Raw genomic sequence first — 63,582 nt, 5'->3', positions numbered from 1 at the left:
AGCAGCAACGGCTGCTAACGAGCCCTCCAGACTTGCAGTTCCAAATCATCACTACCATGCTTCTGCCTTTCTTCTTGCTGTGGCACTGAGCTCCCAAGGGAGAAGCTGACTCTGCTATGCCTTGAGAGCCATTGGAGCAAGCCCAGGAAATCCCAAAGCTGTGGACAGCTTCTGAGAACATGGAGTCCTTCCTCCTTTCTTAAAAGCTCTTTGGTTTGATCTCTGAAACTGACCTCCAGCAGGGTAAAACCTCAAAGTGGGCAAAGCAGATGAAGAAATACAGGATGTGCCATGGAGTAATTGTCACTAAGACCTAGAGAAACCAGCTTTGGAGCCAGGTGGTATTAAGCCAGAGCCATACTGTTAAATGCACTTTAGAGGTGGGAAAGCATGGAAGATGGGCACAGAGATGCATGTCGGAGAGGAACTGCCCTGGGAATTGAATCTGTTATTGGCAGGAAACTTTTTTCAGACCAGACCTAGCTCAAAACCATTTCATTTGTCTATCTGTGCAATAAACCCGCTCACGATGGGGCATTCCAGAGGCTGCCTTCAGACAGCACTGGAGCTTTTTGATCCAGTTGGAACTCTCAGACTCTCTGCATTCAGAGTTTGGCACTGGTGTGGTTGCAGTGACACCAGGCAATAAAGGAACCACGAGGTTCTTCCAGGCTCAGTGGTGGATGTGACCCTCGCCCAGCAAGTGCCAGGAGAATGTTTTATCCCTCAGCAGCTTGCCTGGGTCAGTATTTTTTTCTCTCCACCAAAGAAAATCCTTTAAAATTAAGCCTTTTTTGTGCAGCATTTGAGGGCACATAATGAAAAGGATGTTCCTGCCTGGAAGCAGTGTGCTGTTAGACATCTCCAGCTATAGCTCTCCAGTCCGGAACAAAAGCCTGACCTTTTCTACCCACCATCTTTGAAGCTGGGAGGGTCCAGATTTCAGCCTCAGCAACAAAGGGCACATCTAAGTCTTGATTTAAAAGCTCTGAAACGACTCTCATCATCTGCCTGTCTCATCCAGCCAGTCTCACCTCATCCTGCCTCACCTGCAGTCAGGCACAGGCAGCTGGATCTCATCCATGCCGCCAGCCCAGCCAACCCGCGGGTGAGATCATGGGGGCCAGATGTCCTGAGCTGGGGGCTCAAGGGGCACTCTTGCCTGTTAGTACCCATGTCACAGAGCACAGCCTTGCAGCTGTGTGGGCCTCTCTTACTTCACCCAGTCTGATTGTCCATCCCACCCATGCAAGAAGCCATACGGGGTTGGGAAGAGGCCTCAGGACTGGCTTTTTCCTGAGGCTAAGCCAAATCCCATGACAAGAGAAGAAGCCCAGGAGATGCCTTCTTTCCCTGCCACCATCAGTAAGATGTTGTGCACTTGAAAGATCTGAGAGCAGCCCTGGCCCACTCTCTGTGCCTGCCGTGTGTCACCAGTGATGTGTGGTGCCAACCGTGCCCGTACTCATTGGCTTGGCTACATGACACTGGATTGGGTCACCCAGGGAGATGGTGGAGTCCCCGTCCCTGAAGGTGTTCATGAAACATGTGGCCATGGCACTTTGGTAGATGGTTGAACGCCCATGGTGCTGTTGGGCTGATGGTTGGACTGGATGATCTTGGAAGGCTTTTCCAACTGAAACAATTCTCTGATGATTCTAAACTGGGCAATTAAAGCCATGGTGCCACACACTGGGGTACTTGGATTGCTCTTCATGTTGATCCCAGCAGAACACTGCCTGACAGGTGACAGCAGGTCTGGGCAGCACGAGTGGCAGCAGAGCTGGAGCTCTCCCTGGCAGATGTTGCTTTGGCCCTTCTCAGCCAAGGCTTTCAGGAGCAGCAGCGATGGGCTGATGATTCTCTGACGGGGGATGGTGAGCAGCTGGCGTCCTGCTGCCTCTGTCTCACACACCGCTTGGCACGCAGGCAGCCAGGGGCTGAGAAGATGTGTCATGGCCAGTCTGAGTAGGGGAGAGGCAACCTTGCCGTTGCCTTTCCAGGCACTTCGGATGAGAGGTGATAAGCCACCAGCTGGCAGGCAGCTGCCAGTGAGGAGAGTGCCTGTGCAGAGGAACAGGCAATCTGCTCTCTGCCAAAGAGCAGTAGCTGGCAGTGCCTGTGGTCTTCCCTCATGTGGGGGTGATGAAGAGCAAAGTAAATGCTGCCAGCACCTCTGAGACACCAGGTGAAATAGAAGCAGGGTGATGGTATCTGTCATCTCAAGATCCCTCCTGTGCGAGTGGGCATGGCTGGGCAGAGGTGGGTGATGTCAGTGACACCAGCAAACATGATGCCCTCCTTACAGGGTGCATCACCCTAGCTGCTTCTCTTCATGCTCTGGAATCACACTTCAGCATCACAGCTCTGTGCCTTCACCCAGCCAACTAAGAGGTGCAGCCAGGACTGTGCAGGCATCTCCCCAGGACTCCCTGGGCCCCTCATAAGGCTGTCCCTAGGATGGGTCTTTGCCCATGACTTTGTTTAGCATTCCTAGGCTTTTCCTATGGGAGGAACTGCTGGAAGTGTGAATTTCCATGCCTCAGGACTGCTCCCTGGAGCATGTGTGCTCCAAGAGCCAGTGGAGAAAAGCAGAAGGTCCCTTCTCTTGCTGTAGGGATAAAGGCTGCCTCCTTCTCGTTGCACTGTCCTGCTGTGGGAGCTGCACCTCTCCCATGCCTCCTGGCTAAGGCTAGAGCTGTGGGGCCGTGAGGACCTCTTTGCTTTCAAGTGCACACACACAAGGGGAGGTTTTCACAGAATCACAGGATGTTAGGGGTTGGAAGGGACCTCAAAAGATCATCTAGTCCAACCCTCCTGCAAGGCAGGACTAACACGAGGGGGAATCTCTTTACTGTAAGGGTCACAGAGCACTGGAACAAGCTCCCCAGAGGGGTCGTGGAGTCTCCTTCTCTGTAGACTTTCAAGGCCCATCTGGATGAGTTCCTCTATGACCTGAAACAAATTGTATGGTCCTGCTCTGGCAGGGGGGACTTGAACTCAATGATCTCTTTGGGTCCCTTCCAGCCCCTAACATCCTGTGACCTTGTGATCTTACACTAGGTTTTGCTGTTGTCTGTGTTGCTTCTACTTCCAGACACCCCTAAGAGCCCACCAGACGAGCTGTTGAGGGGGTGCTAGAATCCAAAGCCTCATCCCAGGCTACGACTCTCCCAGGTCTGAGCTGCTTTTGAGACATCTGCCGCCCAGGGCTGAGAAGAGGTTCCCAGGCCTGCTCGGAAGCAAACCCGTGGCTGCCTGCTTGGCACCGCAGCTTGGAAGGGAATTCTCTTGTTTTTCACGAGCAGGCTGAGCGGTCAGCACATACCACGAGCAACAGTCAGAGGAGCAATAAATAGCCTACCCAGACCAGAAGGAGACAACCTGTTCAGACTGGACCGTTCATCCCAGGCGCCGGGCAGAGTGACTGTTGCTCTGCGTCAAGGTGGTCACGCCTGCTGGGGAAGAAAGCCTCTGGGCCAGCCCAGACCGCCCTGACGCCTTCAAGAGGCAGACATGGTGGTGGCTGCTCCCGTCGGCACGTCAGGAGGACCTGGTAGGCAGCCACCCGGGGTTGTCTTTGTTCCAGAGGGACATTTCACTCCTGCTCCCAAAGCTGTGCCAAGAGGTGGATGCCATCACTGCGGACTGGCTGGGGAGTGCTCCTCCTCCAGGGCTGATTCCCGTTTGGGATCACACCCAACTGTACTCCTGTGTTCTAACAGAAGTCCCAGCCTTGCTCATTCTCCAGAGGCTTTCTTAGTGCCCCCAGCACAAGAAGGACCTGGAGCTGCTGGAGAGGGGTCAGAGAAGGCCATGAAGATAATCAGAGGGGTGGAGAACCCTCTCCTGTGGGGACAGGCTGGGAGAGTTGGGAGTGCTCAATCTGGAGAAGAGAAGGCTTCAGGGAGACCTTAGAGCAGTCTCTCAGTACCTGAAGGGGCTACAGGAGAGCGGGGGAGGGACTTTAGAAAAGGGCTGGGAGTGCCAGGCTGAGGGACAATGGCTTTGAGCTGGGAGAGGGGAGACTAAGAGTGAAGATGAGGAAGAAAGTCTTGGCAGTGAGGGTGGAGAGAGACTAGCACAGGTTGCCCAGGGGTGTTGTGGATGCCCCCTCCCTGGAGGTGTTCAAGGCCAGGTTGGATGAGACTTTGAGCCACCTGGGGTGGTGGGAGGTGTCCCTGCCCATGGCAGGCGGGTTGGACCTGGATGATTTTTAAGGTCCCTTCCAACCCAACCCATTGTGCGAAAAAAAGCACCTTGAAAGTGCTACGTTTCTCTAGAGTTTGTCCCAGGAAAGGCTGGCTGTCCCAGCTGGTGTTTCTTTGTGGTCTTACAGCACTCCAAGGCTGCGGGGAGCGGCAGAGGTCCCGGGTAGCCAGCGCGAGCCCATCGCTTCGCGTTTCCCTTTCTGCCCCTTGAGTCCTGCAGCAGAAGCGAGCACCCAGGGTGTTCCTCCAGCTACAGGCCAGCATTTCCCCCTAGCCACCTCGTGCCAAGCATCCAGCATGGAATAGCCAGGGGTCACAAAGCGCTCTGAACCTGAAAAGTGCTAACTAAGAGGAATCAAGCGGCAGAGGAGTGCCATTAATGAATGCCAGCCGCGGTTATGTAACCCCTAATCGTGAGCCGCAGCTTTCGGCCCCCATTGTTCCATTGTCAGGCCCCATTATCTGGGAACTCTTCCCCACCGACCACAAGAAATAGCCTGGGCTCTGCGGGTTTGCAAACTTTGTTGCTGGAAAGCTTTTCATGCAATTGTTTCTGCCCCGCGCTGTTGCCTTCCTCATTGTAGGGCTGTGGGTGTGTGCGGTGGCCCACACCCTACTTCTGTTGCCCCAGGACAACTCTGAAAATGAGCTGATCCAGCTCAGCCAGTGTTTTTCCTAAGAATTCTCTTTAAAAACAACAACGTTCAAACCAAAAACCACCACCCCCTTTCCCCCTCCCCCCATTTTCTTGAAGTGAAGCTTGTGCCGGGGAGCGATGCTGGCCCTGCAAGCCCAGAGGGGTGAAGGCTGAGCTTTATCCTCAGAAGAGAGTCCCCACAGGAGCAGCAGTGCCTGAGACCAGGCCTGAAGAAAGAAGGGAGCGTGGGGCACCTGGATTGGGCTGTCAGAGTTGGGGTTGCTCAGCCTGGAGAGGAGAAGGCTCTAGGGAGACCTTAAAGCAGTATTCCAGCCCCTAAAGGGGCTACAGGAGAGCTGGGGAGGGAGTTTTGACAAGGGCTGGGAGTGCCAGGCTGAGGGACAATGGCTTTGAGCTGGAGAAGGGGGGACTGAGAGTGGAGAGGAGGAAGAAATTGTTTGCACTGAGAGTGGAGAGAGACTGGCACAGGTTGCCCAGGGCAGTTGTGGATGCCCTCTGCCTAGAGGTGTTCAAGGCCAGTCTGGGTGAGGCCTTGAGCAACTTGGGCTGGTGGGAGGTGTCCCTGTCCATAGCAGGGGGTTGGCACTGGATGATCTTTAAGACCCCTTCCAACTCAAACCATTCTATGACCCTGTGATCTCTGGGACTCATTTGGAGAAGGGCATCTCAGTGGTTGCAGGTCTGGGCTATCAGTCCTCCCCTTTGGGCATCCAAGCTTTCAACTACCCTACATCAGCACCTCTTTTACCACTGCCCACCTGAAGGTGAGCTTCTGCACGGTATTTCTACCCAGGATTCAACATGAAGCTCATCTGGCACCAGTGCAAGCTTGTGAGTGAGTTTTATCTCTCCTGATGAGCTAATACAGATCAGTGTGGAAGTTTTCATGCCCTAGTGAAGAATATGTGGATGTTCATGGCACCTTCACACTGGTCAGTGTCAGACAGACCATCATGGTGAACTCTACAGCCTGGGTCACGGCTGCCAAGGTTGGCTGGGTCAGACTGCTCAGGCTGGCTGCATCATGGTTGTTCAAGCTGATGGGTCATGGCAGTCAAGGCTGGCTGGGGCATGGCTGCCCAGTTCCATAGAATCATAGAATCAACCAGGTTGGAAAAGACCTCCAAGATTATCCAGTCCAACCTATCACCCAGCCCTGTCCAATCAACTAGACCATGGCACTAAGTGTCTCATCCAGGTGTTTTTTCAACACCTCCAGGGATGGTGACTCCACCACCTCCCTGGGCAGCCCATTCCAATGCCAATCACTCTCTCTGTGCAGAACTTCTTCCTAACATCCAGCCTAGACCTCCCCTGTCATAACTTGAGACTGTGTCCCCTTGTTCTGTTGATGGATGTCTGGAAGAAGAGACCAACTCCACCTGGCTACAGCCTCCCTTCAGGTAGTTGTAGACACCAACTGCAGACAGTTTGGTTAGACCATGACTGTCCAGGCTGGCTGGGTCATGGCTGTCCAGGATGGCTGGGTCACAGCAGTGCAGGATGGCTGAGTCATGGCTGCCCAGGCTGGATGGGCCATGGCTCTCCAGGGTGGTTGGGTCATGGCTGACCAGGCTCATTTGGCCATGTCTGCCCAGTTTGGTTGGATCATGGCTGTTTGTGTTGGAACTATTGTCATTTTCACAGGTTCCAGGCTACAACAAACCACACCAAAAATTTACTTTCTGGTCAGAATGGAAGATTTTACTGAACTTTATCTGGGTTTAGAAGAGAAATTGTCAATCAAACCCAGAAAAAGCTGGGCAAGCAGCTTTTGGTGATCCATTTCTGAGGCCTAGAGCTTCTCTACCAACACCACACTTGAAAATTCAGTGCCTTTTTATTCCTTCTTTCACTGACAATGACACAGGAAGCTAAAATTGGCAACAAGACCCAACCAAGACATTGGTGCCTTTCATTCACCTTCAGTGCAAACTTCAGCACTGGCTTGGGCACCGCTGTTGCACCTCTTCAGTATGAGAGTGGTGAGACCCTGGAACAAGTTGCCCAGAGGGGCTGTGAATGCCTCTTCCCTGGAGGTGTTCAAGGCCAAGTTGGATGAGGCCTTGAGCAACCCGGGCTGGTGGAGAGGGGTCCCTGCCCATGGAGGGACATGTTCATTGGGGCAGATCATCTCTCAGGTCCCTTCCAACATGAGCCATTCTGTTTCTATTTCTATTTCTGTATTTCTATTTCTGTATTTCTATTTCTAATTCTTTCTATCTCTATCTCTGATTACCACTTCTATTATCTCTATTTCTATTTCTAGCTCTATTCCTATTTCCATTCCTGTTATTCTTTTGACTAGGGCCTGTATCAGAGTTATGAATATGTCCCACCAAAATGGTCTCAGAGAGCCACCAACCCATTCCTGAATGGCTTTCTCTGAGCACCTCATATCTTCAGGCAGCAGCAACCAGCAAAGGTAGTGATGCTTTTAAAAGGGTGATGGAGGTGAGGAACATTCACAACAGTGCTGCAGTGACCATGGCAAGGTCTCCATCCCTGAGGCTGCATCACTGGGGTCACCCTCCCTCTCCTTCAGGAGAGGTGGATTCTGGGATGCTGTTCTCATCAGATCATCTTTAGTGGATGCATCTTGTATAATCATAAAATGGTTTAGGTTGGAAGATACCTCAAAGCTCATCCAGTTCCAACTCCCCATCATAGGCAGGGACACCTCCCACTAGAACAGGTTGCTCAAGGCCTCATGCAGCCTGGTCTTGAACACCTCCAGGGAGAGAGCATACACAGCTTCCCTGGGCAACCTGTGCCTCACCACCCTCAGTGGAAAGAACTTCTTCCTAACATCCAGTTTAAATCTCCCCTCTGCCAGTCTAAACTCATTCCTCTGCATCCTGTCATTACAAGATCTTGTCAAGAGTCTCTCCCCAGCCCTCCTGTAGCCCCCTTCAGAAACTGGCAGGTAACTACAAGGTCTCCTCGAAGTCTTCTCCAGTCTTCAGAGCCCAAACTCTCTCATCCTGTCCTCAGAGCAGAGCTGCTGCAGCTCTCTGAGCATCTTGGTGGCCTCCTCTGGACTCACTCCAACAGTTCCATGTCCTGCTTGTGCTGGGGGTCCAGAACTGCACACAGGACTGCAGGTGGGGTCTGAGGAGGGCAGAGTAAAGGGGCAGAATCACCTCCCTTGCTCTGCTGGCCACACTGCTCTTGCTGCAGCCCAGCACACAGTTGCTGTCTGGGCTGCACTCACACTGCCCACTCATGTTCAGCTTTTCATCACCCCAGACCCCTAGGACCTGTTCCTCAGGGCTGCTCTCAGCCATTTGCCACACAGCCTGGATCGGTGCTTGGCATTGTGCTGACCTAGGTGCAGGACCTTACACGTGGCCTCGTTGAATTTCATCTTCTCCCCAGCTGGGTCTGGGCACTCCCAGCTGGCCATCCTCTGTCCCATCCTGTGTTTTGCACTGAAAGACAGGTGCAGAACATGCTTGGCCACCACTGGGCACCTCACCTCCTCGTGCCCAGTCGGTCCCAGTGCTTTCCCTTTAAGAGGGAGACAGACACAAGGCACAGAGGTTGTGTGTGCTGTGCAGGAAGCTGGGGCAGCCCAGGAGACCACTCTCCTGGGACCTCTGCATGGCACAGAGATGTCTACCTAACAATTGAGGGAATATTTTCCACCCAACCACCCAAAGAATCCATCTCGTGGTCCCCTCTTCGTTTGTGACACAAGGGAAAATGTGAAGCAGCCAAGACGTGTGAATCACTGTCCCAAACAACATATAATGAACTCATAAAATCAAAGGCAGGGTTTGTTTCAAGCCGTGCTGCCAGGGCTCCTTGGACATTGTCTGGAATGAATTTATGTTGTTACAAAACTCTCTCTCTGTCTCCCTTCCCTTCAAACCCTTCCTTTTCCTCTTCCTCTTCACACTCTGCTTTCCTATGAGCTTCATCACCTTGCTAGTTCTGAGTTTCATCCCCATTCTAGGTCCCTCTCACTTTTCCTCTCCCTCTCCTGCTTCCTTTTCTCTCTCTTTGCCCTGGTCCCTCCTTCCCAATACTTTGCCCCAACCCTTCCCCTCAGCTGCTGGCTCCCTCCATCTCTTTTTGTGGCTGGGGGCCAGGTACCTCCACCACTTCCCAGAGAGACTCATTTCCAGGACAGCTTCAGACAAAGGCGTTTGGTCAGTTCAGTAGGGATTGTACTGCCTGCTCTGTGTGATGCAGGCACATCAAGCCACCCTCCGGCTTCCCCTGGTGGGAGCTTACTGGTGCCCGGGGATGGGACAAGGGCAGTGGATGGAAACTGCAGCACAGGAAGTTGCACCTCAGCATGATGAAGAACTTCTTGACTGTAAGGGTCCCAGAGCCCTGGCACAGGCTGCCCAGAGAGGTTGTGAAGTCTCCTTCATTGGAGACTTTCCAGCCTTGTCTGGATGCGTTCCTGTGTGACCTGCGACAGATTCTATGGTCCTTCTCTGGCAAGGGGTTGGACTCAGTCATCTCCTGAGGTCCCTTCCAACCCTTAACATCCTGGGATCCTGCGAACACTGCTAAGCCAGAGCTGCTGCTTTCAGGCCTTTGAGAGCAAAGCATCTCTCAAAGCTCAGAGGAGATGCTCTGCAGCACAAACCCTTGCTCCGCACCCTACCCACGCCGCGCAGCAGAGGTGCTGCAGGAAGGGCAGCTGAGCCCCCCCGCCCCGGGAGCCACGCGTGGGGCGTGCGGAGGCTCCCGCAAGCACGCAGCATCCTCCCGCTGCTCACGACACGAGTTGGTTGCAGGCCCCCCGGGGGTAGGGGACTCCGCGGTACCGAGCCACCCGCTGCCGGAGCCTGCTCCCCGCCCCAGCCCCGCCGCGCCGGGGCCGCTCCGCGGGGGAAGGGCACCACCTCGCGGCGGCTGGCACCGGCAGCGGGCCCCGTCCTGGCACACGCGTGTCCCTGTGCCGGCCTTGGGGAGGGGACACACCGGCTGCTGGCACCGCAGAGAAGGAGGTGGCCGCAGGCTGGGCTGAAAGGTGGGTGTGTGGAGCCTCCCCCTCTGGAGAGACTCAAAAGCCGCCTGGCAGCGCTCCTGTGTGATCTGCTCCCCGTGAGCCTGCCCTGGCACGGGGGCTGGGCTGGGTGAGCTTGGGAGGTCCCTTCCAGCCCCTGCCGTGCTGTGACTGATTCTGTGAAAGGTGGGGTTATGGCGATGATGCCGACATGGGAGCACTGGTGAGGCTGCACCTGGAGTACTGGGAACAGCTTCATGCCCCTGGCTCCCAGAAGGGCATCGAGGGGCTGGAGCAGGGCCAGAGAAGGGCAGCAGAGATGGGTAGGGTCTGGAGAACAGGGCTGGGGAGGAGCAGCTGAGGGAGCTGGGAGTGTTTAGTGTGGAGAAGAGGAGGCTGAGGGGAGACTTCATTGCTCTCCACAGCTCCCTGAGAGGAGCCTGGAGCCAGGTGGAGGCTGGATTCATCTCACGTGCAACAAGTGACAGAACAAGAGGGAACAGCCTCAGGTTGCCTCAGGGAGAGTTCAGGTTGAATAGTAGGAAAAAAATTCTTTGCTGCAAGAGTGGTCAGGGATTAGAACAGGCTGCCCAGGGTGTTCATAGCTCCTGCATCTCCTGGGAAGAGCAGGTGTCAGTTGCTGGGGACAGCTGGGGAGACCAGCATGCCAGCAGAGACCACGTGTGGGGGCAGGCTCTGAACAGAGTGTGGGAAGGGTGAACTGCCTACCAGAGACTGGCAGCCTGGCAAAGGAGGCAGGCAAGGCACAGAGGATCCCTTGGCACAGAAAGAGGGGGATCAGGAGAATTATGCAATCATGCCAGAGATGATCCAGTAACTAAAATGGGATCCTCTTCTCTTGCAGCACTGGGGCAGGGGGTTCCTGGGATCAGCCATAGGAAGAGTCCTCCCTTCTGCAGCAAACTTCTACCTTTCCCAGTGAAGAGATTAAAGAAGAGCTTAGGGAAGGTAGCAAATAGGATCTCTTCCCTTCCTACCCAGCAAGGTGAATGGAGCCTGCCTGGGAACATGAACCTGTTCTTTGAGGCTTTCCTGCATGCTGAGACTCGGGGACAGTGAGGGGGCTGCTGTCTGGTGCCAATCCATTATCTTTCTTCTGGCAGGACTGGGCCCACCCTGCAGCAGGGCTGTCATGCAGTGCAGCCTTAGGGCTCCTGGCCCTTGCATCCCCCTGTTTTCCTGCTCCCTCTTGTCCTGCCTCATCTTCAGCCAGGCAGGAGGGTGAGGGGGTGACCTGGTAATACACATCTTGCTTGCACAGGGGACCGGGGACAGAAGTAGAGCCTGGCTCACCCTCTGCAGTGAGTTGGGGTTTGCTGGACATGGTTCCCCACTGCACTGACCCACCTCTGTGCTTCCCTTGACAACCTCAGGCTGTGCCAGGGCAGAGTCAAGTTGGATGTTAGGAACAATTTCTTCCCATCTGGGGTTCTCAGGCACTGTCCCAGGCTCCCCAAGGGGGTGGTGGAGTCTCCATCCCTGAAAGTGTTTAACAGCTGCGTGGATGTGGTGCTGAGGGACTTGTTTTAGTGGCAGTGGCTCAGCAGCAGTGGTGGGGTTCCGAGCTCTGGGTGAGTGGTTGGACTTGATCTCAGAGGTGTTTTCCAACCTCAGCAGGTCTATGGTTCTGAGTCTATGATGCCTAGGCAGGGCATGCCCAGCAGAGGGCAAGCGACGGCCGCGCATCGTCCCCCGCCACCGTGCATTAATCGCCGGACAAGAGAAGGAAGGCTCCGGGGAGAACTTCTGGTGGCCTTTCAGGACTTAAGTGGCCTATAAGAAAGCTGGGAACAGTGTTTTTAGCAGGGCCTGTTGTGGCAGGACGAGGTGTGATGGCTTTTAAATAAAAGAGAGAGATTCAGACTGAACATGAGGAAGAAATTCTTTGCTGTGAGGATGGTGGGACACTGGAACACATTGCCCATACAAATTATGGGTGTCCCATCACCATAAGTGTTCAGGGTCAGGTTGGACAGGACTTTGAGCAACCTGTTCTGCTTGAAGATGTCTCTGCAATGGGTCTGGGTCAGATGATCTTTGAAGATCTCTTCCAACCCAAACCATTCTGTGATGCTGTCACAGCTGACTCCCTGCCAGAGCTTTTGTTCCAACCACTCACAAACGCTCATGCCCTTCCAACAATCCTTGGTTAAACAAGAACCTGGGCTGGCAGCAGGCATGGTGCCTTCATGCAGCACGAAGAGCAGGAGGAGATGTGCACATGCAATAGGACCTTGCTGGGGGCAGAGCCTCCTGCAGACCCCAGGGTGACAGAAACAACACAGAGCATTCACCCTCTTCTCTCCCTGCAGCCCTCCCAGACCTGCCTCATGGGTGCAGTGGTCCTTGGACACCTGGGTCGTGGTGATGTTGCCATGCTGAGGAACACACAGCAGGGTCTCAGCAGTCCGAGTCCTACTACAGTGGCTCTTCCATTCCTGCCAATGTCCTCAGCTTCCCTATTTGCCCAACCCAGGTTCACACTTTCCCACTCTTCATCCTGCATAGAGGGAGCATGCAGGGAACCAGGAAACGGCTCCTACCCATCTCAGCAGGGCTTTCAGCGACGTGAGGCCTGTGGACAGCAGTCCCAGGACTTCCCTGTAGCATGACCTGTGCCTCTAACATCCCATACAGGTCCCAGGATGGAGGGTCCAATACCATCATCTGCATGTGAAAAAGAAAAGGAGTGCTAAAACGACTCTAAGGCTGCAGGTGGTGGCACAGCCCCACAACTCAACACCACCCTGTAGCAGCTGGGCCCAGCTGGCTCAGCATCATGGCCCATGTTCATGGCAGTCCTTCTGCGTTCTGGTGAGGAAAAATGCCTTCAGGTCCATCCCTGGGACAACTGCTGCTTTGGATCACCTGAGGATCATGCAGCTGAGCCCCTTTTGTGCCACAGCCTTGGTCAGCCCAGCTTGTAGTTAGCTCCATGCCAAAGTCCCTGATGATCACTGTGCTCACTCCCATCAGGCCCCAGGTAAAGCCAGCACTGGCCCTGCACTTGCTGCCTCTCTGGGCTGCTGGGGCTTTGTGGCTTGGCTTCCTGGAGAGAGACAGGAGGGCGACAGTACACCTGTAGCATCAGATTTAGAAAGCCTTGAGGTTCTCCTGTGCATAGCCCAGGTCTTTTCTGCTCTGTCACCTGGTGGCTTTGCCTTTGTTTATCCCCATTCCTGCTGCTGGAGTAGAGGGAAATGTTTTGTGCAATAAAGCCGAGAGCAGCAAACAGCCTTTCCCCTGGGACTGGTGGCCAGCTGGGGTCTCCTCCTCCTCCAGCATCTGCTGGCCGGCTGGGCCAGCAATCCTCCTTCAACCTGCTGCCCTGAATCAACAGGATGTGCAGAACCAGGGCTCCTCCGGGAGCAGGACGATGCTGGGCAGGCGCCTTGAATGCGATGGGTGAGCACCACACTGGCAGCACACCCTTCTCTCCCTTCTGGTACCCCTCTAGGGGCATCTAGGGAAAGGATGTCCCCAGGACAAGCTGGAAGGCATGGGTCTGCAGTGCAGTGAACAGGACTTCAGCGGGGGGCTTGGAGGAAGGATCTAGGGCCAGATTTTCAACTCCACTCCACCTCACACAGATGCTGATTACATGAGTTTCACCTTCATCCTGCCCCACTCGCAGGTGGCCTGGGGATGGTGGGTGGGGAGGACACACAGATACTCTTTGGGGAGCCTGGAGGAAGCTGTGCTGGGCAGCCTCATGCGGTGAAAGTGCCCCCGTTTCTCCCCCTTCCCACCCCCTGCAGTGGAAATGCCTTCGCTTCTCCCTCTCCCCACCCTCTGCGGTGGAAGTGCCCCCGTTTCTCTCTCTCCCCACCCCCACGGCCAAAACCCAGAGGCCGAGGCTGGCCCCGCGTGAAAAGCCCCCGCACTGCGGGATGGAGCAGCCTCCATCCTCCTCCCCGCCTGGTAAATCCCTCATTTCTCCTGCTTTAGGAAGCAGGGCCAGGGTTATCCTCCGTGCCTTCCTTGCGGCACCGGCCGAGCCCTTGACGACCCGTCCCTGCCACTCCGCGGCCACCCGGAGTGGATGGATCCGCAGCGGGCAAAGCCCGTTCCCGGGGGCGCGGTGACCCGGCAGCAGGTGGGAGCTGACGGCCACCGGGGCACCTCCGCGGCCGTGCCCCAGTCCGGGGTGGGCTGTCGAAGAGTGGTGGGACGGCTTCTGCTCCTCGCTCCCCTCCCGTGCCGCTGGGCTCCGGCCCCTTCCCGCTCAGCTCCGGTGCCGGCGGGGCGGCGGCGGGCGGCGGGAGGCGGAGGCAGGGCTGGCAGCGGCGCGGCGGGCGGTGCACACACGCACACACCTCCCTGCATGTGATTAAATGGCTCGAAATCTGCTTCTGATTTCCTCGGGGAGGTGACTTTTCCCTTCTTTTCAACCCGGGATTTATTGGAGCCTTTTTTACTCCGCTTCCAGCCAGTGCTCGCGGCTCAGTTTCTCCACTTCTTGCTTTTTCTTCCTTTTTTTTTTTTTTTCTTTTAATTTGTTTTGGTTTGTTTGTTTTTCTCTTTCCTCTCCCTTTCTCCTCTCCCTGCCGCCTCCCTCCCGCAGTCGGAGCAGCCGCGGGCGGTGCGGCGGAGCGGGAGCGGGCGGGAGCGCGGCCGGCGGCGGGCACGGCGCTGGGACCCGACTGCACCACCGGCAGCAGCGCTCCCGCTTTGCGCCGCTCCACCTTGTTTTCCTTTCTCTTTTTCCTTCCCTTCCCTGGAAATTTGCTATTACTGTTGAGGGTTTGTTTTTTTTTTCTTTTTCATTTTTCTTCTTCTTCACTGTTTTTGCCCTTTTTTTTTTTTGTTTGTTTGTTTTGTTTCTTTTATTGCCTTGCGATCAGCTCAGGGCAGGGGAAGCTGCCCCCCGCCCCGCTGCTGCCGCTGCTGCGCGGCCACGGCTGCTGTCGCCGCCTCGCTCCGGACCTGCCGCCAGGACTGGCCCCGCTACCTGCCCGGCTCGGTAAGCTGCCGCTGCTCCAACTTCCCAGTGCTGCCGGCCCCGGCTCCCCGCTCCCCTCCCCGCCGCTGCCTCCCTCCTGGCCTTTTATTCTCCACTTCCTCCCCTCCCCGATCCTTTATTTCCATCCTTTCACTGCCGAAAACGGGACCTCCCCGCCGCGGGGCCGCGGGTGCCGTCCGCCGCCGGGCACGGCCGAGCCCCGCTTCTGGCTCTGTTGTTGCTTTGGCCCTGCCCGGCAGAGCCTGGAGGGAACGCGGGGTGCTCGGCGCTGTACCGAAGCCGGGCGCTGCCGCACATCCCCCCTTGCCTGGGGGGACCGGAGCCACCCAGGGAACTAAGCCCCGGGCCCACCGTGGGTGAGGGTGCAGCAGCGGGAGCTGTGCCAGGCTGCTGCCCGCCGTGCCAGCTCTGGCTGAGCAGGCACGGGGCACACACGTGCTCTCCCTGCCCGCATCTCCTGCTGAGGCCTTGATCTGCTCAGAAGGTCTTCCCAGCCAGAAAGCCACCAGCCCAGGCTTGGGGTCTGTGGCTCATCCTGCCCCAGCACAGCTGTCTGACAGACCCTTCTGCAGGGTGGCTGGCAGGGTGCATTCCCTCTGGGAAAAGGTCCTGCAGGATACACTCAGCTGCACGGCAATCCTGAGACCATGCCAACTGGGACCTGCAGGCACCCACCACAGCCCAGTCCACAGCTGGGGTGGGGGTGGATGGTTCTGGGCAGGGCATGTGCAGGTGAATGGTGGCACAGGGGGAGGCAGGCCGGGCTGCTTTTGGTGGGTCTGCTTTTGCTGTTCCAAAAGAGTGGGTGGATGAAAATACCTTTCTCAGGATAAGGCGTGCTGGGGACATGGTGCTCAGTAGTCTGATGCCTGCCTTGGCTCTCTCCAAGCGGGGTGAGTGCTGAGGGCCCTGTAAGCAGGAGAATGAGCTCGTCTTGCTGGCTTGGCGCTCAGCCAGGCAGTGCTCACCCAGCTGAGAGCACCTTGTGAATGTAAGGGGCATAAGCTGGGCTGAGCATCCTCACCTCTGTTTGGGTCAGACCTGCAGTTGGACTGAGATGATGCTGGGCATAGACCTGGATGTACAAAGCCTGGGTGGCTGGAAACAAAACAGATCCTTCTTACTGTGCCCGGTAAGATCATGGAGCAGATCCTTCTGGAGGCACTACTGAGACAGAAGAATAGTGAAGAGGTGATTGGGTACAGTGAGCATGGCTTCACCAAGGGCAAATCCTGCCTGACAAACCTGGTGGCCTTCTATGAACAGGTCACAACATTAATAGATGAGGGGTGAGCAACTGATGTCATTTACCTAGACTTGAGCAAGGCCTTTGACGCTGTCCCACACCACAGCCTGGTCTCCAAGCTGGTGACACATGGGTTTGATGAGCAGACCACTAGATGGATAAAGAATTGGCTTGATGACCACACCCAAAGAGTGGCTGTCAATGGGTCCATGTCCAAGTGGAGGCCAGTGACAAGTGGAGTCCCTCAGGGATCAGTCCTGGGACCAGTCTTGTTCAACATCTTTGTGGGTGACATGGACAGTGCCACTGAGTGTGCCTTCAGCAAGTCTGCTGACAACACCAAGCTGTGTGATGCAGCAGACATGCTGGAGGGAAGGGATTCATCCAGAGAGACCTGGACAGGCTGGAGAGGTGGGCACAAACCAACCTCAGGAGGTTAAACAAGACCAAGTGCAAGGTCCTGCATCTGGGTCGAGGCAATGCCAGGCACAAATCCAGGCTGGGCAGTGAGTGGCTGGAGAGCAGCCCTGAGGAGAGGGACTTGGGGGTGCTGGTGGGCGAGAAGCTCAGCATGAGCCAGCAGTGTGCACTTGCAGCGTGGAGGGACAACCAGAGCCTGGGCTGCAACAGGAGAAGTGTGGCCAGCAGGTTGAGGGAGGTGATTCTCCCCCTCTACTCTGCTCTGCTGAGACCCCACCTGGAGTATTGCATCCAGGAAGGATGTGGACGTGCTGGAGCATGTCCAGAGAAGGGCCATGGGGATGATCAGAAGGCTGGAGCAGCTCTCCTGTGAAGACAGACTGAAAGAATTGGGGTTGTTCATTATGGACAAGAGGAGGCTCCGAAGTGACCTTGTTGTGGCCTTTCAGTATCTGAAGGGAGCCTACAAAAACGCTGGGAAGAGACTTTTTGGGCTCTCAGAGAACGACAGGACTGGTGGGAATGGAGCAAAGCTGGAGATGGGTTGGTTCAGGCTGGATGTGAGGAGGAAGTTGTTCAGCATGAGAGTGGTGAGAGCCTGAAATGGGTTGCTCAGGGAGGTGGTTGAGTCCCCGGTCCCTGGAGGTGTTTAAAGCCAGGCTGGCTGAGGCTGTGGGCAGCCTGCTCTAGGGCAGGGTGTCCCTACCCATGGCAGGGGGGTTGGAAATGGATGATCCTTCCAACCCTGACTGATTCTATGATTCTTCTCCAGCCAGGTTCTCCAGCAGGTTCTTTTCTGCTCTCAAAGCCAGGAGAGGCTGGAGTTCCATGTGGTCAGTGCAGCAGGGATGTGTCTGGAGCCAGGCTCCAAGAACAGCCTCCAAGGTGTTGGGATGGATGGAGGAAACTTTTTTTCCTTTTTTCTTTCTCTCTCTTTTTTTCCCCCCTGTAATGTCCCCTGTACAAAACAGAGGGAGCTGCTGCAGAGGGAGCTGCTGTGCTTTTCTGACCACCTGGTTGGAGTGAGCCGGTGGAAGGACAGGAGGTCCAGCAGTCCATGTGCAGGGTGGGCTGGCAGGGTTTTAACATCCTTCATGTGGAAGGAGGAAGAGGAGTTGGGTCTCTGCAGAAAAGAGGGCAGGTGGAATGCTGGGTTGGAAGGAATACAGGTGAGTCTGCGGCCCAGGAAGAGAAGGAAGCCAGGCCTAGGGATGCAGCTGAACATGGTATGGCCTGAAGCAAGGAGCCCACCAGAAATGAAAGCTGCTGGGAGCCTAGGCTGAGGTGCATTGCTGCTGGTCCCTGGGCATCAGAATGTGATGTCTTTGGCCAGGGCCAGCTGGAGCAGAAGTCCCACCTTGGGTGGCAGTTGGTGGGTGCATGAGTCTGAGCAGGGTTTCCCAACCCTAAAGGAGGCAAACACCAGAGCGGGCCTTGGGGCACGTGTTGGAGATGCCTTCATCTTCCTTCATCAGCTGGTGTGCCGAGGGTGTCCACGGCACCTCTGCCTCCTGTTCCCCCACCCTTGTTAGTCAGGCCCTGCTCCATAAGGAAGCAATTATGCGGTGCCCCCAGCAGCCCCTCCCTGAGGCTGCCCAGGACACTCGCGCTGCATATGGAAACGCGACAGATTTTCCATGCTCCGCTCTGCCCCGTGATGCCGAGCAACCTACGTGACGGCCTCTTCCCAGCGCTGCAGGCTTGGCTGGCACTCAAGCTCCAACAGTCTGCGACATCACCGAGGGCATGAAATATTGGACCAATGGCCAGAGGGGGGGGTGGGGGCTGGGAAAAATGAGATGTCCAAGCGCAGCCCTGTTTCCGGCCCCGTTGTTGTGAGCCATCCTCTGCCCGATGTGAGGGACCTTTCAGAGCCGGCCAAGTGTTGTCATTTCTGAATACCATTTTAAATATTCATCCCGGCCATTTTCAACATCTGTGCCCAGCATGTTGTGAAAAGGCAGCGAGGGAGGTTATGGAAACCAGATCGCTTTATTTCCGTGGGGAGTGGAAACGGGGCTGAAGCAGCGAGGGCTTCTGGGCCGGGGCTGCCTGAGTCCTGCGCTTCCGCTGGGAGTGGCGGGAGGGCAATCCTCTGCACCCTGAGTGATGCTCTCTCTAGAGCACACAATGGAGACAGGTCATGGGCTAGCAATGTGCCAAGGGATCGGAGAGACGGGATGGGGTTAGAGTTGGAACCACTGGAATGGGTTCTGCAGGGAAGCTATAGAGGCTCCAACCCTGGAAGTGTTCAAAGACTGGTTGGATAGGGCCTGGAGCAACCCAGTCCAGTGGGAGGTGTCCCTGCCCATGGCAGGCAGATTGGAGCTGGATGATCTTTAAGGTCCCTTCCAACCCAAGCCATTCTGTGATTCTATGCAAGCAACAAATCAAGCAGTAGTAGAGGTTATTTAGTAGGGTAGTATCAAGGCAACCATGCTTTCAGCTCCTGCAAAGCCAGGGGCTCCAAATACTTGAGCGTGTCCAGAGAAGGGCGACGAGGCTGGTGAGAGGCCTTGAGCACAGCCCTACGAGGAGAGGCTGAGGGAGCTGGGATTGTTTAGCCTGGAGAAGAGGAGGCTCAGGGCAGACCTTATTGCTGTCTACAACTACCTGATGGGTGGTTGTGGCCAGGGGGAGGTTGCTCTCTTCTCTCAGGTGGCCAGCACCAGAACGAGAGGACACAGCCTCAGGCTGCGCCAGGGGAGATTTAGTCTTGAGGTGAGGAGAAAGTTCTTCACTGAGAGAGTCATTGGACACTGGAATGGGCTGCCCGGGGAGGTGGTGGAGTCGCCGTCCCTGGGGCAGTTCAAGGCAAGGTTGGACGTGGCACTTGGTGCCATGGTCTAGCCTTGAGCTCCGTGGTAAAGGGTTGGACTTGATGATCTGTGAGGTCTCTTCCAACCCTGATGATACTGTGATACTGTGATACTGTGATACTTCCTTGAGAGGGCAAGGAGGAGGAGATCTTCACTGGCCTGGCAACACAAGAGAGTGTTGCAGCAACATATTCACCTCCACCTGCTTAAATCTCCTCTCAGGAGCAGGACCACCTCTGACCTGGGTGATCTCACCAGGGCTCTGGTGAGCAGAGGAGGCATGGGAGAACTGGCAGGACACCCGTGGTGGATGTTGGTCCTGCCTTCCTATGGTCAGTATGGCTTACGAGTCAGCAGGATGGGTGAGCTGGGCTGGATCTGAGCATCCAGGCTTTGACAGCTCCGTGCACATGGTTGAGCAGCCCAGGGACTGTTTGCTTCGTGGTGGATTCCTTTTTGTTCTGTTGTTGTTTTCGATAACCTAGGAAATCTGGGCTCCCTCTCTGCCTTTTGTAACATCAGGCTGCCACTAATTCAAGCCAGGCCAGATTCTGACCACAGGTATGCCAGTGTAAATTTGAATGGAGTCGCTTACGTCTTGGTTTGGCCCGATCTGAATGGAGTTACTTCTGGCTGATGCCAAGGGGGCTGAGGTCAGAATCTGGCCCATCCTTTCCTGCATGCAGTGTAATTTGTATGTGTCTCTTGGCACTGCTGGGATATCGTATGGCTTGTGTAATGCTGGCTCCAGCCTGCCAGAGCGCCTTGCAGTATCTATCGCCGGCGGTGCCTGCTGCGGCGAGACGCGGCTGTGCCCACATCAGCTGCACCTACTTTGGGGAGCAGGAATCCTGGAGTGGGGGGAGTGACACAGAGTGCTCGACTCCACCCAGGTGGGCCCCGGCACACTCGGAAGCTTCTGATATTTAAAGATCAGAAGGCAGGAGGAAGCTCATAAAGAGGAGCGAGGCATCTCCTCCCTGCCATTAGCCGCGTCCCCAGTGGGCACTGCTCGCTCCATTAGCGGCCGGGAGGGTGATTAGTGCTGCCCACCCTGCCGCGGCCCTCCGGCCTCTCCCTGCCACGCACGCTCCCTCCCGCCAGAAAGCCCGGCCCGCTCCCAGCCCCTTGGCTGCCTGGGGTTTTTCCTTTCATTTTAAATACTTCTCGGTTGTGTTTTTTTGTCCCAGTGACACATGGAATGATTTATCCGTGGCCGGAGCTCACTCTGGTCCTGATGTATTCTGCTTGTTGGGTGGGGAAACCAAGCATCACCCAGCCGGACATCAGTGTGGTGGGTGAGGGACCAGTGCCCACAGAGAGGACAGAAGGGGTGGGGACCCCAGCAGCTCCCCAGGATGGATCCTGTTCATGGGTCTGGAGCAGATCTGCAGTGCATTGCTCCCACAGCACGCGTGGCAAGGGAGCAGGGACACCTTCACTAGAAAGGGGAGTGTCTGGAAGCAGGTATGCCCTGATTGAGGGGCCTGCTCTGGTCATTTGTGCCTAGATACAGCACATCATTCTGCTGCTTTGAGTTTTCTCCTATATCCCAAATGCCCTTCTACTTAGAGGACACCTAAGCTGCTGGTGAAATTTGCCAGGGATGGCACAACTCTGGGATTAGCAGTCCTTGTGGAACAGCCCTGTCTAAACCCTTCTGGATCTAGGCGCTAAATCTCATGTACTTGGATCCTTTGGTCCTTACCTGGGGTTCTTCTCACCACTGCTCCACAGTTGTGCCATGCCACGAGGAGCCTTTTGGTGCCCCATTTGTGTGGATAGCTGCCTCTGCCCTATGCTGGCACCCAGGGCCTCATCCCTGTCCACAGGATGATGTAGCACCTTGTGAGGACCAGGCATCCCCATCTCAGCCATAAGCTTTCCTCCAGTGATGCGAGTATCCCTTGCACCATGCTGCCCTGGCCTGGAGGAGAAACCTGACCCACAGCACCATGCCAGTGACGTTGGAGAGGACCTGGGGGAGCAGTGCAGATCACTGGCAGGAGGAGAGCACCATTTCCCTACCATCCCTTTGGACATCCACTTCTCCTCCCAGGCAGTGCTGGCTGCTGAGCTTTAGCCAGCAGCTGCTTTCAAACCCCACGTGTTTTGGTGGCCGCAGCAGACGACAGAGCACTGCTAGGGCTGCTCATACCTTCCCCCTCCGCTTTAATTAGAGCAGGCTGCTCCTGTGCAGCAGAGGTCCTGGGATCAAATCTGGCTAATAACCCCCTTCCCTCCCCGCTCCGTGTTGTTCCACTTAATCCTGTAATTACCTCTGCAAAGCTGCCGCTGCCCCTGGGCTGCCGGGTGGTGACCCTGGGGCTGCCGCAGGCAGCAGCATCCGTTTTGGGGGGGAAGTTTGCTCTCTTTGCCCTGGCTCACCTGCTGCACCTGCCTCCTGCCTTCAGTTTTGGGGGGGGCGAGCACCCACCCGATGGCTCATCGCTGGCAGACCTGGAGCGCTGGGCGCGCAGCTGTGCCTGGCATGACAGCGCTGCCTCCCAGCAGGGCGATGGGAAGGGGAACCCACAGAGGGCTGGAGCATGGCCCCCGACCAGCCTCCCGCATGGCGAAGAGAGGCCGCCGGTAGCTCTGGGAAGTGTGTGGCTGGAGGGCGGAGGGGTGTAGAAGCCTTGGATGCGGTAGCTAATTTTCGTGAAGCACTTGTGAAGTGCCGGGGCGGCGTGACCGCCCTCCAAACCACACGGCTGCCGGCGTCCCCGGAGCGCAGCAGGGAGGAAATCGCCCACCTCAAAAATGCAGCCGCCGCTGGGGACGAGCCAGGAGGGCGGCTGCTTCCTCAGGAAGGGTGAGCCCCACACCATCGTGTGTCCCCCCCGGCCCCGTGGGTGCTGGTGGGGGCCACCCGAGCGCCTCGCTGGGGACACCTTTTGAGATGCCGTCCCTGGCACATGCACCCCATCGCTGATGTCCCTCCTGATGCTGGGCTGGCTTGGGTGCCGACGCTGCTCATCCCACTTCCCCCTGCCTGTCAGCAGCGTCTCCCCCCTTGATCCAAACCGGGGCGGAGGGGGGTGGGGAAAACCGCGAAGATGGGAAGCGCAAAAAGACGGGGGGCAGATGGAGGCCGAGGAGAGAAGTACCCACCGGCAGGCCCCACTGGCAGCTTGCCCGCAGTCCCGGGGTCACGCTGAATATGCATAGAAAGGAGCAGATTGCAGCTTGCCCTCCTCTCCGAGGCGGAGGTGAGGCCCGCGGAGACCACCGGCCCCGGCTCTCTGTCAGGGGATAATGGGGCGAGCGGCGAGCGGAGCGTGCGCGCCTGTGTGTGGTCTGCCCACCAGAAGGATTTCCATTCATGCCCGCCCGCCGCAGCGCCGGCGTGCTGCTGGGACAGCCCGGGCTCCCCGTGCCACTCGGGGCTCCCCGTGCCACTCCGGGCTCCCCGTGCCACTCGGGGCTCCCCGTGCCACTCGGGGCTCCCCGTGCCACTCCGGGCTCCCCGTGCCACTCGGGGCTCCCCGTGCCACTCGGGGCTCCCCGTGCCACTCCGGGCTCCACGTGCCACTCGGGGCTCCCCGTGCCACTCCGGGCTCCCCGTGCCACTCGGGGCTCCCCGTGCCACTCGGGGCTCCCTGTGCCACTCAGGGCTCCCCGTGCCACTCCGGGCTCCCCGTGCCACTCAGGGCTCCCCGTGCCACTCCGGGCTCCCCGTGCCACTCGGGGCTCCCCGTGCCACTCGGGGCTCCCCGTGGCACTCTGGGCTCCCCGTGCCACTCGGGGCTCCCTGTGCCACTCGGGGCTCCCCGTGCCACTCGGGGCTCCCCGTGGCACTCCGGGCTCCCCGTGCCACTCGGGGCTCCCCGTGCCACTCCGGGCTCCCCGTGCCACTCAGGGCTCCCTGTGCCACTCGGGGCTCCCCGTGCCACTCGGGGCTCCCTGTGCCACTCAGGGCTCCCCAGGACAGAGCAGGCTCCTTGCGCCAGCATGGGCTCCCCGCAGCAGCGTGGACTCCCCATGCCACTGTGGGCTCCCTGCACCCATATGGGCTCCTTGCACCAGTGTGGACTCTCCGTGCCAGTGTGAGCTCCCCGCAACAGCATGGGCTCCCCGTGCCAGTGTGAGCTCCCCACAGCAGCATGGGCTCCCCGTGCCAGTGTGAGCTCCCCACAGCAGCATGGGCTCCTTGCACCAGCATGGGCTCCCGATGCCAGTGTGGGCTTCTTGTGCCAACAAGGGCTCCCCACATCACCACGGGCTCCTTGCATCAGCATGGGCTCCCTGGGTCAGCATGAAGAGAAGCACCATCACAGGCTCCTTGTGCCAGCGTAGGCTCCCCATGCTGACATGGGCTCCCCAGCAGCTGCTCCCTGACAGAAGCAGAGCCCAGAAGGTGGGCACTGAAACTCCAGAGGTTGTGCTTTGATATGGCTGGCAGGATGTACAGAGTTTCCCATCAGAGTAGGGAGGGCAGGCAGGAGGTGCTTGTGGCCCCCATGTGCCCTGAAAGCACTAGAGACATTCGAAACACACCTGAATGTGTTCCTGTGTGACTTTCTCTAGGTGCCCCTGCCTTGGCAGGGGGGATGTACTCAATGACCTGCAGAGGTCATTTCCAACCCCCACTGTTCTGTGATTATGCAAAACCCCAGTCCTGGTGCTAGACCTGCAGCTCCAGCCCTGCTCAGAACACTTCAGAGCACCTCTGGGCTCTTTCCTGGCCATCACTGGGTGCTGGTGCTGTCTCTCCTGGACAGAGGTTTCCCCATACCTATGTGTCTTGCCAAACAGGGAATTAAAAGGCCTTTGCCGGTGGCATGATTGAGCCTGGCCCTACTCCTGTGCCCTTACTGCCATGGAGCAGAGAGGAGGTCGAGAGGACTTCTTCCTGACAGGGTTGAGATACCTGGAGTGCCCCTGGAGTGGATGGACACAGCTGCTGAGGCATCCCTGAGGTTACTCCTCTCCCTTCCCATCATGGAGTCCTCCCACAGGGCCGTCCCCATGCTATGTGCTGCCCTAGGGCTGGTGGGATGGGAGGTGATGGTGCTGCACCCAGCTGGGTCCGGGTCCATGGGGTGTGTGATGGGATGGGGCTGGTGAGGGAGCTGGCAGCGTCACAGAACCAAAGGGGCCGCACTTGTCCCATCAGGATTGCACTGAGAGTTTACCAGGCCCTGTCCTCTTTCAACAGCTCCTGAGCAGGAAGATGCTGGGGAACTTGCAGAAAATGAGGCAGCTGCCTGCAGTGGGGTTGGGGGGCCCCACAGAACCCCCTGGGCTGGCTGCAGTGAGGGATGCTCTTAGCCACTGTGCTGGTTGCTCTGTCCAAGCTGCTCCTCTTTCTGCTCCTGCAGCTCTTGCCTGCATGTCACAAGGCTTGAGCAGGGCGTTCTTGGTGCTCTGGGTGCTTCAAGGACAGCATCCCCCGTGTTCCTGCCAGCCAGCTGCCATGCCACCGAGCCGTGGGCTGCTGTATGCCCTAAAAGCTTTGTAGCACTACCACTTAAAGGGGGGCACACTGATGGGGCAAGGCAGAAACCATCAAGGAAGCTGCAGGTTTCTCAGCAGTGAGCATCTCCTTTTCCATCAGCAGTGAGTGAAGTGGTAGGGCCAGGATTTGAACTGGGAGACGTGTCCAGGGATGGACCGAGACCCTTGTCCCCTCTGCCCCCTCAGCAGGCACAGACTCCGGTGCTGGCTGCTGGGCTGAGCATGGCTGAGAAGGGAGGAGCTTCCCCCCATTAGCGGTTTGGCAGCCCCGGGTGAGGCAGCTTTTCTTCCACAGCCGCAGCTCCTTTTCATTGTAAAAGGGGAAAAACAACAAAGAAATTCCTGGACCCAGCCTCCTTCTGCTGGAGTGGGTGGCTGGAGAGGCTAGCGCAGTGCTGAGGAGCAGAACTCCCTGCCTCTGCTGGGTCGTGCTGCTGGCCCAGGCCGTTTTCCCTGAGAGGGAAGCACAAACCCAAGTTGTCCTGAAGGATTTACTGGTGGGATCACTTCTGCCTGCCCTGGCTCGGCATGGGCAGGTAGAGGTCAGAGAATCTGACTTGGTGGCTGGGTGGGCAGTGCTCAGCTCAAGCCCTCCAGTAAAGCCCATAGAAGAACACGGCTGATGCCATCTGCCCAGCTGGGCAGCTCATGGTTCTGCCATCCGCTGCAGCAGGGCTGTCCTCCACCAAAGGCCTTGGCCATTGAATGATTCTGAGGATGGGGCACAGCCCATCGGCCTCTTGTGGGATGCTCCTGCTGTGGCCAGAGCCTGCAGGAGGGGACATGACTTCCAGTCTCTCTTCCACCCTTCCAAGCCACAGATGTGGGAGCTGGGCCATGTTCCCTGGGAGCCACCCAGCATCCTCTGGCCCTGTGCTGGGAGAAGAGCCGAGCCAAGCCCTGAATTTAGTCCTTGTCTTTCACTCCATTAACAGAGAGGCCAGACCCAGACCTGGGTTTCTCAGAGGTGAGGCCAGAACAGTTTCCTCTGACCAGTGGGAACAGTTGGGTAATGTGAAAGGATACCTGAGAGGAGGCTGTGGTGAGGCTGGTGTTGTCCTCTGCTTCCAAGTAACTAACAACAGGACAAGAGAAAATGGCTTCAAGCTGCACCAGGGGAGGCTTAGGTTGCAGGTTAGGAAGAATTTCATTGCTGAAAGAGTGGTCAGGGATTGGCACAGGCTGCCCAGGGAGGTGGTGGAGTCCCCATCCCTGGAGGTGTTCAAGAAATGAGTAGATATGACATGAATTAAGATGTAGTCATGGAGGTGTTGGGTTGAAGGTTGGACCCAGCCCCTGGCTCAGGGGAGCCACCATGCCTGTGGCCAGGATGCTACTGGAACATGGCAGGCAAGATGGTGTTGGACTCAGGAGCCCCAAGACTTCACCTTGGTGAGCTCCTGCCTGTTGCAAAATGTTCCCATAAGGTCTTGGGGTTTGCAGCTACTGTCAACAGCTGAAAGGTCACCCTGTCTCTTCCACCTCACCTGTACTTTTCAGCTGCACAGTGGCAGGGGTCTCTGAGCTGTGAGCGACAGCTGGGCCTGCTGCCAGACACAGGCATTCCTGTCACCCCTGCGACAGTTTGTGAGAGGCTGGGGAAGGGCCAAACCCTGATTTCAGCCTCCTCCTTCCAAAGCTCAGCTCCTTTACCATTTACTGTGGCACTGCACTGCTGCTCCTGAGTGGCAAGGGACTGATGTGGGTAAGGCAGAGCAAAGTCATCAGCTCCCTGCCCTGCTTCCAGGGTGCCAAAGTAGATGTGGGATGGGAAGGTGAACACAGGTCTTGGGCCAGACATGGGGGCGTTCCCCATCCCTTACGAGCCTCCCCACATGGGCTGCTGTGCCACAGCCACACCACTCTGAGTGGGGCTGCTGCTGCCATTCACTCTCTTTGCTCTCACCGCAGGGAGGAGCCACTTCCCTCACCCCGGGAGGATGGAGGTCCTGCAACTCCTGCGCTTGCTCCTCACCACCACCATGCTGGGGCTCTCCCAAACGGTGAACCCCTTTGTGGCCCAGCAGACCCCCCCAGACCCTTGCTATGATGAGAATGGAGCTCCTCGACGCTGCATCCCTGAGTTTGTCAATGCTGCCTTCGGGAAGGAAGTCCAAGCCTCTAGCACGTGCGGGAAGCCCCCAACACGGCACTGCAATGCCTCAGACCCCCGCCGAGCCCACCCACCCGCCTACCTGACTGACCTCAACACCGCCTCCAACATGACGTGTTGGCGTTCAGAGACCCTCCACCACTCCCCCCAGAATGTCACACTCACCCTCTCCCTTGGCAAGAAGTTTGAGGTGGTCTACGTCAGCCTCCAGTTCTGCTCACCCCGTCCAGAGTCCACTGCCATCCTCAAGTCCATGGACTACGGCAAGACCTGGGTGCCCTACCAGTACTACTCCTCCCAGTGCCGTAAGATCTATGGCAAGCCCAGCAAAGCCACCGTCACCAAGCAGAACGAGCAGGAGGCCCTCTGCACCGACGGCCTTACCGACCTCTACCCTCTCACCGGCGGGCTCATCGCTTTCAGCACCCTTGACGGGCGACCCTCTGCCCAGGACTTCGACAGCAGCCCTGTGCTGCAGGACTGGGTGACGGCCACCGACATTCGCGTGGTCTTCAGCCGGCCGCACCTCCTCCGTGACCTGGGCGGCCGGGATGGCGGTGAGGAGGAGGGGGGCACCGGCTCGACGCCCTATTACTACGCGGTGGGGGAGCTGCAGGTGGGCGGGCGCTGCAAGTGCAATGGGCACGCTGCGCGCTGCGTCAAGGACAAGGAGCAGAAGCTGGTCTGCGACTGCAAGCACAACACGGAGGGTCCCGAGTGCGACCGCTGCAAGCCCTTCCACTACGACCGGCCCTGGCAGCGGGCCAGCGCCCGCGAGGCCAACGAGTGCCTGGGTAAGGGAATTGTAAATGTTGGGGTTTTTTTTAGGGAGGGAGGGGATGGTTTCTGGGACCCAAACCCTAAAACAGGTCATTGAGGGCAGATGTGATGGGTGCTAAACCACAGAATCAAACATTCCATTTGGAAAAGCCCCCCAGGATCACCACGTCCAACTGTTGCCCCTACTCTACAAAGTTCACCCTCAAGCACCACATCCAAATGACTTTTAAACACACCCAGGGTTGGTGACTCCACCACCTCCCTGGGCAGCTCATTCCAATGCCTGACCACTCTTGCTGGTAAAAAATGTTTCCTAATGTCCAGTCTAAACCCACCCAGTTGCAGCTCGAGGCCATTCCCTCTTGTTCTATCACTGTTTACTTGTGAGAAGAGACCAGCAGCAGCCCCTCCACAACCTCCTTTCAGGTAGCTGTAGACAGCAACGAGGTCTCTCCTCAGCTTCCTCTTCTGAGTGAAGCATGCTCATCTAGAGATGCCAAGGAGCATCCCTCTTGCTGGAAGTTTGGGGAAGGCTCAGGCAGCTGCCCTGTCTCTGCTGTGGGTGCCCTTTCAAAGGTGCAGTGCTTCAACCATGAGCCAAAGCACCAAAACCCTCTGAAAATCACTGGTGTCTTCCAATCTTGGTGTGGGGTATGGGATGCCTGTGCTTCAGTCATTCCCCTTAGGCATCAAACCTCTTGGGCACAGGACTGGGAATTGTGGAGATCTCCTCTGAGATGTGCTTTGGGGCAGGGGACAGACAACAAATCCTGGCAGAGATGAAGGTAGCCCTTAGGATACCCCAATTTGCCATGGGTCTGGCACGGTGCTTGGTGTGGTGGCTTTAGCTTGTTTGTCCTTGCAATGCTTTCCCTCCTTTAAAGATGTTGTCACTGAAACAAAACATTTCCAAACCATCCAACTGGTTGTCCTGCTTGCATGTCTCTGGGGAATTCTGGTAGAGGTTTTTGCCTATCTGTCTTGATTTGGAGTGGGATTGGGCAATGCCAGAGCCCTGTGAAGCTTTAGGAGAAGGAGGGGTAGACTCTTCTCCTGGGCCAAATCCCAGGGGGTGGCAGAAGGATGGAGACAAGGGAAAGCTGAACCATCAATCAGCCCCTGAAAGGTTTAGAGGGTGTGCCAGAGGTCAGAGGGACTTGTTGGTGTTAGTGATCAATGCCTTGTTGAGATCTCAGCTGTTGGCTTGAATATGTTGCTGTCACCGTGGGTTTCTTCTGAGAGTGGCTGAAAAGGCAGCAGACACAAAGCAAGCACTGCAGCTGATGTCTTCCACCACCTCACTTCCTGTGGGCATCTGTCAGCTTTTTTGGCTCAGAAAGATGACTTTTGGAGCAAAGATCAGAAAGCCACCTCTCAGCTCTGCGTCTTGCCCATGGCCACTGCCTCCAGCTGCCTCCAGGCCAGGCAAGGGAGGACTCCAACGGGTGGGTGAACCCATAGAGCCCCCGTGGGACCAGAGGAGGACCATGATCCAAGGGTTGGCTCCCCTGTGACACCCCACACCACATCTGCCTGTCCACTGAACCCTCAGGCACAGCAGCAATGGCAGCAGGGGTGGCTCTGCCAGCACAAAAGGACCAGAGTACACTCATTTTGAGCCAGCATCTGCAGATCTGCCCACCTTGTCCATCACCTCGGTGAAGGTGCCACTCTGCAGGGCATCCCTGCCGCCAGCTCCATAACTCTTTGGGCAGACGGGGCTGCAAAGATAACGGAGGAAGAACAGAGGAGTCGGGGAAGCAGAGGAGTCAGGGGCACGGTGCTGTCCTTTCAAGTCCCCCCCGCCCCCCACAAGCCCTGCTCACAAAGCCCTTCCCGAGCTGCGTGTGAAAGTTCTGCCTGGTGCTTTGCTCCACTTCTTTCTCACTTTCCCCTCTCGGGCTTTGTGCCCTCTCTGAAGGGACCTGAAAGAGCTTCTCCATCAGCCGCCTCCAAAGGGCTTAGCGCCTGAAAGCTGGATTAGCTACCCCGGCCTTCCCCAGGCTGCATTTCAACAAAGCCACGTCCCCAGCCAGCACCAACAGCCGCACCAATTAGAACCAATTAAAAGGAGAGGCCGCCCGGGAAGTTCCCTTTGCTCAGCCCCGGGGGCTGTGGACTTGTGGAATCTGTCCCGTGGCCGGGGGACTGTGATGCTGACTGCGGTGGAGTCACCTGTGTCTGGGGAGGAGGAAGGAGGCTGAATTCAGGAGCTGGGCAGCTCAGTGCTGGCAGCTGTTAAACCTGGTGAGGTTTAAGGAATCCTAGTGCTGGGTCCTGCATTTGGGTCACAACAGGCCCATGAATGCTTCAGACTTGGGACAGAGTGGCTGGGAATTGCCATCAGAAAAGGACCTGGGTATGCTGGTTGGCAGCAGTTGAACATGAGCCAGGATGTGCCCAGATGGCTAAGAAGGCAACCAGAATTCTGGCCTAGATCAGAAAAGGCACTGTCAACATGGCCAGTGATTGTACCTTGAATACTGGGTTGAGTTTTGGGGCCCTCACTCCAAAAAGGACATTGATGGGCTGGAGCAGGGCCAGAGAAGGGCAGAGAAGCTGGGGAAGGGTCTGGAGAGCAGGGCTGGGGAGGAACAGCTGAGGGAGCTGGAGAAGAGGAGGTTGAGGGGAGACCTCATTGCTCTCCACAGCTCCCTGAGAGGAGGCTGCAGCCAGGTGGGGGCTTGGGCTCTGCTCCCTTTGCTGCAAGGGTGATTGGGGATTGGAACAGGCTGCCCAGGGAGGTGATGGAGTCACTGTCCCTGGAAGTGTTGAAGAAAGGTGTGGCCATGGCACCTGGGGCCATGGCTTAGTGGCCATGGTGGTGTTGGGTTGCTGGTTAGACTGGATGCTCTTGGAGGGCTTTTCCAACCCACACAATTCTATGATTTATAAAGTGGATCTGTGTGGAGCCATGGGGCTGGCACAGTTTCAGGTTGTGCTGGGATGTCACATCTTGGCTTTGTGCTGCCCAGTGCCCTGCATGGGGGTTTGGCCTCCTCCAGCGCATGGGAGCCTCTGCCTGCTCTGGGGGCAAACTGGTGGCCTGTGCCCAGCATATGATGGTGCTGAGACATCCATCCGTGCATTGTGAGGAAAGGACAAATTCCCCTTCTACCACAAGAATTCCTGCCTCTGGCTGGTGCAGGGAAATGCTGAGATGAAGCAGCCCAGTGATGTCTGAGGTTGGCATGACCCCACCACAGCTGCCACGGAGTGCCACGACATTGGTGGGGACATCGCTGAGCTGCAGCGTTGCAGGGACTGGTGTGACTTTGGCAAGCAGAGATTCTTGGGATTGTCACAGCCAGGATGGCAACAGTGGATCTGCGGTGCTGCTGGCTTGGCACAAGGGCACAGTGCCAGCTCCATACTGCAGGGTGTGTGGCCCCATGCCAGGTGGTTAGAAAATGGTGCCATCAGTCCATGGGCACAGGAGGCTCTCCTGGTATCCCGACAAAGGCTGTGTGTCCCATGGGGAACTTGTCCTGCCGACACTGTGTGCCCTCTGATGTGCCCTGCTCAAAAGGAGGCAAAGAGAAGGACAAGGGAGAGAGAGACCTGTCCCCATCCGTGTGTCCCCGTGGCAGACTCAGCGCAGCGCCGGCAGAGTGGCCTGCGGGAGGGGATGGCCAAACTCCTGACCCCGCAGGTGGCCTTATTATCGCCGGGCGTCACCTCCTCCTTCCCACCGCCACCTCTGGTCCCCGCCTGCCCAGGTCAGCCCTCGGCAGACCATCCTCAGAGCCGGCGGGCAGGGGAAGCGGATTAGCAGAGGGCAGCCACTGGAAGTAATGGCCGCGGCGGCCGGGAGCGCGGAGCTCTTGTTCCCATTGTGGCCGCCGCGGCGGGAGCGCTGCCCGCAGCCCCGGCACAATGCGGCACCGGCACAATGCGCGGAGCTGCTTTGATCCGGGGGGCTCGGCGGGGAAGGGGCTGCGCGCTCCTCGCTGGCTGCCTCTCGCTCGGCTCGGTGCTGGGACCCAGCTGGGATGCCAAGCCCTGGAAATAGCGACCCCCGGAGCGCGATGGGGTGTAGGGAATCCCATCTGCTTCCCTGTATACTCGGCTGTGGGCCGCATCTCCAATCCTGGCGTCAGTTTTGGGCCACTCACTCCGAGAAGAACTTTGGGGGGATGGAGCAGGGCCAGAGAAGGGCAACCAGCCTGGGGAAGGGTCTGGAGAACAGGGCTGGGGAGGAGCAGCTGAGGCACTAAGGCAACGGCTACAAAGTGGAGCAGAGAAGGTTCACCTCAACACGAGGAGAAACTTCTTTACAGTGAGGGTGATGGATCTCTGGAGCAGGCTGCCCAGAGAGGTTGTGGAGTCATCTTCTCGGGAGACTCTCCAAACCCCCATGGATGCATTCCTGTGCAAACTACCCTGGGGGATCCTGCCTTGGCAGGGAGATTGGACTTGATGATCTCTGGAGGACCCTTCTGTGATCTTTTGATTCTGTGTTCAGCCTGGAGAAGAGGAGCCTGAGGGAGACCTCATTGCTCTCTACAGCTCCCTGAGAGGAGGCTGGAGCCAGATGGGGGTTGGGCTCTGCTTCCTAGTCTCAGGGGATAGAAGGAGAGGAACTGGCCTGAAATTGTTCCAGGGAAGGGTTAGTTTGGAGAGGAGGAAAATTTTCTTTGCTGCAGGAGTGGTCAGGAACAGACTGCCCAGGAAGGTGATGGAGTCCTCATCTCTGGAGGTGTCCAAGTAACCTGTGACCATGGCACTTGGGGACATGGTTTGATAGTCTTAGTGGTGTCAAATTGATGGTTGGACTCAATGATTCTAGAGGGCTTTTCCAACCCAAACAGTTCTATCATTCTGTGACGCCCATTCATGTTTCCTTTCTTTTTCTATCTCATTGCTTCCCATGGCAAAATTATCTCAGCAATCTCCCAGTGAGCTGCCCCAGTCTGTTCTATCCTGAGGGTGCAGGATCCATGCTGCTGGTAGCCTCTTGGCAGTAGCATCTGCAGCCCCTTCCCTTGTTGCAGCCCCACAGCAGGGTACCCCAAGAATGTGCTGGCAGATAGCAGGTTCTCAGCAGCACTGGCCACCGGGAGAGCAGGGGGTGGGAGTGGGGTAGGTGATGCCTTTTCCAGGTGGACAAGCAGGCAGCATGCCCCTGCCACCCCTGCTTGGGCACCTGGTCCCCATGGGGTGCAGCATCCCAGCACACCTGGGATGCATGGGGAGGCAGCCACAGTGGTAGAGGAGATGAACATTGTCTGAGCATCCTCAGTCCTACTGCCCCTAGAATAGGGTTGGAGTAGCTCAGCTTTGTCTCTCACAGCCTTGTTCTCAGCTCACAGCCCCTCTCTGCTTCTGATTCTTCTCATGTTGCATAGCGGCAGAGGTACAAGCCCCTGCCCCTGTCGAGGGGCACCTTACCATGATGTAGGACAGGAGGGGAGCTAACATGAGGGCCATTAAGGTGCTGAGGGCACTGAAACATCTCTTACATGAGGAGAGGCTGAGAGCTGGGGCTGGGCAGCCTGGAGAAGAGGAGACTGAGGGAGATCTTATGAATGCTTACAAATATCTAAGGGGTGGTGTCAGGAGGATGGGGCCAGACTCTTCTCAGTGCTCCCCAGTGACAGGACAAGAAGCATTGAGTGCAGACTTGACCACAGGAAGTTCCATCTAAACATGAGGAGGAACTTCTGTACTGTGAGCGTGGCAGAGCCCTGAAGCAGGCTGCCCTGAGAGTGGTGAGGTCTGTATCTCTAGAGACTTTCAAGGCCCACTCAGACATGTTCCTGTGTGACCTGCCCCAAGTAACCCTGATCTGGCAGGGAGGTTGGATTGGATGAACTCGAGAGGTCCCTTCCAACCCCTGCCATGCTGTGATTCTTTGAAGGGGCTTTTCTGGCCTCATTTCCCTTTCCCGGGGTGGAGGTGCAGCCCCGTCCTGCCCTACCATCCTGCCTGAGCTCTCCTCCAGCCAAAGGAGGGGCGCAGCTCCAATATGCTGTGGGTTGGCAGCAGCAGCTGCTCTAGGGTTTCACTGAGCCAGCTGCCCTCTCTCTTCTCTCTTCTCTCTTCTCCTCTCTCCTCTCTCCTCTCTCCTCTCTCCTCTCTCCCCTCTCCCCTCTCCCCTCTCCCCTCTCCCCTCTCCCCTCTCCCCTCTCCCCTCTCCCCTCTCCCCTCTCCCCTCTCCCCTCTCCCCTCTCCCCTCTCCCCTCTCCCCTCTCCCCTCTCCCCTCTCCCCTCTCCCCTCTCCCCTCTCCCCTCTCCCCTCTCCCCTCTCCCCTCTCCCCTCTCCCCTCTCCCCTCTCCCCTCTCCTCTCTCTTCTCTTCTCTTCTCTTCTCTTCTCTTCTCTTCTCTTCTCTTCTCTTCTCTTCTCTTCTCTTCTCTTCTCTTCTCTTCTCTTCTCTTCTCTTCTCTTCTCTTCTCTTCTCTCACCTTCCCTTCCCTTCCCTTCCCTTCCCTAATTCTTCCCAGGGAACTTGTCAGGGTGGGGAGCCCCACTCCTGCCCTGCCAACTCCATCTCCTGCCACATGTGTGCCTCAGTGCCAGCTCCCTTCCCCAAGCCCCTTCATGCCATCTTCCTAGGCTCCTCCAGCTATGGCGTCCCAGTTGCAGGGGTGGCCCCGGTCTGGGGAGGGGTTCAAACTCCATCAAGAAAAGGGCCCGGAAGGTTGCTGTGCTGCAAGGTGTGGGTGTTTAATTAGTCTGTTATTGCAAATTATTAGATCTTGTGATTGTTTAATTGATCATATGATTGTTTAATGGGGCGGACTGGAGCGGAGCGGAAGTGAGCCGCCACATAATTAGCTCCAAACTGTGCAATTAAATTCTTATTAATACCCCAAACAGCAGGGAGCATTCAAGCCTTTAATTAGTGATTAACAGGAGGCAGGCAGAGCTTGCAAGCAAGGAACACTGCAAGCATTGAGCCAGGCCGGGGCTGGGGGGCGAACCTGTCAGCCCCCATTAGCGCTGGGTGGCTGCGCCGGGAGGGCACGGGGACGGTCACGCGTGCTGCTGTGACCCCAGCCACGAGCAGGGTACAGCCACCCATCCCAGCGTGGTCAAGCCCAGCCAGCTCCAGGTGTTGCCCAAGCAGGATTGGTTCAAAGTCCCAGCTTGGCACCTGTTAAGGCGGCAGCAGTTTGCTGACCAACAACTCAGAGTGGGCAGCGTCGCTGCCTGCAGGCAGAGGGCACAATGCTGGGCAGCAAGAGGAGGTTGCTTTCCAAAAGGTGGCTTCAGGGAGGATTTGTGGCAGGTTCCCAGGGAAAGGAGGCCCTGTGATAGGGACGTGCCAGCCAGGAGAGCCCCAGCCCTCAGCAGGGCTGGTGAAAAGGCCTTGGCCAGTTACTCTTTCACCAATTAAACTGGAGGCAGAGAGGGACACGCCAAGAGCAGCAAATAATTTACCTGACCTTTCTCCTCTGCTGCCCACTCACATCCCCTCTGGACTGCCAGCCCCTCGGATTGCCCACAGGATGCCAGAGACTCCTGAGGGCAGCCCCAAGCATTCTCAGTGGGACAGCAAAGCTGCCTCTTGGGATCAGCCCCCCATGCCTTTCACTGATCGCAGGGAACAACAAGGCCATTCAACCCCCCTCCTTTGCTCAGTTGCACAGAATTGCCTCTGTTCAGTGGCATGAGGCACCCTGGCTTGTCCCTGTCTCATTATCTGGTGACTGAAGGAGCAGCCTGGGTGTCAGGGTTCTTCACCCTGGCTTCACTCTTGGCTCTAGCAAAGCCTGGCTGAGTGTGGGCATGCCTGCCACAGCAGCATCCCTTTCGCAGCAGTATCCTAGGCTGCCAGGGACCGTGGGCAGTATTTCACAGAATCCCAGCAGGGTGAGGTTGGAAGGGACCTCTGGAGATCATCCACTCCAACCCTCTGCTAAAGCAGGGCACCCACAGCAGCTTGCCCAGCAGCACAGTGCCCAGCTGCCCTTGGAAGCTCTCCACACAAGGACACTCCACAGCCTCTCTGGGCAGCCTGATCCAGGCCTCCAGCACCCTCACAACAAAAAACTTTCTCCTCCTGCTCAGATGCAACCTCCTGGATGCCACTTTGTGCCCCTTGCCCCTTGAGCTGGCCCTGGGCACCACTGACAAGGGTCTGGCCTCAGCCTCTTGCCCCCCACAGCTCCTTTATCTCTTGCTGAGCATTGCTCAGATGCCCTCTGGGGCTGCTCTTCTGCAGGCTCTCAGCCCCAGGGCTCTCAGCCTTTGCTCCTCACAGAGGTGCTCCAATATGCATTTGCTGCTCTCCCTCCAAGGTGCCACATCCCAGTGCTGATTGCTGTGCCATAACTTTCCTCCACAATCCCTATTTTTCTCCAACACCAGGGAAAAAAATTGACCAAAACCAATCACTCAAAGGACACAAGCCCCCAGAATCAGCTCCCACCACCCAGGGGGGTTGTACTGATGCCTGCCATGTGATTTTTATACTAATCTCTTACATGAGGGAGCTCTGGGGGGAGCAGAGGTTTGAGCATGTGGTGCTAGCACCAATCTTTCACTCATCTGCTTCACAGAGTCACAGATTTCATTGGGTGGAAAGAGACCCTTGAAGCTCATCTTGTCCAACCCTGCTGCAGTCAGCATGCACATCTCCAACTGGAGCAGGCTGCCCAGGGTCACAGCAAGTCTGATCTTGAATGCCTCCAGGGATGGGGCCTCAGCCACATCTCTGGGCAGCCTGTTCCAGTGCCTCCCCACCCTCACTGTGCGCAACTTCCTCCTGATGTCCAACCTCAATCTCCCCTGCTCCAGCTTCAAACCATTGCCTCTCATCCTGTCACTCCAAGTCCTTCTCAACAGTCTCTCCCCAGCTCTCCTGTAGCCCCTTCAGGTACTGGAAGGCTGCTCTAAGTTCTCCCCAGAGCCTTCTCCAGGCTGAACAGCCCCAACTCTTTCAGCCTACTTGAAGGCTCCAGAAGGGCTCTTTTGGGGGGGGGGGAGGAGGGGGCTGGGGTTTGCCCTAGCTTTCTTCCCTCCACGTCCCCAAGGCTGCCGTGGTGGGGTGGGTGAGGGCACGTTTGATCTGTGCGGGCTGAAGCTGCTGCCAAGGGGAGGCAACTTCACCGTCTGCCAAGCCAGGCCCCAGCACTTACATCTGGGCTGCCACCTTAATGAATTTCACAGCACGCCTGGAAAAACTCTCACCCAGGCTCTGTGCATGGGCGTGGGGAGGGGGCCGGGCTGGGGAGCCGGAGGAAGTCTTGTTCCCATTATCCTTGTGCCAGAGCTTGCAGCAGCAGCAGGCTTGGCTTTGCCTTTTCATCTCCCACACATGGAGCTGGCTGGGGGCTGCGTGGATCCTGGGGCTGGTGAGAGAGCTGGGTGTGCCCTGGGCCCGTGGGGGCATGCAGGGCTGTGTGGGCACCAGGGCATGTGTGTGGGGCAGGCTACGTGTGCACACCCATGAGTGTTTGTGAACCTGCAGGCTTCCAGGTGTGAGCATGGAGTCATAGTCACAGACTGGTCTGAGTTAGAAGGGACCATAAAGACAATCCAGTTCCAGCTCCCAGCCATGGGCAGAGGCAATTCCCACCGGCCTGGATTGCTCAGGGCCGCATCTAAGCTGGCCTGGAACACCCCCAGGCAGGTTGTGATTCTGTGATTCTACGATCCACAACCTCCCTGGGCAGCCTGTCCCAGTGTCTCCCTACCTTCATTGTGCAGAACTTCCTCCTGATGTCCAACCTGTATCTGTCTTGCTCCAGTTTCAATCCATTGCTGCCGCCTGTCCCTCACCTTCCGCCTCTCCCTTGCAGCCTGCAACTGCAACCTGCACGCCCGGCGCTGCCGCTTCAACATGGAGCTGTACAAGCTGTCGGGGCGCAAGAGCGGCGGCGTCTGCCTCAACTGCCGCCACAACACCGCCGGGCGCCACTGCCACTACTGCAAGGAGGGCTTCTACCGCGACCTCAGCAAGGCCATCACCGACCGCAAGGCCTGCAAAGGTAAGCCGCGGGGTCAGCAGCTGCTCCCTCCCGCTGGTGGGATTTACTGGCCCAGCTCAGACAGCTTGGAAAGCTCCCAGGAGCGGCTGAAGGAGATGGAGGTGTTCAGCCTGGAGAACCAGCGAACCACAGAAGCAGTCAGGGTTGGAAGGGACCACAAGGATCATCCACTTCCAACCCCCCTGCCATGGGTAGGGACACCCTGCCCTAGAGCAGGCTGCCCGCAGCCTCATCCAGCCTGGCCTGAAACACCTCCAGGGACAGGGACTCAACCACCTCCCTGGGCAACCCATTCCAGGCTCTCACCACTCTCATGCTCAACAACTTCCTCCTCATGTCCAGCCTGAACCCACTCATCTCCAGCTTTTCTCCGTTCCCCCCCAGTCCTGTCACTCCCTGATAGCCTAAAAAGTCCCTCCCCAGATACTGTGGCCCCCTTCAGATGCTGAAAGGCCAAAATAAGGTCACCTCAGAGCCTCCTCCAGACTGAACAGCCCAAACTCTTTCAGTCTGTCTTCACAGGAGAGCTGCTTCAGCCCTCTGATCATCCCCATGGCCCTTCTCTGGACATGCTCCAGCACGTCCACATCCTTCTTGGATGCAATACTCCAGGTGGGGTCTCAGCAGAGCAGAGTAGAGGGGGAGAATCACCTCCCTCGACCTGCTGGCCACACTTCTCCTGTTGCAGCCTAGGATCCGGTTGGCTCTCCGGGCTGCAAGTGCACACTGCTGGCTCATGCTGAGCTTCTCGCCCACCAGCACCCCCAAGTCCCCCTCCTCAGGGCTGCTCTCCAGCCACTCACTGCCCAGCCTGGATTTGTGCTTGAAGGGAGTGAAGAAGTGAAGGGAGCAAGTGCTCTGAAGCAGAGGACAAATTGATTATGCTTTGGCTTTTTATCCCTTTCAGCAAACCAGTGAACGATACAGACTTTATCATTATTTTCTTTTTACAAGCAATGATCTAATTTCTCTCATTAGAATACTCCAGTTACCTCAAACCAACACACAGAGTCTCTCTCCACCTCCTTGCTCTTCCCCCTCCCCCATCCGTGGGATGTCTCACTGCTCTTCTTGGTGCCCAGCTGCTCCCTCTGCCAGCTTCAGCCTCAATCACCTTAGTCACCCCTACCACTCTAAGGGAACCAGGCAGAGACATGGCTTTGAGTTCAGCATCTCAGATTAGATGTTAGGAAGAAGTTCTCCACCGAGAGGGGAGTGAGACACTGGAACAGGTTGCTCAGGGAGGTGGTGGAAGCCTATCCCTGGAGGTCTTCAAGGCCAGGCTGGATGTGGCTCTGAGCAACCTGATCTAGCGCAAGGTGTCCCTGCTGATGACAGAAGGGTTGGAGATGGCTGATCCTTGAACCCTGGCAATTCTATGATTCTGTGGTCTCTTTTAGGCATGGGGAAGATTGCGGGCAGGGGAAGTGAGCCTGATCCCAGGGTGCCCAGCTGTCCTGGGGGATCCTGCTGTAGCTACAGTTACGGTCTCCACAGTTGGTGTTTGGAGAGATGCTGGGCAGGTGCTGGAGAAGGCACAGGACTAACCATGCTAGAAAGCTGACACTGGTGCTGTCTGGGCTGTAGACATACTTGGAAGAGTTCAACTTGCTTCACAGAATGGCCCACAGTGGTTTTCCTGCCCTCCCTCCGGATGCTGCTAGAGTTTTCCATCTCCCTGCTGGGGAACAGGCCCCCATGGTGTATGCTTTAGCATGGGGTGACTCTGGGGCCTGTTTTAGGGACAATGCTGAGCACTGTGGCTCCCAGTGCCTGCAGACAGGGTGGCTTGTCTCTGAGCTGGCCAGGAGCCATGCTGGCTCCAAGCCATCAAGCTGCAGCTTGCCCTTGGAAGGTCCCCAGCCTGTGCTAGGCGTCATGGGACCTGAACCTCTCTTCTCCCTCCTCTAGCTCCTAGCTGAGCCTGCCTGGTTTCTCTTGTCTCTGCCTGCTCAGCCTACAGCAGCCTGGCCTGGATCAGCAATAGTGTGGTCAGCAGGAGCAGGGCAGGGGTTGTGCCTATGTACTGAGCACTGGGAAGGCTGCAGCTGGAGTACTGGGATCAGGTTTGTGTCCCTCACTCCAAGAAGGACATTGAGGGGCTGGAACAGGTCTGGAGAAGGGCAACAGAGCTGGGGAAGGGGCTGGGGAGGAGCAGCTGAGGGAACTGAAGAAGTCTGGAGAAGAGAAGGCTGAGGGCAGACCTCGTTGCTCTCTGTAGCTTCATGGGAGGAGGTTGCAGTGAGGTGGGGGACTCTCTAGGAACTGTCCTGAAATTGTGTCAGGGGAGGGTTAGGTTGGAAAGGAGGAAAAATTTCTTTGCTGCAAGAGTGGTCAGGGGTCTGGAACAGGCTGCCCAGGGAGGTTGTGGAGTCCCCATCCCTGGAGGGGTTCCAGATCTGTGTGGCCATGGCACTTGAGGACAGAGTTTAGTGGCTATGCTGGTGTTGATGATGGTTGGACTGGATGCTCTTGGAGGTCTTTTCCAGCCCAAACAATTCTATGATTCTGTGATCTTCTGCTGGCTGCTGAGCTGAGCCCTTGGTCATGCACTGGTGAGCAGGGAGGTGAGCTCTGCCCTGCAATCACCAACCCACCAGCAGGCAGCATGACCATGGGATACTGCAAGATGGAAAATCTGTGAGGGTGGAAAAGGCAGATCCTGCAGGATTCACCCAGCAGTGGAGACTGAAAGGTCACACCAAGGGTGGCCATGCAGGGGTCCCTGCAATTTCAGCAGAGCTGTAAACCCTGAGCTGCCTCCAGTGAAGTGGTAAAGCTGCAGCAGCTGAGCCTTAAGATGCACGAATCCCTCACCACAAGGTGCCAGACACCTCCTGGCAAGCATCACTCCAGGAGTTAAGCTCCAAGCTACTGACCTCAACCACCACGCAAGCTCTGCAGGCCAGGTTCTAGCAGCTGTTGGGCTGCGAGTGGCAGGGCTCAGGGCATGGCAGCAGGCACAGAGCAGTGCTGTGCCCCTGCACTGGCATGAGGCTCCCCAGCCAGACCCACTTTGTGGGTGACCTCAGGATGAGGAGGGTTGGGGTTGACACAGGTGGAGTGGTGGATGAGACTGTGCTGGCTTTGGGACTGTCAGGGTAAGCAGTGAGTGCTGTCTGGGACGCTCCTCCCGACAGAGTGGGAAGGACCAATGGGTTTGGAGAGACTGCAGGAAATGGCACATGCTGAGGACCCTCTGGGTGGTGGTGGAGTCCCCATCCCTGGAGGTGTTTAAAAGACACAGAGATGTGGTGCTGAGGGCTGTGGTTTAGCGCTAGCCTTGGTAGAGTTAGAATCACAGACTGCATCAGGTTGGAAGGGACCTCCAAGGACATCTTGTCCAACCTTCCTGCAGGCAGCAGGGACACCTCCAGCTGGACGAGGCTGCTCAGGGACCCGTCAAGTGTGATCTTGAATGTCTCTAGGGATGGAGCCTCAGCCACTTCCCTGGGCAGCCTGTCCCAGTGTCTCCCCACCTTCGTTGTGAGGAGCTTCCTCCTGATGTCCAACCTAAATCTCCCCTGCTGCACTTTCAAACGACTGCCTCTTGTCCTGTCCCCACAGGCCCTTCCAGCATTCCTGTAGGACCTCTTCAGATATTGAAATGCAGCTCTAAGATCTCCCTGGAGCCTTCCTTTCTCCAGGCTGAACAACCACAACTTCCTCAGGCATTCCTCATAGCAGAGGTTCTGCAGCCCTCTGATCATCTTTATGGTTCCAGATCCTTCTTGTGTTAGGGGCCCTGGAGCTGGACACACCACTCCAGGCAAAGTCTCCCTAGTGCAGAGCAGCTGCTAAGCTGTTAGATCCTGGTTGGATTTGATCTTCAAGACCTCTTCCAGCCAAAATCATTCTGTGATTCCCTTCTGTTTTGGTGATGTAAGGTGAGAAGAGCTGCCTGAGTTGTTGATCCAGGCAAAAACATCAGGAGCCCCTGAAAGCCTTCTGCTACTACACAAGAGGGATCTGCTTAGATGAATCACGTCCTGCTTGTGCCAAGAGTGATGTCCACCCTTAGAACCTACACCATGAGGACACCACACATCCTTGTGTACCCCTGTCCTAGAAGCCTGCCTTTGGCCATCCATTTTTGGGGGCACAGAGGGCCTGTTTCTATGTGTAGAGCAGCAGTGGTGGCTGCAGGGGCCTTGGAACTCTCTCTGCATGGCTGAGTCTTTCAGAAGAGTGGGCAATGGTCAGGGCTTGACCCCAGCTGCTCTGGAGTGGGTTGGACATGGTTAGCTGGAGATGGACACTGTGGCCCTGAGCACTGCTGGTAGGGTGAGGAGGGCAGCACCGGGGTGATGCTGGTGGCACCAGCTGGGCTGCTGGCTGGGCTGCTCTTCCTCTGTCCTGTGCAGGAGGCATAGGGAGACCATCAAGATGCCTCTGCACCTGCTAGAGCTAGAGACCATGCAATGACCTCAGGACCTTTGGGCAACTGCTCGGACTAGAGACCATGCAATGACCTCATGACCTTTGGCACCTACTAGGGCTAGAGACCATGCAATGACCTCATGACCTTTGGCACCTACTAGGGCTAGAGACCATGCCATGACCTCAGGACCTTTGGGCAACTGCTGAGACTAGCCCATGCCCTGACCTCAGGTTTGGGGGTCTCTGCTGGCCTGAGGGCAGGTGTTTGCAGGAGAGCCAGGCTTTGCTGGCTGCCCTGGCAGCAAACCAGGCTGTTGTGGCTGAAGAAAGCCCCCACATTTCTGGCAGCCCTGTGTCACGGCCAAGGCTCCCTCTCTCGCTGACATTTGTTATCACAGCTGAGCCCCCAGAAATATCCTTGTCAGAAAGATGTCCACTTGCAGGCCCAGCCAAGATCTGATAGGGCTGCAGCATCTGGTCCCCATTAGAGGCTGCCCGCTCGGGTTGCTGGCGGCGTGGGAGGGGCCGGCGGAGCTGCTGCGGGGCTGCCACCACAGCCATCTGGTGAAAATTAGGGACACGATAACATCACGGGGCCGGGGGGGGCCCTGCGGGGCTGGGGGGTGTTTGTGTTTTGCTTTGGAATCACGTTCAACTCTTACGCTGATGGAGGCCAAGATAACCTCCTCCTAGCCAGGCTAGCCCCAGGCAGGCAGATGGGGAGGTCCTCTCCTGGGTGAGCATCTCCTTCCCACAGCCCTCCTCCTTGCACCCAATCCATCTGTCATCCGTGGAGAGTCACTTTGGGTCTGTCTAAAGGATGAAGACTCAACTTTGACTCACCCCAGCTATGCTTTTCCTCTGGGGGTGCTGTGGTGGAAAGCCATGGGGACATCCTTTGAGTGGGATCTGCAGAGGGTAGGATGAGCATTGAGGCTCACGAGCTTGGGAAGCAGCAAGAGGATCCACTTCATATGTCCTGAAACCAGACCAAGGCTGGAGTGTGGTAAAGGCTCAGTGTTGATTCAGCTCTGTGGACTGCAGAGCTCAGAAGTGGGGAGCAAGTGGAGAAGCATCTCCCCAGGGTTCGAGCTGGCAATGAGTATCTGTCTGCTTTGTGTCCCTGCAGTGCCCTCAGTCCCACCCTGGCCATGAGCAGTTTGCATGCTCCCATGTGAGCCCCACTCCCTTTCCTCGTGCAGGACAAGGCTGGCAGCAGGCATAGGGCTGCCAGTGGAAATGCCCCCCCCTGCCTGCCCACGTGCCACATGTCCCCAGAGCCAGCTGCCTGCCAAGCAGGCAGGAAGAAACTGTTCTGCTGCTGTCCAGACCCTCAATGCCAGCTGGCAGCTGGTGCCTGTGCAAGCTGTGGAGTCTCCAGGGGCTCATCTTGAGCATCCCTGTGCCCTGGCCAAGCCCTTTGTCCACTTGCCCTCCTGCCTGTGCCACTCGTGGGGCCATGGTCTGGCCCCATGGGTCTTGGCTGTGCCAGCCTCAGCAGCTGCTGGGGAGGACTCTCCACCACCACCTCCTCCTCCTCCTCCTCCCCCCTCCTCCTCCTCCTCCTTCTCCTCCTCCTTCTCCTCCCCCTCCTCCCCCTCCTCCCCCTCCTCCTCCTCCTCCTCCTCCTCCTCCTCCTCCTCCTCCTCCTCCTCCTCCTCCTCCTCCTCCTCCTCCTCCTCCTCCTCCTCCTCCTCCTCCTCTTCACCTCTCCAGCGTTGGCAAGTCGGTTCTGGTTTGGGATTTGCTTTGGGCACCACCTCATGTAACCTTTTCTCTCTCTCTCACCCAGCCTGTGACTGCCACCCTGTTGGAGCAGCTGGCAAGACCTGCAACCAGACGACAGGGCAGTGCCCGTGCAAGGACGGCGTCACAGGCCTCACCTGCAACCGCTGTGCCAAGGGCTACCAGCAGAGCCGCTCGCCAGTGGCCCCCTGCATCAGTGAGTGCCTTGCCCTGTGCTCAGGGACCTCCCTTGGCACCAGGGGAGTCTTTTCTTGGGCTGCCTTCTGGTAGGTGGGGGCCTGAGCTAAGAGGTGCTCATCCACATGGCAGTGCCCCAAGAAGCAGTCATGGAAGGGTGGTTGGGTCACTTTCTGGGGAGCATCCATGCTTTGCCCCACACAGCCCAGGAAGCTCCAAGAGCCCCTTAGGTTGGTGTTTCCAGCTGGAATAGCTATGCTGGGACATGTCCTCTGCTGCACCAAGGTGTCTTCCTCACCCAGCAGAAAGCCCTGAGTGTGCCCATGTTTGGGGCAAAGCCAGCCCCAGTGGTTGGCACAAAACCAGGTTTATTGTGGCAGGGAACTTGGGCCAAAGGGGCAGCTTGCTGCCCTGCAGAATTCCTGCTGCTACTGGAGTGGTGGCAGTGGGGGTGAACTGGTGGCTCCTCTCCCTCTGTTGTTCCCCAGATTTGGGGTTAAGATGGCATTTCCCCCAGGTTTTGTTGCTGGGAGTCCCAGGAAAGTGCTGCCTTTGCTCACCCTTCTGCCTGTGCAGCCTGGAGAGTCCTTTCATCTGCCCACCCCTATGTGCCCTGCAGCAGTGACTGAAGGCTCTCAGGGGTGGCAGCATCCTAGCCTGTCCCAATTTGCTGAGCCCATTTGAGCCATGGGCAGGGACACCTCCCACCAGCACAGGTTGCTCAAGGCCTCATCCAGCCTGGCCTTCAACACCTCCAGGGAGGTTCTGGCTCACAGAATCACAGAATTGCATTCTGTGATTCTGTGATTCTGTCATCCACGACCTCCCTGGGCAACCTGTGCCAGTGTCTCCCCATCCTCACTGCAAAGAGTTTCTTCCTCATCTCTGGGTCTACTTAATGTCCTGTGGTGTCCAGGTCAGACCCATCTCATTCATCTTTCTTAGGAAGCTGCTGGAAAATGTGTCCTGGGTAGGCAGCAGGTGCAAGAGGGTCAGCCCCAGTCCAAGCAAACCCCTCCCTGCAGCAACGATGTGATGTAAAATGAGTGCCCCAGTTTGGGCACCTCAGAGCCTGGAGCTCCAGCTGCTGCTTTTGGTTGCCCAAGAAGTTCAGGAGAGGAAGAAGGTGGTTCCAGAGGCACTAAGCAGGAGCATAAGGATGAAATGGTGCAGGGAGGGGCGGTGAGAACACAGCTGTGTCAGAGGCTGGGAACACAGCTCCGTGGCAATGGAGTCCATGTACATCACTTTTAGTCTGGAGAAGAGCAGCCTGAGGGGGATCTCAGCAGTGCTGATCAAGACTCCAAGGGTAGTGCCAGGAGGATGGCACCAGGCTTTGTTCAGTGGTGCTCAGTGGAGCAGGCTGCCCAGAGAGGTGATGGAGTCCTCATTTTTGGAGACATTCCAAACCCACTTGGACATGTTCCTGTGTAACTTTCTTTAGGTGAACCTTTACTTGGCAGGGAAGTTGGACTCAATGACCTCCAGAGGTTCCTTCCAACACCTACTACTCTGTGACCCACAAAATCCCCTCTGCACCTTGCTGGGGACTCCATTCCTTAAGACTTCTCCCTTTCTCTTCCAGAGATCCCTGCCATCAACCCCACCTCTCTCATCACCAGCACTGAGGCACCTGCAGGTAAGTGCTTCATGCCCTAGCCCAAGCCCCCAGCCCCACCCCATCCCACCTCCCATGTCCTCAGCACCCCAGCAAGAAGAGCTGAGCCCTGCTGCATCCTGGGGCAAACCAACTCATGGCAAAAAGTTTTGGCAGAGAGTTTTGTTGAACTGAGAGTTGACATTCTGGGAGCTCTTGGAAAAGGACTGAGCTCCCTCAGCCCTCCACAGCACTGCAGAATGTGACCCAGCAGATACTAGGGCAGACAGGACACTTTGCATCTCCTCCCCAACCACCCCTCTTCTATCAGCCACCCCATGCCATCTCATCTATCTGCCTGGCATCTCTGTGCCCTGTGTGGTGGGAGCAGAGGAGCTGTGCCAGTAACTCAGAAGCGTGCAGGGCTGGAGTGGGCTGGAGCAGAGCTGTTCTGTCCCCACTCTCCTTACACAGCCCCAGCAGCACTGTAGGGAGGCCGTTACTGGCCTTCCCACTCTGTCCCTCTGTAGGCCTCTGGTTTGGGTCACAACAACCCCAGGAATGCTCCAGGCTTGGGGCAGAGTGGCTGGAAACTGCCCTGCAGAGAAGGGCCTGGAGGTGCTGGTTGGCAGCCGCTGAACATCAGCCAGCAGCGTGCCCAAGTGGCCAAGAAGGGCACCAGCATCCTGGCCTGGATCAGCAATGGTGTGGCCAGCAGGAGCAGGGCAAGGATTGTCCTTCTGTGCTGAGCACTGATGAGGCCACACCTCAAGTACTGGGTTCAGTTTGTGCCCCTCACTGCAAGAAGGACACTGAGGGGCTAGAGCAGGATCTGCACCCTGCCTTCTGCCTGCACCCCACCCTGCTGCCTGCACCCCTCTCCTCTGGGAACTCTCCAGACTCTCCCACAGGCAGGGCACTCTCAGATGGGTCTCAGCACCCCAGTGCCTCACAGCTCTCCCACACCAGGCAGCCTCCCAGCCTGTTCTCCCCCCATTTCCCCACCTCCCTCCCTGGTCTGGCAGCAGGTGCTGGGCTGCAGGAACAGGAGGACATTGTTTGGGGCAGCTGTGCTCAGGTGCTGGCCTTCCCCCACCCCTCCCCATCCTCCTGTCCCCAGGTGCATCCAGGCATTTTGCTGTTGCTGCCACCACCCTGCCCAGCTTTCTCCTTCCTTTCTGACCCTCCTGAGACTCCAAGGTCCACCTTTGATCTTTCTGCCCCAGCAGCCACTTGGCTTGGCAGGGAAATGTCCCAGGTCTGCTTCTCATCATTTTTAGTATATTTAATACCTTAAAATATTTTCCACTTATTTAGTAAGAAAGTGGAGACTGAGTTGGGTGGCAGCCCTAGCACCCACCTGGCTGCTGCCTCAGGCATGGCACCCACACCCACCTAGCAGTGGAGGCCTCATACTCAGAGGCTCAAAGGAAGGGAAATGCTTTGAAGTACTGCCCAAGTTTCTTACATTAATTGAACAGGAATTGGTTTTACATCTGAAGAAGATTCATTGGTACCAAGGTTGGAAAAATACCCAAACTTCTCCAAAACTGTCAATTCCAAGTGTTATTTTCTGGCTCAGCAGGATGGAGAAGTATCTAGGATGGGGCTACAGCATGTTCCAGAGGTGCAGGGATGTCTGGCATGGGGCTGCAGCATGTGCCAGGGATTCAGTAGCATCCAGGATGAGGCTGTAGCATGTGCCAGGGATGCAGCATCCAGGATGAGGCTGTAGCGTGTGTCCCAGGGGTGCAGCAGCATCCAGGATGAGGCTGTAGCATGTGCCAGGGATGCAGCAGCGTCTAGGGTGAGGCTGTAGCATGTGTCCCAGGGACACAACAGTATCTAGGATGAGGCTGCAGCATGTGCCGGGGATGCAGCAGGTGGGAGCAGTGGATGGGGGAGCACCTTCACCCTGTGGGCATGCCCTTCAGTGCACCCAACAACCACTCCTCGCAGGGGACTCCATGCCCCTCAGCAGCCACCACGGCAGGCTGAGGGGGCAGGGACAGGGCAGGCTTGCCAGCCCCAGCAGAGGGGCAGCACGGCAGGGCCTGAGCTGAGGATCAGGGCTCACCCCCCTCCGCCAGGAATTAGCTCCGTGCTGCGCTGACAAATGCGGAACATGCGGCACCGTGCCGCTAAAAGGAGCCGGGCAGAAGGGACAGCAGTAGAGCTTCTGCTCCCGGGCTTCTTTCTTCCCTCCTTTCTCCTCCTCCCCTTGGCACAGGGCGCTGCTATTCCCCCTTGTCTGGGGTTCCCCAGCCCCTCGCCTCCATCTCCAGTGGCTGTTGTGGCAAGCCACAAACAAAGGCAACTTCAGGGGCTGCTGGCTCGGGGCCGGGCTGCGGGGCCAAGGCAGAGAGAACCTGTGAGAGGCAGAGAAAAGAAGAAAGATGGGCTTAGAAATAAAAAACAACCAAAGCATGCCATTGGAAATAGACAAATTGAGATGTTCAAAGGAGGATGGCAGGGGGAAAGAAAGGAGGAGAACGGGGCTGCTTCGGGCAATTGTTGGGATCAAAGCCTTTGGGGAGAAGGAAAGAGGCATTCCCTGCCCTCCCTCTGCTTGAGATGCAAATCTAGGGGCTTTAGAAATGCACAGAATAAAGCCTCCGTGAGGACATGAGCTTTGCCTGGAGCTGGGGAACAGCAGGGAGGGATGCTGCTGGGGTGGAGGACAGCCTGGTGGCCTCCCCACCCATTCTGGAGCTGCTTCAGCAGAGAGCATTCAGGCAGCAGGAGTGATCTGGTGGAGTAGAGCCTCTTCCCTCACCCACCTGCTTACCCTTTCCCTGAGTCCCCTTCCACACTTTTGGGACATGAGTGAGGTGCAGGTCTCCAGAGGGGCTGCCCCGTGAGGATGCATCCCAGCACCCTGGCCTCTGAGGGCTGAGTTGCCACTGAGGATCATGCCGCCCTTGGTCTAGATTCAGACTTTCCTTGGGGTTTCCTTCAGTGGGACTGGTAGTGGGATTGGTGGGGATTGCCTCTTCCCTGTGTCACCCGGGTTTGCAGGGCCACAGCTGTTCCTTGGCCATGGTCCTTGCCTGATCTCCATGGTGGCCACCATCACCTCACCTGCATTTCTCCCATCCACTCCATCCTGTGTTGCAGGGGAGAGTCCCTTGGCTCCCTCCCCTGCCTCTGTGTTGATTTCTCCATCACCATCAGCCCAGGAGGTGACACTTCTACTCCATGTCTACTTGATGGGCCCAAAGCCACTTAATTTCTCTTCCCAGCTGGTGTGCTGACAGTGGTCAGGGTGGGATTTGAGCCCTCAGCCCCTGTGAACTTTCAGAGGCAGTGTTGGACTCACTGGACCTGCATCCCCAGCAGCTGTTCAGCCTTCTGGAGGGTGTTGGGGCCAGGGCTGGCTCTTGCTACTGTCACCTCCACCCTGTTTCCTCTTCCCTTGTGGTGGGATGGGACCTTGTGTGCTTCAAGCCCCTCGGTGCTCATCCCTCTGTTCCTCCTCTGCAGACTGTGACTCCTACTGCAAGCCAGCTAAGGGCAACTACAAGATTAACATGAAGAAGTACTGCAAGAAGGACTATGGTAAGCAACTTATCCTCCCTGGGCCATGCTGGGCTTTGCCAGCTGCAGGCTGGCCATGGGTTGGGGAACTGCAGGTGTCCCAGGGAATGAGGAGCACCCAGCATGGAGAGAGATCTCCATATCAGTCCTCCCAAAGGAGCAAGGTGTGAGGGGCTGCTGGGGACTGTCACCAAAGCTCCCTCTGGAGAGCAAGGCAAAGCATCTCACATCACTCTGCCTCCCTTTTTTTTTGTTTCCCTCAGTGGTCCAGGTGAACATCTTGGAAATGGAGACCGTGGCCAACTGGGCCAAGTTCACCATCAACATCCTCTCTGTCTACAAGTGCCGCGACGAGCGGGTCAAGCGCGGCGACAACTTCTTGTGGATCCACCTGAAAGACCTGTCCTGTAAGTGCCCCAAGATCCAGATCAGCAAGAAGTACTTGGTGATGGGGATCAGTGAAAACTCCACCGACCGGCCGGGACTGATGGCCGACAAGAACAGCCTGGTCATCCAGTGGAGGGACGCCTGGACGCGCCGCCTGCGGAAACTCCAGCGGCGGGAGAAGAAGGGCAAGTGTGTCAAGCCCTGAGGGGCTGCCACTCACCCTGTCCCACCCCCTGGCTGTGGCTGCCAGCCTGTGCCCAGAGACTCTGTACATCCCTAGAGCGTGAAGGACCCTCTGTCTATAGTGTATATTTTGGCACTGGTTCCCCGTCGCGGCGCACCTGCGCCTGGGGTCTTCTTCTCCGGGTGCCTCTTGGAAGCACCACAGTGATGACAAACCTTTCATGAGGAGCAAAGTGAAACGAGAGCTGCTGGCTGCCTGCCTCCTGAAGGAGCTTAGAGGAGATTGCCCTGCTCTGGCCTTACAGGCTTTTCCCTTTGTCAGTCTTCTGCCTGGTATGAAACAGGCTCCCCAGAGAGGCTGTGGATCCTCCTTCTCTGGAGACTTTCAGGGCCTGTCTGGATGTGTTCCTCTGTGACCTGAGCTGGATTGCATGGTCCTGCTCCAGCAGACGGGTTGGACTCGATGATCTCTTTGGGTCCCTTCCAGCCCCTGACATCCTGTGATCCTCTGATCCTCTGATGTCTGAGCTTCTGCAGCGTCCTGGGCTTGCCTCTTCCTCGCTCGAAATGTGCTGCTGTCAGACCTCACCCAGGAACAGCAAGGCAGAGCCTTCTGGCCTTCACCCTGCTGTGTGTGGAGGCAGGCTGAATGGAAACCATCCGGTGCTGCAGAAGGAGCAGGAGCTCCACCAGGAAGAACAAAAGGACTTTCTGCAAAGCCTGTTTCTCTGGTGACCTCAGGTTTACCTGGACCAGTGCTGCTGCTGGGGGCAGGACCCGCGTGATGCTGCAGTGCTGTGGAGAGCAGCCAGGCCCTGGCAGTGGGTTGGTGGATGTTTCCAGGAGAGCTGTGTCCACCAGGACTTCACAACTCCCTGGACCTTAACTCTCCTGGTGCGTAGTCCAAATGACCCAGCAGGAAAGACCTGGAGAAGACAATTTTCCCCTCCCACATCCAGCAAGGCTGTAGCCTGCCCTGCCAGCCAGAGCCACCAGGTATCATCATCCACCCACTCAGATCTCTACCCCTATAATCTCAGCTGGTGCAAACTGACCCCATTCCACCTGTTTCTGTCGAGCTGCCACCAAGTGACCGCCTATGCTCTCTTGGTGTGCACCCCTCAGAGCTGGCCTGACTCTGCTCTCCTGGGAAGCAGTGCTGTGGCCAGGCTTGTCCAAGGAGATGCACAAGGCAGAGGTGGCAGGAAGAGAGAAGAGCTTTTGCTGATCCACCTCCAGTCTTTTCTTTCTTCTTGGTCTCCACGTTCCAACAGACATCAGTATCTTCCCATCCTGAGGTTGTGATGGTCTTGGCATAATAAATATGAATAGAAACCCCTGGAGAGCTGCCAGTTGAGATGTTCTTTTCCCTGCAAACCTTGCCTGGCTCCTTGAATGGCTCTGTGAGGAACTGGAGCCCACATCACAGCGCTCTAGGCTGATGCTTTGCCCTTTTGAGCCCAGGGCAGCTGGCCTGGCCTCCTCATCCCATGGTGCTGGTGCTTTTGGGCTCCAGTATGCCAGTGTAGTGCTGGAGCCTGTAGATGAAGAGGCTGATGGAGCACTGGTGGGGTTCAGGACAGGGGAGTTTGAGGAGTGAGGATCTGAAGGATGTCTGTGTGGACACACATGTGCCCTGTGTGGGGAGCTCAATGCACTGGAGAAGCTGCTGGAGATACTGGAAGTTTCTTTTCAGAGATGCACCTCTCAGGCCCCATGGATGCTTGGCTGCCTACACAGGGCATAGGCAGAGAGGGCTGAGGGAAGGCCAGAAGCTAAGGGGCCAAGGGCACGCGGAACCTCTTGGGCTTGGGTGAGCTGGTCCTACACCACATTCTGGCATAGACCCTTCCTTCTCTCCTCCTCCAGAGCAGAGGGGGTGCTCCTGTCCCTGGTTTCTCTTGTTCTGGATGTCAGAGGCTGTGAGCCTTTGCCATGAGATGGCTTTTGAATCACATGGGCCACTCAGCCCTCCTCTTCCTCTCATGTCTGCTTTCACTCAGATGCCCAAGAAGCAGAACTACTGCCCTTCCCTTGTTCTCCAAAGGTCACTTCCAGCCCCCACCATAGTGCTGGGATTATGTCATTCTCAGCAGCTGCTGGACTGCACCACATCTGCATGGCCATGGGTGCTCCTCAGGGCAAGGCTACAGAAGGTTGTGCTTTCTCCAAGCAAGTGGAGAGATGTGATCTGAATGATCTTCAATGTCCCTCCCAGCCCTAACCTTTCTATGACTTAGGTGGCAACAAGGGTTGTTGTGTAGTCCTGATGGCCATGGCCAGCATCTGTAAGCTTTGCAAGGGCAAAAGGCCTTGGAACAGGCTGTCCAGGGACATGGTGGAGTCATCATCATCCCTGGAGACATTCAAGAAACCTGTGGACATGGCACATGGGGACATAGTTCAAAGGCCATGGTGGTGCTAGTTGATGGTTGGACTGGATGATCTTGGGGGTTCTCTTCCAACCAACTCAGCTCTGTCAGATTTCTGTAAGAGATGCTGTAGTGCAAACACAACTCCACGATGAGGGTGGACATCCCTGGAGGTTTTCAAGGCCAGGCTGGATGTGGCTCTGAGCAACCTGATCTAGTGTGAGGTGTCCCTGCTTATGGCAGGCAGGTTGGAACTGGATGACCCTTGAGGTCCCTTCCAACCCTGAAAATTCTGTGATCCTCAAAACAGCTCTTCAAGATAAAGATATTAATTCAGCCAGGGATCTGAAAAGGCTTCTGAAGGTTCCTGGACCAGCTGCACCAGGCAGCAGCTGAGCCATTCCCACATGGGAAGCACCAAACTGAGCATGCACATTCGGCACTAACTGCTTCCTTTTCAACACAAACTTCTCCCAGTGCTCAGCTGGGGCAAAATGTTTTGAGAGTCAGAGGCAGCTGAAAGAGAGGCCAAGCCTGCAAAGTTCCCCCTCCTGCTCTGGGACTGAATTTTGCAGCTGGTTGGAATTTTTCTCATTTCAAAAAGAAAATAATAATGGCCATTTTTCATGGAAAGCAGGAGTTTGGCCAAGGAAAGAGGCGAGATGTGAGCACAGGACAGAAAAGTCGATGCTCTTTTTCCATGTGGTCCAGCCAGCTCCACTCACCAGAGATCCCAGCAGCTCAGACAGCTGAACCCCAACCTTGGTGGGGGGATGGGGCAGACAGATCATTTCCCATCGTGGTAGCCAACATCCATATCAATAAAACTAGACCTGAATTCCACAGGGAAACACATCCCTTGGGTTTTGCTTGCCCAGCAAGGCACAGCTCTATGGTGGATCAGGCTAACCTGGTGAGGAGCTTGGTCTTTAAGAAGGAACAAGACCTATTTAGAGAGGCAAAAAGCTTCTTGCTTGGCCCTTTGGCATAGCCTGATGTAGTTTTCTTGCTCCTGTTGCTCCTCCAGTACACAGAGCAACTTCTCTCCATCCCATGCTGCAGATCCACATGGGTCTCAGTCGTGGCCCCAGCTGCAGGAGAGCAGCGATGCTGGCCCTGCCCAGCTGTGCTGTCCTTGCTTCTGTGGTTAATGACGTGGAGAAGTGGAGCTCTGTACTGGGGAATGGTGCTCTGCTGCTGTCCCTCAGATGTGGAGACCTGTCCCTCCACCCTGCTCAGTGCCATGGCCTTCATCCTGGCAGCCCTCAAGGACAGCCATCAGAGGCAGTGGTGTGCCAACAGCAGCCAGAGTCCTCCAGACAGAATCTACTGCTGTCCTGCTGAGGACAGGGGTTCTGCACTTCCCCAGGGCCCAAAAAACCCATCTCTCCTCTGCCTTCCCCAAGGCATCTCACACCACTCACCAGCCTCCTCCACCACCCAGATTTTTGCTTCCTAAGCAAACCTCAGCATCTGCATTTCCCAGCTCTGCTCTTGCCATGCCAGTGCTGACTGGGGCTCTTCCACCCACCCACAGGGAGCCACCCAGGCCCTCGCTGTAGGCCCAGGGCAGGACAAGCTTTTCCCACGCAGGGCCACGGCAGCCAAGCGCGCAGGGGGCTCTGCTGCTCCAGCCACCCTCGCCCTTGCAAACCCGTGTGGAATGTGCTGCTCTTCCAAACACCGAGTGGATCTCCACCAGCCCTGGGGGCCCTGATGACATCAGAGTTAATCACGCTGTCACAATTCCCCCACCCAGTCCCTCTCTCTCCCCTGTCCATCCTCCCCAGGGCACCATTCTCCCCGGTGTGGGGTACAGGGGCACCGGGAGGCTGAGTCTCTGCTCCGCAGAGCCAGGGGAGCAGGGAGGCAGCTTCCCAGTCGGCGTGCAGGGGGAACATGAGGAAACCATTAATCGATGGGCTGGCCCACACCGTGTTTTCCTAAGGAAGAGCCAAAGACAGGGAACGGCTGGGGTCAGCAGGGCACCATCTGGAGAAAGCCGTCCCTTCCCTCCTGCCTGCGCTCTCCCACCTCAGCAGCCACGCCGAGGAGGAGGCAAAAGAGAAGAGTGGTCCCCTGGGGATGGGGATGGGGGGAGGGGATTCAACTGCACCCCAGCACTTGCATCTGGGCTACGTTGGCCCTAAGACACGGCTGTGATGTTGAGCTGTGATGTTGCATCGCGATGTGCGCCAGTGGCATAAAAAGATCATCCCAGCCAGAGCTGAGATGAGAACATTCTCCTCAGGAAAGAGGTGAGCCCACTCCCCAGGAATAAAGTGAGCCCACTCCCCAGGAATGAGGTGAGACCATCCTCTCCAGGAAGGAAATGAGACCACCCCTCCAGGAATGAGGTGAGACTGCCCCCCCCAGAGATGGTGCTGCCCCACAGAGCCATGCTCTTTGCGCTGTGACTTGGTTCCAGCATCACTGTGTGTCCTTCCACACTTGCCCCGCTCAGCTGCCACCACAAACTCATCCATCCTCTCTGCTATTCATGTCCCCAGCCCATGAGGCAGGGCCCTGGGTGGGTTTGCTTGTTCAGGGGAATGCTGCAGCTCTGTTCAGTCAGTGACTGCCTGGGAGCCTCCACATGGGGTGAGATCAGGTCCTCAGCACCAAGCCAACAACCAGCATCTGCTGTAGCAAGCCCTGTGTTTACTCAGTGTGGTGAAACTCAACCCAACAGCTTCTGTTCTCCTCTTGGACAAAGTCTGCAGAAGCAGCCTCTGCACTGCCCAGATGAACAGCACCCCCTTTGTCCCTGCACTCATGTGATGGGCATCATCAGCCATCATCTACTGGGAGGTGCAGAGAGAGGTGGCACTCCCAGAAGATGGAGAAGCTCCAAGAAGTTATTGCCCATCATGCCAGCCCAGGCACACCAGCTGAGCTTTGGGTTTGTCATAGCAGGGACCATAAAGCCATAGAACTGTTGAGGTTGGAAGGGACCTTGGAGATATTTCCAACCACTCACCCAGAGCTCACAACCTCAACCACTGCTGCTGAGCCCCTGCCACTGCACCACCTCCCTCAGCACCACATCCAGGTGGTTTTAAACACCTCCAGGGATGGGAACTCCACCACCTTCCTGGGCAGCCTATTCCAGGACCTGAGAACCCTTGCTGGGAAGAAATTTTTCCTCACATCCAACCTGAACTTTCCCTGGCACAACTTGAGGCCATTTCCTTTTGTCATGTCATTTGTTCCATGTGAGAAGAGCCCAACCTCCACCTGGCTGAAGCCTCCTGTCAGGGAGCTGTAGAGAGCAATGAGGTCTCCCCTGAGCCTCCTCCAGGCCGAACACCCCCAGCTCCCTCAGCTGCTCCTCATAAGCCTTGTGTTCAAGACCTCTTCTTCCAGAGTCCTGCTCATGGTGCAGGGAGAGAAGGGATGGAGGTGGGGCTGGGTGAAACCAGCTCGGCACATCTGAGGTGTTCAGTGGGGCCTGGATCAGTTCTCTGCCTGAATCCAGCATCCCCACAGAGAGCTCAGAAGCAGCAGCTTAAATCTGTGCCCTGTCAGACAGATGACAGCAGGAGCAAAGCTTCTCCAATGCTTGATGCTCCAAGGATGTGTTGTGAGTCACTCACCAGACCTTGTGGCCCTTTGAGCCTTAACTGTCCCTTCCCAGTGCTGATGGCCACCCATACCGTGATCCCTGCAGCCCCAAGGCCTGGCTGGAACTGGGATGGTGCTGATGGGATCAGTGCTGCCAAGGTCACTGCCCTGGGACTCTTCCATGCTCTCCATGCCATGACAGTAAGGGTTTGCTCATCTATCAGGAAGCCCAGCAGAGCTCAGCAGGTTCTGGCTCACACATGACTTTTTCCAGCCCACCCATATGGGCCTTCATACTGTCCCTTTTTCAGCAAAGCCTGGAGCTGGGTGGTTGAAGGGAACTGGTGGGGTTGCTGGGCAGCACTGTCACCCTCATCAGCAAGGATGAACTCCTCCTGTCCTGCCCAGGTCCAAGCTGTGCAGCAGCAGCCTTCTGGGTGCTGGTTCCCACCTCCATCTGTCATTCCAGTGCTCAGGTCACAGAGTCACAGACTCCATGGGGTTGGAAGGGAGCCTCCAAAGTCATCTTGCCCAACCCTCATGCAGGCAACAGGGACATTTCCAATCAGAGCAGACTGTGCAGGGCTACATTAAGGTTGATGTTGAATGTCTCTGGGGAGGGGGCCTTAACTACCTCCCTGGGCAGCCTGTGCCACTGTCTCTCCACCCTCACTGTGCACAGCTTCCTTCTCATGTCCAACCTAAGCCTCCCCTGCTCCAGTTTCAAACCATCGCCTCTCCTCCTATCCCCACAGGCCCTTCTGAACAGTCCCTCCCCAGCCTTCCTGTAGGTCCCCTGCAGATATTGAAACGCAGCTCTAAGGTTTTCCTGCAGCCTTCTCCTCTCCAGGCTGAAGCTCTCGACCCTCTCAAACAACCCCTTCCCAACAGCCTCCCGCCGGCCTGAGGAGAAATTCCCCATCTCCTCTGCGATGCAAACCCAGCTCTCAGGGAGTGCCTGCTGCAACGGCAATGCCTTGCTCTGCTTTCCCCTGGCACCCACCAGGGCTGGCCGTAAATCTCCGCCACTGCCTCCCCGGCGAACCTTTCCTCCCAGCGCCGTTATTAATTTTCTGAGAGGTACCCATAAAGCCCCCAGATGGAAAAATAAGGGAAGGGGGGTGGGGTGGGGTGGTTGAGCTTTGCACATGTGCCTTAAAAAAAAAATAAAAGCTGCTGCCCATCTATTTCAAGATGGATGTGGCAATATATATATATATATATATATATATATATATATATATATAACCCTCACCTGGGGCAGGAGCCAGCCTCCACGGCGGTTAAAACCAGGCGGTGGGCGTGAGGTCATCGGAATGCAGAGAGCAGATGGGAGCTGGGCCTTGGTGCTGCACCATATATCTTCCACCTCCCCAAGATCTGGCCTGCTTTATAGCCCCAAATGCCTTTTGTGCTTGTCACCTGTGTTTTTAAGTGGATGAACAGCTCCTTCTGTGAAATGGAGCAGCTGGAAAATTGACTTTTTTAGTTCTTCCTTCTTTTTTCCTTCTTTTTTCCCTTTTTTCCTCTTTTCCCCCTTATTTTTCCCTTTTTCCTTTCCTTTCCTTTCCTTTCCTTTCCTTTCCTTTCCTTTCCTTTCCTTTCCTTTCCTTTCCTTTCCTTTCCTTTCCTTTCCTTTCCTTTCCTTTCTTCCTTTCCTTTCTTCCTTTCCTTTCCTTTCCTTTCCTTTCCTTTCCTTTCCTTTCCTTTCCTTTCCTTTCCTTTCCTTTCCTTTCCTTTCCTTTCCTTTCCTTTCCTTTCCTTTCCTTTCCTTTCCTTTCCTTTCCTTTCCTTTCCTTTCCTTTCCTTTCCTTTCCTTTCCTTTCCTTTCCTTTCCTTTCCTTTCCTTTCCTTTCCTTTCCTTTCCTTTCCTTTCCTTTCCTTTCCTTTCCTTTCCTTTCCTTTCCTTTCCTTTCCTTTCCTTTCCTTTCCTTTCCCCTCTTCTCTTCTCTTCTCTTCTCTTCTCTTCTCTTCTCTTCTCTTCTCTTCTCTTCTCTTCTCTTCTCTTCTCTTCTCTTCTCTTCTTTTCTCATCTGAATCTCATGGCCCCGTAGAAAAGGGCTTTGGGGAGGGGACGGTGCTGGTGGAGGAGAAGCTGGACAGGAGTCAGCAATGGGCACTTGCAGCCCAGAAGGGCAATGGCAGCCTGGGCTGCATCCAAAGCAGCATAGGGCAGAGATGGAGAGAAGGGATCCTGCCCCTCTGCAGAGACTTCTCTTGCAGTGCTGTGTGTAGCTACGGGGACCCCAGCACAAGAAGGACATGGAGATGCTGGAGAAGGTCCAGAGGAGGCCACAAAGATGATCAGAGGGCTGAAGAACCTTCCCTATGGGGACAGGATGGAAAATTGGGGTTCCTCAGAACAGAAGGCTTCAGGGAGACCTTAGAGCAGCCTTCCAGTACTTGAAGAAGCTACAGGAGAGCTGAGGAGGGATGTTGGAGAAGGGCTTGGAGTGACAGGACAAGGGACAGTGGTCTGAAACTGCAGCAGGGGAAGTTTAGGCTGGACATCAGGAGGAAGCTGTGCACAGTGAGGGTGGGGAGACACTGGCACAGGCTGCCCAGGGATGTGGCTGAGGCCCCATCCCTGAAGGAATTCAAGATCAACCACAGTGCAGCCTGCTCTAGTTGGAGGTGTCCCTGCTGCCTGCAAGAGGGTTGGACAGGATGCCCTTGGAGGGTCCCTTCCAAGCCAGTGCAATCTGTGAAGCTGTGAGCAATCTGCTCCATGTCCCTGCAAACATCCCAGAGATTCAAGTGACACAGAGCTTTGCTTCCCTCCTGCCCCTATCTGCATGGCTCCTGTCAGTAGGCACCACAATGCCACCACCTCCCTTGTGCCATGGCCCAGAGCCCTGGGGGCCCTGCAGTGTGGGGTCAGAGTGAGGACCTGATGCCCACAGCCACTGTTTCATAGGACAGGAGAGGGTGATGAGCCCCCAGCTCTGCTCCCTGATGCTAAGTAGCCCCAGCTCTTGATCATCAACCATGAGACACAGGGGCTGGTGCAAGGCAGCTGCTGGTATGGAAACCAGGTTAGCTCTCCTGGGCACTCCCTGAAGATGCCACACCAGAAGCAGAACCTGAGTGCAATCCTGCAGGACCTTTTCCTGCTTCATGGCTCTGGAGGGAATTTCTGCTGCTGAATGAGCTGAGCTGCTCCACAGAATTGTGTCAGCAGCCTCTTTGTTAGCTGGGCAGTACTTGTGGTTTCTCCAGACTTCAAGAGACCTCCTGTGCCACTTTCTGAAGGGCTCTTAATGCCAGACAGGTCCCTGAGGGTTTCTGGTGAACTTCAGGTGTGAAAGCAGTTGAAGTAAGCACAGTGGCAACTCCTCAACAAGGTTGTGTGTGTGCACTTCCAGCTCTTGGCCCTCCTGGGGACCCAGCTATCAGGAGGAAGCTGAGTGTCAGCTCTTTGGAAGTCAGGAGCCTTTCCATCTGCTCAGGCAGGCATCTGGAACTACTTCTTGTGCATGACAGCTCGGACTTCACCAGGAAGGACATGGACATGCTGGAGCAGGTCCAGAGGAGGGCCATGGAAACGATCAAGAGGCTGGATCAGCTCTGCTAAGAGGACAGGCTGAGGGAGCTGGGGGTGTTCAGCCTAGAGAAGAGAAGGCTCCAGGCACACCCTAATAAGGACCTTCCAGTACCTGAAGGGGGCTACAAGAAGGATGGAGGGAGACTGTTTGCAAAGGCCTGCAGGGACAGGACAAGGGCAATGGCTTCAAACTAGAGCAGCTTGAGACTGGATGTGAGGAACAAGTTCTGCACCACGAGCACAGTGGAGCACTGGAACAGGTTGCCCAGAGAGGTGTTTGAGGCCTCATACCTGGAGATATTCAAGGTGAGGCTCAACAGGGCTCTGAGCAACCTGCTCTAGTGGAGGATGTCCCTGCTGACTGTGGGGCGGGGGTGGACCGGATGACCTTTGGAGGTCCTTTCCAGTTGGCAGGTTTCTGGCAAGGGTTAAGTGACACAAAGGTGTGTCCTGCCCTCACAACTGCCTTCTGATGGCGTGTTTCTGTGAGATGAGCTCTCCTAGGCTTGGTGGCAGCCGTCCATGGGATGCCAGCAGGTTGCTTCTCTTGGCTGACTGCTGTGGTCAGTAATTCTGAGAAGAAAGGGAAGGGGCAGTCAACCAAAGGGGCTTTCCTTGGGTTTTAGCTTTCCAGCTAAAAACTTTTCATGCCCCAGGCCACAATTTGTCAGGGCACCACTACAGATGCCAGCAGAGCAGAATGCAAGCCCCATGGCTTTATCTAAGGTGCCCACAAAGCCTCAGGGTAAGGATGCTAGGGGCTGGGAGCACTCAAACCCAACAAAGCATTGCTGGGAAATGGCACTGGAGGTGACAGCTCAGGAGAGGATAGAACAGGTAATGGGAGACAGGCAGAGCTCTTCCTGAGGAGACTGCAGGCAGAGCAGCTCTAGGGCATCAGAGTAGGGCATCAGAGGCACATGAGGCATCGTCTGCATGGCACAGAGTGGGCATCGTGCTGTGGGGCTGGCCAGCACAGCACAGGTCTTCAGCAGGAGTCAAGCAGCCTGGCAGAGCAACCACATTTCTGCATCTCCAGATCTTCTTTTCACATTCTCCTCCACCTCTCTCTTGTTCATTTCTCTCACCTTTGACCTCTCCCCTCCTCCTGCCAAACTTTCCCTTTCCCTGGGGGTCTCGATGCTTGGCTGCTGGTTCTCCCATCCCTGCCAGGGATGACAGATCACCTCTTTGGATGAACATCATCAACACACCAGACTCATCCTTCTTTTCCCCTCCTTGGCTCTGAGCCACTTCCAGGAGGTAAGAAATGGACCCAGTTATGCCGGAGAGGAGCTCACCAGTCAGCATGGTGAGAGAGGAACTGCTCCATTCCCCTTTTTTGCCCTCAGCCACAAGTCCTGCCCTTGCCGGTCCTACATACTCAAAGTAGACTGCACATCCCTCACGCTGTGCATCCAGCTGGGTCACCTCATGCTCAAGACGTGGCCATGCACATGTGCCTCTCCATTTCTATTGGTCTCCTTCACCTTGCTTCCTTCTTTCCCTCCCCCACCACACATCTGCTCACAGGGTCCCACAGATCCGTTTCATCTCAGCACTGAGCCGTTTATTTCTTTCCAGAGAGTTAAAAGCCTGTCTCCCTTGATTTAGTGAGTCAAGAGTGGCTGGGGGCTGAAGAGGGGGGGTGGGGTGGGGATAAGAAAAGAATGAAATCAAGAAATAAAATAATGAAAAAAAGGTCTTGAGAACATCTGGAGCTGCTCTCAGGCAGGACGCAATATTCTCAGCCAGATGTTGAGCGACTGGCTCCTACTTGGGAAACCTCAACATGTCAGATGTGGAAATCCCACCCCACCTTCCCTTCCTTCCCCTTCTCGCCTTCTCCTTGTCCTGTTCTGGTTGTGCTGCCCACGTCACCCCCACGGGATGGCACTAAGAGGAAGAGGTGACTTATCTGCGATCCTGACGCTTGTCACTGAGGGGCGTCGACAGGTCCACGCTTGCCACTTGGCAGCAGCTGGTTCACCAAGCAGAGGGTTGGGGAGCACTATGGCTGAGCTCATAGTGCTGCTGCCTGCCTTGGGTGAGACAGAGCCAGGCGGCTGAGCAGACATCTGCAAGCAGTTTCAAAATAGCTGGCAGCAGTGCTGTAGCAGGATGGGCTAGGTGGTGAAGCCATCTGAGATGCCTGGCAGTTAGGCTTTCCCCATGAGACAAAGAGGAGCCTTTGCTCAGCCCCTGAGTGAGCACAGCTGAGGAGACAGCTGCCAGCGAGTCAGGAAGGGCACAGGCACACTGGTGGCCATGGGGTCACTGCTGCAGAGGAAGGAGCTCTTGGACAGCTCATCCATTCTGAATCATCGTTGTCACTGCAGATGGACTACGAGGATTAATACCAGCGCCAGAGCTGCTTGGGAGAGCCAGGATGGCACCACACTGAAAGCCACTGTCACCGAGGGGGTGACATCCATCCCACACAGGACATGCTCCACGGATCCACAACACCCTGCTGCAGCAGTGAGAGCAGCTGCTGAAGGCCTCACCCCTCATGGTCTGGATGTGGAACATCTGTCCACTGCCCAGGTCACCACCACAGAGCCCTGTGCTCCTGGGGGACTCCCCCTCTGCAGTGGCCTGCACATGATCCATTGCCCCCACGATGTCCATGATGCCCATCCATCACTGAGCCAGAGCATCCAGCAGAGCCACCCAGGGATGCTCAGGAATGAAATATTCCTTCTTCCCACCTGTGCTCTGTAAACTAGGAACCGTGACATGAAAAAGCAGAACTGGGAGTGAAGCAGGGGCAAACCTTACCAGGCTGCCCAGGACAGGGACAGGCTGGGAACAAGCTGCTCCAGGACAAGAACAATGCCTGCTGACAGCTGTCCAGCTCCTTCCCCAGGCTGGGTGCCCTGCAGACGTTGAGCTCCACCTATGTGAACCCGACCACCTCTTGCCTTAGCACCTAGTGCTGTTCTCCAGGGCCAAGCCTTGGCCCCCTCTAACCTGTTGCTCTTCATTTCCCTACAACCCAGAGCCTGAGCTTGGCTGGACATAAGAGTTATCATATTCAGGACCATCCTCCTCCCTTCATTCACACCATCCTGGAGACCAGCAAGGAAATAGACCAGCACTGTCCAGGGTTCTATCTCTCACATCTCATTATGAGGGGTGCCAGTAACCCAGAGTTTGCAGCCACCTGCAGAAGGTTTTTGCAGGGAGAGTTACCAGGGCATGAGCTGCATAGAGACACAAGCATCCCCAACCAATGAATGAGCTCTGGTCCTCTTTCTGCAGCAGAAACCTTCCCTAGGCTGATAGGGGAGCCCCTGACCCTCTACCCCTCCACAGGAATGGGCATAGCCAGATCAAACCCCACATCGTGTAGGGATCCCTCTCTAGAACCCACACTGGGTTGGAAGGGATTCTCAAAGGTCATCTCATCCATCCCCTCCCAAGATGGAAGAAGGGTAGAGAAGGGTGACAGTGCCCAAAACAGACACCAGAGAAACAGGATCACAGGGCATCCCTGCTCCCACACCCCCACCCCAGGGCAGTGGGGCTGGGTACCTGCTGGGAGTGGGGGACCAGAATGTTGGCAGCTGGGGCAAGGGACGTGCAGGCTGAGGTGGCCACAGGAGGTCCGTGGGGCTGGCCGAGGTAATGACAAGCAGGTGAGCAGGGGAAGGCATCGTCAGCCTCAGAGGGGCCAAGCAAGCAAGCAGAGAGCTGGGAGCGCGGGATCAAAGGCGGAGCGCGTGGGCTGCGCTTGTTTGGGAAAGGTCAGATGGTATTGGCAGATGTCTTCAAGGGGAGAGGAGAAAAACCTTTCCAAAACATTGGCCCTGATTTGAGGTTTCCTGATGGGCGGGACAGGGCTTTTTTCCTTTCCTTTCAGGCCACGGGTGGGTAGGAAGGTTGGCAGCATGCAAGGTGGGTGGGAAGGGCATGTCCGGCGTTCCTGCCCGTGCCAGGATCAACCCTCCTGCCCACCCAGCCACCTCCTGGCCCCCTCTGTCAGCTGCACCAGCCCCAACCACAGGGGTCCCTGTGGCTCAGAGCCCTCACCACATCACAGCACACCAGATTCAGCCCCCTGCACCTGGCCCCTGTGCTGTGGTCCTTCAGATAGCCAGGGAGATGGTCTCCTGATGGACTCTGCTTCATCACTTCCCTTCCTGCCCATCCCAGCAGCTCCATTGGTACAGGGCTCAGCACCTTGGAGCAATGTCACTGTCCTCCCAGTGCCACCATGACTGTCCTTGACCCCACTGGTGCTCTGCCACCTTTTCGGATTCCCACCAGAGAAGTGCCCTCGAGCAGGGGCAGAGAAGTGCCCAGTAAGGCCTCACTTTGCCCATTCTACTCACAGGGGGCAAGGGGATTCCAGGATCACCCCTTCCCAGTGAGCCCGGGAGCAGTCACGGTGCCACCAGCACTGCCGCGGTGTTCCCGAGAGGATGCCCACACTAGGGCTGGCTTGGGTCTCCCCAGCTCCTGCTCCAGGTCGCCTCGTCCCCACAGGCATTCGACC

At 56.6% G+C, this 63,582-nt stretch overlaps 1 protein-coding gene across 1 annotated transcript; it reads left to right on the top strand.

Moving 5' to 3' along the window:
• Positions 1-14,792: 14,792 nt before the first annotated feature.
• NTN3 (netrin 3) lies at positions 14,793-50,944 on the top strand. Its single transcript, XM_064152681.1, has 7 exons — positions 14,793-14,819; positions 26,676-27,671; positions 37,406-37,594; positions 43,767-43,916; positions 45,483-45,536; positions 48,978-49,052; positions 49,295-50,944. Exons 2-7 carry the CDS (start codon positions 26,705-26,707, stop codon positions 49,621-49,623), a joined length of 1,764 nt encoding a protein of 587 aa, XP_064008751.1. The 5' UTR covers positions 14,793-14,819; positions 26,676-26,704; the 3' UTR covers positions 49,624-50,944.
• The last annotated feature ends 12,638 nt before the right edge of the window (positions 50,945-63,582 follow it).

The sequence above is a fragment of the Pogoniulus pusillus genome, chromosome 13, assembly GCF_015220805.1.
Source record: "Pogoniulus pusillus isolate bPogPus1 chromosome 13, bPogPus1.pri, whole genome shotgun sequence".
NCBI classification, from domain to species: domain Eukaryota; kingdom Metazoa; phylum Chordata; class Aves; order Piciformes; family Lybiidae; genus Pogoniulus; species Pogoniulus pusillus.
The sequence above is the reverse complement of the archived record's forward strand: the minus strand, read 5'-3'. Positions and strand labels throughout refer to the sequence as shown.

Bases quoted from the DNA above. Each gene is read 5' to 3' on its own strand.
- NTN3 (XM_064152681.1), top strand. From the start codon at position 26,705: ATGGAGGTCCTGCAACTCCTGCGCTTGCTCCTCACCACCACCATGCTG. The intron at 45,537-48,977 runs GTAAGTGCTTCA...CCTCCTCTGCAG, and splicing joins CAGCACTGAGGCACCTGCAG to ACTGTGACTCCTACTGCAAG. The intron at 49,053-49,294 runs GTAAGCAACTTA...TGTTTCCCTCAG, and splicing joins GTACTGCAAGAAGGACTATG to TGGTCCAGGTGAACATCTTG.